We start from the raw sequence: 72,089 nt of genomic DNA, 5'->3' as shown, positions 1-72,089 counted from the left end.
TTCAGCTGCATCAAAGGTAGCAGGTGCACCCGCCTCAACTTTTACCTTAAGGTCAGGAAAGAGTCCGGCTATGAACCTCTCCTTCTTTAGAAATTCTGCACCATCACGAGGGTTAGCAACATTTCGTATCCATAGAGCCCAAAGACGTAGGAACTCTTGCTTGTACAAGTAGTAGTCATCTAAGTCTTTTTGCTTATGAGAAACAATGTCTTGCCATAGCTTTTGAGTGTTTTGGGGATCAAAGAAGTATCTCTTGAAATGATTGACAACTTCCATGTAATTTTCTTTAACTTCCTCAGGCAAAGAGTCAAACCAAGGACTACCTCAAACATTTCTACACGTTCTTGATCAGTTACTATCCTCTTGATACGACAAGACATCTTGAAATTTGCCAAAAATAATTCTGCATCCTCTCCAAGCTCTCCAAAGAAAAGAGGATATCCAGACATTTGGCGTTGGTTCTCCATTGAATTGATTTCAAAGTGACGCGTTTTGTTTTTTCTTTCTTTAAAAGATCTACACAATAATATTCTCTAAATTGCAATCTATTCTACAACAAAATAAAAATATTCACATCAAATGACCTATGATAATCAATGAGAGGTAGGATGACAGGGTTTGGTGACGCGAGAATTTCTCCTACTCTTTGGGCACCAAACATGAACACCATACGTTGTTGAAAATGGATTTTTCTACTAATTGCAATGTTTATTCTAATGTGTGGAGTGAAATGAAAGGGGAAAACCTCTATTCTTGTGCCATTATCCATTGTCTATGCATGACCTTATACTTAAAACAAAACAAAAATATAGACGTCCAAACTAAGGTCGTACCTAATGAGAGGCAAAATAAAAGGATTTACTGATGCGTTTATCTCTGCCAACCTAAGAGGACCTAAAATTCTACGAATTACACGTTGAAATTGCAACTTAGTACTAACAATTATGTGTACCTTTTGCCTTGCAATGGGAATGAAGGGATCATACAAATTCTCGTGATTCATGCAAGCTACTTGATTATGCTAAAGGTTGAGCCTACACAAAACATACACAAGCCTGTCCTCAGTGGGGGCACCAAAATTGAGGCGGTCCGGGGCGGGCAACAAGAGAGGCGACCTCTAAACACCCCTCAAGGCTCCCGTGCTGCTCAATTGGGGCTGGGGCAACCACAAGCACAACACAACAACAAACCCACAGTCAAACCCAAACAAGATAGGGGCACCACCTAGTTATGGTATGCGAACTAGGACGCAAGAGAGATTTTGGCACAACCAAGAAGATGCACCACACAAAACACACAAACAACCTCACACCAAGACACACACAAACTGGACCAAAGAGAGCTAGAGCAAAGGGAAGAGAGAGAGAAAAGGATCTTGGGTAATACCTTATTTGTGACTTGAAAATGAAGATGGTTCGTTATGATGCTATCGTAGAACTTGTATAAAACTCACTCAATGCTTAGTGATTGCTAAACATTGCCAAAACACACACACTGTCTTAGGGTGTGGGAGACCTCTCACCACAATACCCTCTTACAATGGACAAAAAATGGCAATGAAAAAACACACTAAAACACTTTCTAAATCAAGATCAACCGATAAAAACTCAAAATACACAAGTCACCTTGAATTCACCGAACCGTATTGCACAAATGGAAGGATGAAGATTTGAACGTCGAATCACGCCTTTGATGCACCAAACCTCAATTTATTGATGATGAAGGAGCATATACAATAGTGGTTTTGAGATTTGTGGAACTCACGCTCTCTCACTTACAATGTGTAGCTTGAAGGCTTCTCTCACACCAAGAGTGAAGCTCACAAGTGGTTGCTACACCTAAGTCTCTCCTCACGCATAGAGTGTTGGGGTGCTATGTGAGATATTGGAGGTTGTTTTACAAGAAGGAGACGGGCCTATTTATAGGTTGGAGACCCCTCATTAAGATTATTGGAAATCCTAATTTACAAGCTAACAAATCAGGATTATGATTTTTTTGAATATCAAAACATTGCGGGCCTTCTTTGTCTGCTTGAGTCATGGGTGTGGGCTCAAAAGAGAGCATTATTGATGGTAGATAAGGTGAAAGTAAGTTTTAAGGAAGGGGAGAGAGAGAGAGAGAGAGACAGAGAGAGAGAGAGAGAGAGTTACTATACATGTCTTGAGGTGAGGTGTCTTTTATGGTTAGGTCAATGCTATTTTGTGTTAGTATGTTAGTCGTTAGTAATCACTAGAAAGTTAATGTTACATTTACAATGGGTAGAGTGAGTTGATTTGATGAAGGAAGAGGGGTGAATTAAAAGAGAATCATTGAGATAGTGAAGCTTTGAAGAAGCTTGAACTCACCCTTGTGTAGATTGTGGAAAAAATGACCGCTGGTCTTCTTCTTCTTCTTCGCTTCTTTACGCCGCCGCCACGGTTGACCACCACGATGAAAAGAGGATTTGTTGATGAAAATTCCTCAATTTGCAGAAGTTATCATGGTTAAGATGCTGAATTTTAGATATTTTAGGAGAGGTAAATGAAATTGTAACATAGAAGCAATAGAGAGAGACATGGAGAGGGTGTATGTATGTAGAGGTTCATAAAAGAACTATAGGGATGAGAGAGAAGGGTAATGGTGAAGAGGGTGGGAGAAGCCATGGAAATTGCAGGTTTGAGTGAGGGAAGGAGAGGGAGGGATGTGTAAGAGTGAGTAGGTGTGTGGAAGGGTGAGAGAAGACTAAGGGCTACTTGTGAGAAAAGTGGGCAGACTGGGGTCCACTCAAAAAATCATAGCTCATCGCTGGTAGCTCCAAAAATCATGAAAAAATTTGAGATGATATTTCAGAGCGTGGGCTACATTTTCTCTTTTGACCACCGCTCCAAATTCGGAGTGGAGATAGGTGCCAAAATTCTCACCAAAAAGCCTATTTTTTATGCCTGCAAAAGTCTTTTAGTGGCCCCCTCCTTTGTTGAATTTGTACAATGCATCCAAGAGTGAGCCCCTCCTTTGTCATATTATAATACAAAGCATTCAAGTTGCCCTTGACCCATGCATGGAGGAGGATTATTGGTGAAATAAGAAATATATACATGGTGGGACTAGTGTATGGACTATTCATGGACTTTAGCTCAATGAGCACATGGTGTTAGAATAATGAGTAAAAATAATAATAAAAATATGGAGGAGTTATGGATATGGAAAGATATTGGAATCATATGATATGGTCCCTCCTTGAATTATTTTGGGTGAAAGAGGAAAAGGTATGCAAGTAAATAATATAATAAAAGTAACCAATGAGTAGAAATCAATTTTTTGTTTTCACGAGGGTGAGGGTGAAAATGTGAGAGTGATTTGTATGAAAGAAAAATATGAGGTTAGAGTATGTACATATTGGCAAAAAATATAATTATGGTGTAAGAGGATGAAAGAAGGTGTACATAGGTTTAATAAAACACACACCTAAGTAGAAATATTTAAATAAAATATCAAAATAATTATAAAAAATCCCTATATTTAGGCCATATATACAATGAAATATTTACACACAAAGAGGCCATAATATACTTTTATTTTTTATTTTTTTGGCTCAACTAGCCCAGTGACTAGCTAGCTGAGGGTTTTTAAGAAGATATGGGAAAAGCCCCCTAACTCACACACGTCTATGTACAGTGAAATGGTAGGGATAGCCATAGCGTTTGGGTGAATTTGGTAGGGTGGAGTAATCTAGTATGGCAATTATGGAGAGCCGAAAAACGGCTATCAACATCATCTTCCTCTCTTCCACATACATAAACACAGTGAAATCTGTTATCTTTCTCTCTCTCCTCTCTCTAGAAAACAGGTATTTCTCTCTCTCTCTCTCTATCTATCTATCTCTGTATCTTGCTATCTCTCTTTTGAAAACACATGCTCATGTATGTGTGCGTCTGTGTTATCTATGTGTATGTATGTATATTTGTGTTATTTCATTGTAATACTCATACATAATGCAGATACACAATTACACTTAATTACGATATGCACACATAGTATATGTACATACATAAATATCACAAATAACTAACACATTGTAATACTAGTAAACTTGAATGGAAGACTTACTTGCGTGATCTGTTAAAGTTGATTCTTGTAGCGAGTTCTGGATGTATGCTGAGCTGATTTTCCTCTAATCCATTTGTAGATATGATTGTAACTTCTGTTTCTCAAAAATAGTAGTGTTGTTTAGTGATACACCTAATGGACATAAATGGTTGAAACTAGGACATGTAGACCAAAAATACGTGTATTTATTTGCATGAATATATACACTTTTTGGTGACCCTTACCACAAGTGGTGGACCTTGAGACCAGTGGACTATAAGGACCTCCAAACAATACCTTGTACACTCAATCCTTCTTGGTATCTAGGTTGGACAAGTGGTGGACCTTGTTCAAATTCTCTAACCACTCTCTCTAACACGGTGACATAATTTAGGTGTGATAAATTCATATCTATGCAAAATAATATCAGTTTAGGCTTGTTAATTTGAATTTGTTTGAATTTATGTACAGTATAATGATTTGAGGTTTGCATATTTGAATTTAGGTGGTATAATGATATCTTTTGTGGTAAACTTAAATTTAAAATCAATTTCGCGTGGAATATTTTAAATTTAAGTGGTAAAATTTAAATTTTTATAAAAAAGTTTGAATTTTAAAATTTAGGCGGGATATTTAAAATTTGGGAGGGATATTTTAAACTTAGGCAATTAAATTTTGAATTTTAAATCTAGGCGGGAAGGTTTTGAATTTATAGCGAGATCTCCCTTACATAAGAGAGTATAGGTTGGACAAGTGGTGGACCTTAAAGCTACAGCATCCATGCTACTGGACATGATAGGTAGGGAATCTAGTTGAATATTGTATGTATAATATATATGTAATAGATCTATCTTGGACAAGTGGTGGAACTTGGAGAAAAAACCCATGTAAAACATATCATGCACATTCCAAGTGGTGAGAAAAAATATCATTTAAGATAAAGCCTTATAGGTTGGACAAGTGGTGAACCTTAACACCAAGATATTCTTAATGTAATGACATAGAGTGGAAAACTGCATGGTGAATCTTGAGACCAAACCATGCTACTAGCGATAATAGCTTGGACAAGTGGTGGACCTTGAAAGTAATCCCTCCATCTACGAAATATTGTGGTTTTAAGGTATTTTGATGGAGCTTAGCATCTTGGAGACATGGTGCAGCTTGCTTTTCTTCATGTTTCGATGGAGCCTATCTTGGACAAATGGTGGAGCATCCTTCTCTCCATGTTTCAATGGAGCCTAGCTTGGACAAGTGGTGGACCTTTGCTTCTCTCTATGATTCAAGTGGTGGACCTTGGAACCAAACCCCCATGTAAAACCTATCATGGTCACTCCAAGTGGTGAGAAAGAATAACCTTTACGATATAGCCTTATAGGTTGGACAAGTGGTGGACCTTAACACCAAAATATTCTTAATATAATGACATAGAGTGAAAAAGTGGTGAATCTTGAGACAAAACCACTCATGCTACTAGCGATAATAGCTTGGACAACTGGTGGACCTTGAACCTAAACACCCCATGTTTCAATAGACATAGCTTCGAAAAATGGTGGAGCATCGTTCTCTCCATGTTTCAATGGAGCCTAGCTTGGACAAGTGGTGGACATTTGTTTCTCTCTATGTTTCAATAGAGTTAGCTTGGACAAGTGGTGGACCTTGGAACCAAAACCCCATGTAAAACCTATCATGGTCACTCCAAGTGGTGAGAAAGAATAACCTTAATGATATATCCTTATAGGTTGGACAAGTGGTGGACCTTAACACCCAGATATTCTTAATATAATGGCATAGAGTGGAAAAGTGGTGAATCTTGAGACCAAACCACTCAGGCTACTACCAATAATAGCTTGGACAAGTGTTGGACCTTGAATGTAAACCCCTCATCTACGACATATCGTGGGTTCAATGTTTTTCGATGGAGCCTAGCATCTTGGAGACATGGTGCAACTTGCTTCTTGTCATGTTTCAATGGAGCCTATCTTGGACAAATGGTGGAGCATCCTTCTCTCCATGTTTCAATAGAGCCTAGCTTGGACGAGTAGTGGACCTTTGTTTCTCTCTATGTTTCAATAGAGTTATCTTGGACAAGTGGTGGACCTTGGAACCAAAACCCCATGTAAAACCTATCATGGTCACTCCAAGTGATAAGAAAGAATAACCTTTAAGATGTAGCCTTATAGGTTGGACAAGTGGTGGACCTTAACACCCACATATTCTTAATATAATGACATATAGTGGAAAAGTAATGAATCTTGAGACCAAACCACTCACGCTACTACCAATAATAGCTTGGAAAAGTGTTGGACCTTGAATGTAAACCCCTCATCTACGACATATCGTGACTTTAATGTTTTTCTATGGAGCCTAGCATCTTGGAGACATGGTGCAGCTTGCTTCTCGTCATGTTTCAATGGAGCCTATCTTGGACAAATGGTGGAGCATCCTTCTCTCCATGTTTCAATGGAGCCTAGCTTGGACAAGTGGTGGAACTTTGCTTCTCTCTCTGTTTCAATAGAGTTAGCTTGGACAAGTGGTGGACCTTGGAACCAAACCCCCATGTAAAACCTATCATGGTTACTTCAAGTGGTAAGAAAGAATAACCTTTAAGATATAGACTTATAGGTTGGACAAGTGGTGGACATTAACACCCACATATTGTTAATATAATGACATAGAGTAGAAAAGTGGTGAATCTTGAGACAAAACCACTCATGCTACTAGTGATAATAGCTTGGACAAGTATCGGCCCTTTAATGTAAACCCCCCATGTACAAAATATCTTGGGTTTAAGGTATTTCAATGAAGCCTAGCATCTTGGAGACATGGTGCAGCTTGCTTCTCTTTATTTTCGATGGAGCCTATCTTGGACAAATGGTGGAGCATCCTTCTCTCCATGTTTCAATGGACCCTAGCTTGGACAAGTGGTGGACCTTTGCTTCTCTCTATGATTCAATAGAGTTTGCTTGGACAAGTGGTAGACCTTGGAACTCAAACCCCCATGTAAAACCTATCATGGTCACTCCAAGTGGTGAGAAAGAATAACCTTTAAAATAGAGGCTTATAGGTTGGACAAGTGGTGGACCTTAACACCCAAATATTCCTAATATAATGACATAGAGTGAAAAAGTGGTGAATCTTGAGACAAAACAACTCATGCTACTAGCGATAATCGCTTGGACAAGTGGTGGAACTTGAACGTAAACCCCCCATGTTTCAATAGACTTAGCTTCGACAAATGGTGGAGCATCGTTCTTTCCATCTTTCAATGGATCCTAGCTTGGACAAGTAGTGGACCTTTGTTTCTCACTAGGTTTCAATAGAGTTAGCTTGGACAAGTGGTGGACCTTGGAACCAAACCCCCATGTAAAACCTATCATGTTCACTCCAAGTGGTGAGAAAGAGTAACCTTATTGATATATCCTTATAGGTTGGACAAGTAGTGGGCCTTAACACCCAGATATTCTTAATATAATGGCATAGAGTGGAAAAGTCGTAAATCTTGAGAGCAAACTACTCATGCTAGCAGCGATAATAGGTTGGACAAGTGGTGGACCTTGAATGTAAACCCCCCATCTACGAAATATCGTGGGTTTAAGGTATTTAGATGGAGCCTAGCATCTTGGAGACATGGTGCACCTTCCTTCTCTTCATGTTTCAATGGAGCCTATCTTGGACAAATGGTGGAGCATCCTTCTCTCCATGTTTCAATGGACCCTACCTTGCACATGTGGTGGACCTTTGCTTCTCTCTATGTTTCAATAGAGTTATCTTGGACAAGTGGTGGACCTTGGAACCAAACCCCAATGTAAAACCTATCATGGTCACTCCAAGTCGTGAGAAAGAATAAGCTTTAAGATATAGCCTTATAGGTTGGACAAGTGGTGGACCTTAACACCTGGATATACTTAATATAATGACATAGAGTGATAAAGTGGTAAATCTTGAGATAAAACCACTCATGCTACTAGCGGTAATAGCTTGGACAAGTGGTGGACCTTAAACGTAAACCCCCCATGTTTTAATAGAGATAGCTTCGAAAAATGAGGGAGCATCCTTCTCTCCATGTTTCAATGGAGCCTAGCTTAGACAAGTGGTGGACATTTTCTTCTCTCTATAATTCAATAGAGTTAGCTTGGACAAGTGGTGGAACTTGAAACCAAACCCCCATGTTAAACCTATCATGGTCACTCCAAGTGGTAAGAAAGAATAAACTTTAATATGTAGCCTTATAGGTTGTACAAGTGGTGGACCTTAACACCCACATATTCTTAATATAATGACATAGAGTGGAAAAGTGGTGAATCTTGAGACCAAACCAATCAAGCTACTACCAATCATAGCTTGGAAAAGTGTTGGACCTTGAATGTAACCCCTCATCTACGACATATCATGGGTTTAATGTTTTTAGACGGAGCCTAGCATCTTGGAGACATGGTGCAGCTTGCTTCTCGTCATGTTTCAATGGATCCTATCTTGGACAAATGGTGGAGCATACTTCTCTCCAAGTTTCAATGGAGCCTAGCTTGGACAAGTGGTGGACCTTTGCTTCTCTCTCTGTTTCATAGAGTTAGCTTGGACAAGTGGTGGAGCTTGGAACAAAACCCCCATATAAAATCTATCATGGTCACTCCAAGTGGTAAGAAAGAATAACCTTTAAGATATAGACTTATAGGTTGGACAAGTGGTGGACCTTGAATGTAAACCCCCCATCTACGAAATATGGTGGGTTTAAGGTATTTAGATGGTGTCTAGCATCTTGGAGACATGGTGCACCTTGCTTCTCTTCATGTTTCAATGGAGCCTATCTTGGACAAATGGTGGAGCATCCTTCTCTCCATGTTTCAATGGACCCTAGCTTGGACAAGTGGTGGACCTTTGCTTCTCTCTCTCTTTCAATAGAGTTAGCTTGGACAAGTGCTGCAGCTTGGAACCAAACCCCCATGTAAAACCTATCATGGTTAGTCCAAGTGGTAAGAAGGAATAACCTTTAAGATATAGACTTATAGGTTTGACAAGTGGTGGACCTTAACACACACATATTCTTAATATAATGACATAGAGTGAAAAAGTGGTGAATCTTGAGACAAATCCACTCATGCTACTAATGATAATACCTTGGACAAGTATCGGCCCTTAAATGTAAACCGCCCATGTACAAAATATCCTGGGTTTAAGGTATTTCGATAAATCCTAGCATCTTGGAGACATGGTGCAGCTTGCTTCTCTTCATTTTTTGATGAAGCCTATCTTGGACAAATGGTGTAGTATCCCTCTATCCATGTTTCAATGGACCCTAGCTTGGACAAGTGGTGGACCTTTGCTTCTCTCTATGATTCAATAGACTTTGCTTGGACAAGTGGTGGACCTTGGAACTCAAACCCCCATGTAAAACCTATCATGGTCACTCCAAGTGGTGAGAAAGAATAACTTTTAAAATATAGGCTTATAGGTTGCACAAGTGGTGGACCTTAACACCCAAATATTCTTAATATAATGACATAGAGTGATAAAGTGGTGAATCTTGAGACAAAACCACTCATGCTACTAGCGATAATAGCTTGGACAAGTGGTGGAACTTGAACGTAAACCCCCCATGTTTCAATAGAGTTAGCTTCGACAAATGGTGGAGCATCGTTCTCTCCATCTTTCAATGGAGCCTAGCTTGGACAAGTAGTGGACCTTTGTTTGTCTCTAGGTTTCAATAGAGTTAGCTTGGACAAGTGCTGGACGTTGGAACCAAACCCCAATGTAAAACCTATCATGGTCACTCCAAGTCGTGAGAAAGAATAACCTTTAAGATATAGCCTTATAGGTTGGACAAGTGGTGGACCTTAACACCCAAATATCCTTAATATAATGACATAGAGTGATAAAGTGGTGAATCTTGAGACAAAACAACTCATGCTACTAGCGGTAATATCTAGGACAAGTGGTGGACCTTGAACGTAAACCCCCCATGTTTCAATAGAGTTAGCTTCGAGAAATGATGGAGAATCCTTCTCTCCATATTTCAATGCAGCCTAGCTTAGACAAGTGGTGGACCTTTGCTTCTCTCTATAATTTAATAGAGTTAGCTTGGACAAGTGGTGGAACATGAAACCAAATGGCGATGTAAAACCTATCATGGTCACTCTAAGTGGTAAGAAAGAATAACCTTTAAGATGTAGCCGCATAGGTTGTACAAGTGGTGGACCTTAACACCCACATATTCTTAATATACTGACATAGAGTGGAAAACTGGTGAATCTTGAGACCAAACCACTCATGCTACTACCAATAATAGCTTGGACAAGTGTTGGACCTTGAATGTAAACCCCTCATCTACGACATATCATGGGTTTAATGTTTTTCGATGGAGCCTAGCATCTTGGAGACATGGTGTAGCCCTCTTCTCGTCATGTTTCAATGGAGCCTATCTTGGACAAATGGTGGAGCATCCTTCTCTCCATAATTCAATGGACCCTAGCTTGGACAAGTGGTGGAGCTTGGAACCAAACCCCCATATAAAACCTATCATGGTCACTCCAAGTGGTAAGAAAGAATAACGTTTAAGATATATACTTATAGGTTGGACAAGTGGTGGACCTTGAATGTAAACCCCCCATCTACGAAATATGGTGGGTTTAAGGTATTTAGATGGAGCCTAGAATCTTGGAGACATGGTGCACATTGCTTCTCTTCATGTTTCAATGGAGCCTATCTTGGACAAATGGTGGAGTATCCTTCTCTCCATGTTTCAATGGACCCTAGCTTGGACAAGTGGTGGACCTTTGCTTCTCTCTCTGTGTCAATAGAGTTAGCTTGGACAAGTGGTGGAGCTTGGAACCAAACCCCCATGTAAAACCTATCATGGTTACTCCAAGTGTTAAGAAAGAATAACCTTTAAGATATAGACTTATAGGTTGGACAAGTGGTGGACCTTAACACCCACATATTCTTAATATAATGACATAGAATGAAAAAGTGGTGAATCTTGAGACAAAGCCACTCATGCTACTAGCGATAATAGCTTGGATAAGTATCGGCCCTTGAATGTAAACCCCCCATGTACAAAATATCCTGGGTTTAAGGTATTTCGATGAAGCCTAGCATCTTAGAGACATGGTGAAGCTTGCTTCTCTTCATTTTTCGATGGATCCTATCTTGGACAAATGGTGGAGCATCCTTCTCTCTATGTTTCAATGGACCCTAGCTTGGACAAGTGGTGGACCTTTGCTTCTCTCTATGATTCAATAGAGTTTGCTTGGACAAGTGGTGGACCTTGGAACTCAAACCCCTATGTAAAACCTATCATGGTCACTCCAAGTGGTGAGAAAGAATAACCTTTAAAATATAGGTTTATAGGTTGGACAAGTGGTGGACCTTAACACCCAAATATTCTTAATATAATGACATAGAGTGAAAAAGTGGTGAATCTTGAGACAAAACTACTCATGCTACTAGCGATAACAGCTTGGACAAGTGGTGGAACTTGAAAGTAAACCCCCCATGTTTCAATAGACTTAGCTTCAACAAATGGTGGAGCATCGTTCTCTCCATCTTTCATTGGAGCCTAGCTTGGACAAGTAGTGGACCTTTGTTTGTCTCTAGGTTTCAATAGAGTTAGCTTGGGCAAGTGGTGGACGTTAGAACCAAACCCCAATGTAAAACCTATCATGGTCACTCCAAGTCGTGAGAAAGAATAACCTTTAAGATATAGCCTTATAGGTTGGACAAGTGGTGGACCTTAACACCCAAATATCCTTAATATAATGACATAGAGTGATAAAGTGGTGAATCTTGAGACAAAACAACTCATGCTACTAGCGGTAATATCTAGGACAAGTGGTGGACCTTGAACGTAAACCCCCCATGTTTCAATAGAGTTAGCTTCGAGAAATGATGGAGAATCCTTCTCTCCATATTTCAATGCAGCCTAGCTTAGACAAGTGGTGGACCTTTGCTTCTCTCTATAATTTAATAGAGTTAGCTTGGACAAGTGGTGGAACATGAAACCAAATGCCGATGTAAAACCTATCATGGTCACTCTAAGTGGTAAGAAAGAATAACCTTTAAGATGTAGCCGCATAGGTTGTACAAGTGGTGGACCTTAACACCCACATATTCTTAATATACTGACATAGAGTGGAAAACTGGTGAATCTTGAGACCAAACCACTCATGCTACTACCAATAATAGCTTGGACAAGTGTTGGACCTTGAATGTAAACCCCTCATCTACGACATATCATGGGTTTAATGTTTTTCGATGGAGCCTAGCATCTTGGAGACATGGTGTAGCCCTCTTCTCGTCATGTTTCAATGGAGCCTATCTTGGATAAATGGTGGAGCATCCTTCTCTCCATAATTCAATGGACCCTAGCTTGGACAAGTGGTGGAGCTTGGAACCAAACCCCCATATAAAACCTATCATGGTCACTCCAAGTGGTAAGAAAGAATAACGTTTAAGATATATACTTATAGGTTGGACAAGTGGTGGACCTTGAATGTAAACCCCCCATCTACGAAATATGGTGGGTTTAAGGTATTTAGATGGAGCCTAGAATCTTGGAGACATGGTGCACATTGCTTCTCTTCATGTTTCAATGGAGCCTATCTTGGACAAATGGTGGAGCATCCTTCTCTCCATGTTTCAATGGACCCTAGCTTGGACAAGTGGTGGACCTTTGCTTCTCTCTCTGTGTCAATAGAGTTAGCTTGGACAAGTGGTGGAGCTTGGAACCAAACCCCCATGTAAAACCTATCATGGTTACTCCAAGTGTTAAGAAAGAATAACCTTTAAGATATAGACTTATAGGTTGGACAAGTGGTGGACCTTAACACCCACATATTCTTAATATAATGACATAGAATGGAAAAGTGGTGAATCTTGAGACAAAGCCACTCATGCTACTAGCGATAATAGCTTGGATAAGTATCGGCCCTTGAATGTAAACCCCCCATGTACAAAATATCCTGGGTTTAAGGTATTTCGATGAAGCCTAGCATCTTGGAGACATGGTGAAGCTTGCTTCTCTTCATTTTTCGATGGATCCTATCTTGGACAAATGGTGGAGCATCCTTCTCTCTATGTTTCAATGGACCCTAGCTTGGACAAGTGGTGGACCTTTGCTTCTCTCTATGATTCAATAGAGTTTGCTTGGACAAGTGGTGGACCTTGGAACTCAAACCCCTATGTAAAACCTATCATGGTCACTCCAAGTGGTGAGAAAGAATAACCTTTAAAATATAGGCTTATAGGTTGGTCAAGTGGTGGACCTTAACACCCAAATATTCTTAATATAATGACATAGAGTGAAAAAGTGGTGAATCTTGAGACAAAACTACTCATGCTACTAGCGATAACAGCTTGGACAAGTGGTGGAACTTGAACGTAAACCCCCCATGTTTCAATAGACTTAGCTTCGACAAATGGTGGAGCATCGTTCTCTCCATCTTTCATTGGAGCCTAGCTTGGACAAGTAGTGGAGGTTTGTTTCTCTCTAGGTTTCCATAGAGTTAGCTTGGACAGGTGGTGAACCTTGGAACCAAACCCCCATGTAAAACCTATCATGCTCACTCCAAGTGGTGAGAAAGAATAACCTTAATGATATATCCTTATAGGTTGGACAAGTGGTGGACCTTAACACCCAGATATTCTTAATTTAATGGCATAGAGTTGAAATCTGGTGCATCTTGAGAGCAAACTACTCATGCTACTAGCGATAATAGGTTGGACAAGTGGTGCACCTTGAATGTAAACCCCCCATCTGTGAAATATCGTGGGTTTAAGGTATTTAGATGGAGCCTAGCATCTTGGAGACATGGTGCACCTTGCTTCTCTTCATGTTTCAATGGAGCCTATCTTGGACAAATGGTGGAGCATCCTTCTCTCTATGTTTCAATGGACCCTAGCTTGCACAAGTGGTGGACCTTTGCTTCTCTCTATGTTTCAATAGAGTTATCTTGGACAAGTGGTGGACCTTGGAACCAAACCCCAATGTAAAACCTATCATGGTCAGTCCAAGTCGTGAGAAAGAATAAGCTTTAAGATATAGCCTTATAGGTTGGACAAGTGGTGGACCTTAACTCCCTGATATCCTTAATATAATGACATAGAGTGATAAAGTGGTGAATCTTGAGACAAGACCACTCATGCTACTAGCGGTAATAGCTTGGACAAGTGGTGGACCTTGAACGTAAACCCCCCATGTTTCGATAGAGTTAGCTTCGAGAAATGATGGAGCATCCTTCTCTCCATGTTTCAATGGAGCCTAGCTTAGACAAGTGGTGGACCTTTGCTTCTCTCTATAATTCAATAGAGTAAGCTTGGACAAGTGGTGGAACTTGAAACCAAACCCCCATGTAAAACCTATCATGGTCACTCCAAGTGGTAAGAAAGAATAAACTTTAAGATGTAGCCTTATAGGTTGTACAAGTGGTGGACCTTAACACCCACATATTCTTAATATAATGACATAGAGTGGAAAAGTGGTGAATCTTGAGACCAAACCACTCAGGCTACTACCAATAATAGCTTGGACAAGTGTTGGACCTTGAATGTAAATCCCTTATCTACGACATATCATGGGTTTAATGTTTTTCGATGGAGCCTAGCATCTTGGAGACATGGTGCAGCTTGCTTCTCGTCATGTTTCAATGGAGCCTATCTTGTACAAATGGTGGAGCATCCTTCTCTCCATGTTTCAATGGACCCTAGCTTTGACAAGTGGTGGACCTTTGCTTCTCTCTCTGTTTCAATAGAGTTAGCTTGGACAAGTGGTGGGGCTTGGATCCAAACCCCCATGTAAAACCTATCATGGTTACTCCAAGTGGTAAGAAAGAATAACCTTTAAGATATAGACTTATAGGTTTGACAAGTGGTGGACCTTAACACCCACATATTCTTAATATAATGACATAGAGTGGAAAAGTGGTGAATCTTGCAACAAATCCACTCATGCTACTAGCGATAATAGGTTGGACAAGTATGGGCCCTTGAATGTAAACCCCCCATGTACAAAATATCGTGGGTTTAAGGTATTTCGATAAAGCCTAGCATCTTGGAGACATGGTGCAGCTTGCTTCTCTTTATTTTTCAATGAAGCCTATCTTGGACAAATGGTGGAGCATCCTTCTCTCCATGTTTCCATGGACCCTAGCTTGGACAAGTGGTGGACCTTTGCTTCTCTCTATGATTCAATAGAGTTTGCTTGGACAAGTGGTGGACCTTGAAACTCAAACCCCCATGCAAAACCTATCATGGTCACTCCAAGTGGTGAGAAAGAATAACCTTTAAAATATAGGCTTATAGGTTGGACAAGTGGTGGACCTTAACACCCAAATATTCTTAATATAATGACATAGAGTGATAAAGTGCTAAATCTTGAGACAAAACCACTCATGCTACTAGCGATAATAGCTTGGACAAGTGGTGGAATTTGAACGTAAACCCCCCATTTTCAATAGACTTAGCTTCGACAAATGGTGGAGCATCGTTCTCTCCATCTTTCAATGGAGCCTAGCTTGGACAAGTAGTGGACCTTTGTTTGTCTCTAGGTTTCAATAGAGTTAGCTTGGACAAGTGGTGGACCTTGGAACCAAACCCCAATGTAAAACCTATCATGTTCACTCCAAGTGGTGAGAAAGAATAACCTTAATGATATATCCTTATAGGTTGGACAAGTGGTGGACCTTAACACCCAGATATTCTTAATTTAATGGCATAGAGTTGAAAAGTGGTGCATCTTGAGAGCAAACTACTCATGCTACTAGCGATAAAAGGTTGGACAAGTGGTGGACCTTGAATGTAAACCCCCCATCTACGAAATATCGTGGGTTTAAGGTATTTAGATGGAGCCTAGCATCTTGGAGACATGGTGCACCTTGCTTCTCTTCATTTTTCAATGGAGCCTATCTTGGACAAATGGTGGAGCATCCTTCTCTCCATGTTTCAATGGACCCTAGCTTGCACAAGTGGTGGACCTTTGCTTCTCTCTATGTTTCAATAGAGTTATCTTGGACAAGTGGTGGACCTTGGAACCAAACCCCAATGTAAAACCTATCATGGTCACTCCAAGTCATGAGAAAGAATAAGCTTTAAGATATAGCCTTATAGGTTGGACAAGTGGTGGACCTTAACACCCAGATATCCTTAATATAATGACATAGAGTGATAAAGTGGTGAATCTTGAGACAAGACCACTCATGCTACTAGCGGTAATAGCTTGGACAAGTGGTGGACCTTGAACGTAAACCCCCTATGTTTCGATAGAGTTAGCTTCGAGAAATGATGGAGCATCCTTCTCTCCATGTTTCAATGGATCCTAGCTTAGACAAGTGGTGGACCTTTGCTTCTCTCTATAATTCAATAGAGTTAGCTTGAACAAGTGGTGGAATTGAAACTAAACCCCCATATAAAACCTATCAGGGTCACTCCAAGTGGTAAGAAAGAATAACCTTTAAGATATAGACTTATAGGTTGGACAAGTGGTGGACCTTGAATGTAAACCCCCCATCTACGAAATATGGTGGGTTTAAGGTATTTAGATGGAGCCTAGCATCTTGGAGACATGGTGCACCTTGCTTCTCTTCATGTTTCAATGGAGCCTATCTTGGACAAATGGTGGAGCATCCTTCTCTCCATGTTTCAATGGACCCTAGCTTGGACAAGTGGTGGACCTTTGCTTCTCTCTATGTTTCAATAGAGTTAGCTTGGACAAGTGGTGGACCTTGGAACAAAACCCCAATGTAAAACCTGTCATGGTCACTCCAAGTTGTGAGAAAGAATAACCTTTAAGATATAGTCTTATAGGTTGGACAAGTGGTGGACCTTAACACCCAAATATTCTTAAGATAATGACAAAGAGTGAAAAAGTGGTGAATCTTGAGACCAAACCACTCAGGCTACTACCAATAATAGCTTGGAAAAGTGTTGGACCTTGAATGTAAACCCCTCATCTACGACATATCGTGGGTTTATTGTTTTTCGTCTGAGCCTAGCATCTTGGAGACATGGTGCTGCTTGCCTCCCGTCATGTTTCAATGGAGCCTATCTTGGACAAAGGGTGGGGCATCCTTCTCTCCATGTTTCAATGGAGCCTAGCTTGGACAAGTGGTGGACCTTTGCTCCTCTCTCTGTTTCAATAGAGTTAGCTTGGACAAGTGGTGGAGCTTGGAACCAAACCCCCATATAAAACCTATCATGGTCACTCCAAGTGGTAAGAAAGAATAACCTTTAAGATATAGCCTTATAGGTTGGACAAGTGGTGGACCTTAACACCCACATATTCTTAATATAATGACATAGAGTGGAAAAGTGGTGAATCTTGAGACAAAACCACTCATGCTACTAGAAATAATAGCTTGGACAAGTGGTGGCCCTTGAATGTAAACCCCCCATGTACGAAATATCATGGGTTTAAGGTATTTCGATGAGGCCTAGCATCTTGGAGACATGGTGCAGCTTCCTTCTCTTCATGTTTCGATGGAGCCTATCTTCCACCAATGGGGGATCATCCCTCTTTAAATGTCTCAATGGAGCCTAGCTTGGACAAGTGGTGGACCTTGGAACCAAACCCCCATGTAAAACATATCATGGTCATTCCAAGTGGTGAGAAATAATACCCTTTAAGATCTAGCCTTATAGGTTGGACAAGTGGTCGACCTTAAAACCTAGATCTTCTTAATATAAGGACATAGAGTGGAAAATTGGTTAATCTTGAGACCAAACCACTCATGCTACTAAGGATAATAGGTTGGAAAAGCGGTGGACCTTGAATGTATACCCCCCCATGTATGAAATATCATGGGTTTAAGGTATTTTAATGGAGCCTAGCATCTTGAAGACATGGTGCAGCTTGCTTCTCTTCATGTTTCAATGGAGCCTATCTTTGACAAATGGTGGAGCATCCTTCTCTCCATGTTTCAATGGAGCCTAGCTTGGACAAGTGGTGGACCTTTGTTTGTCTCTAGGTTTCAATAGATTTAGCTTGGACAAGTGGTGGGCCTTGTAACCAAACCCCCATGTAAAACCTATCATGGTAACTCCAAGTGGTGAGAAAGAATAAAGTTTAAGATATAGCCTTATAGGTTGGACAAGTGGTGGACCTTAGCACTCATATATTCTTAATATAATGACATAGAGTAGAAAAGTGGTGGACCTTGAATGTAAACCCCCCATGTACGAAATATCATGGGTTTAAGGTATTTCAATGGAGATTAGCATCTTGGAGACATGGTGTAGCTTGCTTCTCTTCATGTTTCAATGGAGCGTATCTTGGACAAATGGTGGAGCATCCTTCTCTCCATGTTTCAATGGACCCTAGCTTGGACAAGTGGTGGACCTTTGCTTCTCTCTATGTTTCAATAGAGTTAGCTTGGACAAGTGGTGGACCTTGGAACCAAACCCCCATGTAAAACCTATCATGGTCACTCCAAGTGGTGAGAAAGAATAACCCTTAAGATATAGCCTTATAGATTGGACAAGTGGTGGACCTTAACACCCAGATATTCTTAATATAATGACATAGAGTGAAAAAGTGGTGAATCTTGAGACCAAACCAGTCATGCTACTAGCGTTAATAGGTTGGACAAGTGGTGTACCTTGAATGTAAACCCCCCATGTTTCAATAGAGTTAGCTTCGACAAATGATAGAGCATCCTTCTCTCCATGTTTCAATGGAGCGTAGCTTGGACAAGTGGTGGACCTTTGTTTCTCTCTATGTTTCAATAGAGTTAGCTTAGAAAAGTGGTGGACCTTGGAACCAAACCCCCATGTAAAACATATCATGGGCATTTCAAGTGGCGAGAAATAATACCCTTTAAGATATACCCTTATAGGTTGAATAAGTGGTCGACCTTCACACACAGATCTTCTTAATGTAATGACATAGAGTGGAAAAGTGGTGAATCTTGAGACCAAACCACTCATGCTACTAGAGATAATAGGTTGGACAAGTGGTGGACCTTGAATGTAAACTCCCCATGTACAAAATATCGTGGGTGTAAGGTATTTCAATGGATCTTAGCATCTTGGAGACATGGTGCAGCTTGCTTCTCTTCATGTTTCAATGGAGCCTATCTTGGACAAATGGTGGAGCATCCTTCTCTCCATGTTTCAATGGACCCTAGCTTGGACAAGTGGTGGACCTTTGCTTATCTCTATGTTTCAATAGAGTTATCTTGGACAAGTGGTGGACCTTGGAAACAAACCCCCATGTAAAACCTATCATGGTCATTTCAAGTGGTCAGAAAGAATACCATTTAAGATATAGCCTTATAGGTTGGACAAGTGGTGGACCTTAACACCCAGATCTTCTTAATATAATGACATAGAGTGAAAAAGTGGTGAATCCTAAGACCAAACCACTCATGCTACTAGTGATAATAGGTTGGACAAGTGGTGTACCTTGAATGTAAACCCCCCATGTACGAAATATCATGGGTTTAAGAATTTCAATGGAGCCTAGTATTTTGGAGACATGGTGCAGCTTGCTTCTCTTCATGTTTCAATCAAATCTGGCTTAGACAAATGGTGGAGCATCCTTCTCTCCATGTTTCAATGGAGCCTAGCTTGGACAAGTGGTGGACCTTTGATTCTCTCTATGTTTCAATAGAGTTAGCTCTGACAAGTGGTGGACCTTGGAACCAGACCCCTATGTAAAATCTATCATGTGCATTCCAAGTGGTGGTAAATAATACCATTTTAGATATAGCCTTATAGGTTGGACAAGTGGTGGACCTTAACACCCAGATCTTCTTAATATAATGACATAGAGTGGAAAAGTGGTGAATCTTGAGACCAAACCACTCATGCTACTAGGGATAATAGGTTGGACAAGTGGTGGACCTTGAATTTAAACCGCACATATACAAAATATCGTGGGTTTTAGGTATTTCAATGGAGCCTAGCATCTCGAAGACATGGTGCATATTGCTTATCTTCATGTTTCAATGGAGCCTATTTTGGACAAATGGTGGAGCATCCTTCTCTCCATGTTTCAATGGACCCTAGATTGGACAAGTGGTGGAATTTTGCTTCTCTCTATGTTTCAATATAGTTAGCCTATATTAGACAATTACTAGACCTCGAATCTCTCCATGTTGTCTAGAGCTGAGCTTGGACAAGTGGTGGACCTTACTTCTCCCTATCCTTAGTTTACTAGCTTAAAAGATTACTATGTATACTTGCTTAGATCTAACTTGAACAAGTGGTGGACCTTGTATTCACACAAACTCAATTCATTACAAAAAAGTATATGCAAAAATAACATTTGGTTTTTTTTGTTTCAGGAAAGATGGCTCCAGAAAAACAGGTTGCAAGGGTTGGTGTCTCAGTTGACTATACTTGCAATGATGTTAGGAAATGGTATTTGGACATACATGGTATAGAGGGTGCACAATTTCATAAGGTGCATCTATTTATTGCCAAAAATGAGAATGACAGCTTGTTTGAAGATGTTGGACAAGTTGTGGAAGCATCTGTCTCTGTAGTTGATAGTCATCCGGAGGTGGAATGCATTGACATTCTAGTTCCAATGAATCTAGAATTTCAACTATCTCCAGGAGCATATGCATTGGAGCGCATGTCTAGAAACAAAGAAGAGACAATGTTTTCTCGAGGATGGAAGTTTGCAGAATCAAATCCAAACATCACAGCAGATCAACTTCAAAGCTCCATCATTGCCACACTACAACGAAAAAAGGTGAAAGCTTCACGACCACCATCCACAAAGAAGCAAGCAAAAGTGCAAAAAGTAGCAGCTAAGCGAACTAGTTCCATTTTGGATGTGGACAAGGCATCTTTGGCATCCTCATCAACAGAGGGTTCAATGTCAAAGATGAGAATTGTGGATCCAGATGTTTTAGAAGCTGAGGCCATGAAAGGACAAGAAAAAGATACAGGTGGAATGAATAAGTACATAAATTATTTTCCTTTCCAATATAGGGAATTTGATATCCCTATTCAAAATTGTTGGCTTGCTCCTGATCACTATAATGCACGTATTATGGATAAAAAACATGTTGAAAGTGTGTTATTTGGATTTTCACGGAGTACGACCAAGCCGGCAGCATGTGCATATTTGATGCCTGTTCGAAATGCAAAATCAAAGAAGGGGACTCCTTTGGTAGTAGAAGAGGTAGAGGAGCAAAAAATTAAAGATTATCATTATTGGATTCTTGATGGGTAGCATTCAATCTATGATGCAAAAGTTTTGCTTCACAATGAACAAAACAACAAAGAGATATTTGAAAGACTGATTAGCGTGTATAAATTTAGAAAGGCTCGCATTGTTGTGAATGCTCCTCCATTTGTTGCAACTGCTATATCTGCCATTGCAAATGAGGAGGCTCAGGCATTGTATGTCAAGCAACCTTACAGCCAAATATTGAGACATTTACAGAGTCAATGGATCTTCTCAGGACGACCACCAAAGGCAGCAAGTGGAATTACAGAGGGACATGCATCTCGTGCTGGATGGGATGTAAGTTATTTTCTTTGTCTTTTTGATAGTGTTTAATTAACAAATCTTGCTCAATAGTTTAATTATTTCTCTATTTCTTTTTAGGCTTTTCTTCGATTGGCAAGAATGAGTGCAACAGCAAGTTGGATTGCTAAACAGGCACACATGGTCACGTACTCTGATTTAGTTTATGATTCCTGGATAGAAATCATTGAAAAGCTAGAAGAGGAGAATAAGAAACCCCCAAAAACTGTATTTAGATACCTTTGTGGCCTTGAGGAATTAGAGGTAAAGACTATTCAAGAAGAGATTAGAGATGAGAAGATTTTACTGTCAAAGAGTGCAAAGGATGGTGATGCAACTGACATGTATGATCGAATCAAGCAGTTGAAGCAAGACAAATTGATTCAAGATGCACTTCTTGAAGTCTTCAACAATTTGAATGAGTCTTCACCATGTAAAGACTGGGAGGAGGTGGTCAAAATGTATAACATCAATGATGTTGTTTATAGAACAATTTTAATGCTATGCGAGGAATGGATCAAATCTAGTTTGATGCGTGGAACAAAGAAAATGGCTTTTCCAGATGGAGCAATAAAATACATGCAATGGGCAATTCACCTTCAAAAGGAGAAAACTGAGCCTAGAGATTTGCCATGGTCAATCTATGTGGTGAGCCTACAAATGGAAGGCAATCTCTACTTGATGCGCCACTTCAATAATAAAGTGCCTATTGGCTTATGTGTTTTAGATATGACAAAAAATGTTGGAGGCAATTTGAAGTGGAGTGAGGAGACATTTAACAGTGCTTTGGATGGGATCTTGGCTATTGCTGGAGGGTCAACAGATCCTGGATTTGTCTTTCTTGCATTTGTGGATTTCACTAACTTCACAAAATTGCAATGTGCCTTTCACGCCATGGGAGATAATCTGAGCTACCATTGTTGTGGTGCATTGCATCACTTTCCATCAGCTCCTTGCAAAGGAGCAATTCAATTCCTAACAGTTATTGCCTTCTTGGGACAAGGCAATGCATTTGAAGACCTGAGAAGAAGATCAGAGGAACATACCATGCCAATTGATTGTTCTCTTCTTCAAGTAGCAGATAACGATATGTCAGATTTGCAATATTTGGAGGCCAAAAAAAGAGCTTTCGTCAAGCACTACATTCGTACATATTGTTTTGAAGACCGCAAGCTTGTTGATGTTTTTGGTGATGGCTCCTTGGTTGCACAAGAAGGAATACAACAGAAAAAAGAAGTTATATGCTTAATTGATAGTGTGGAGGAGGCAAAAAACGTGGAGACCATGCTGCTAGACTTTGCTAAGTCTCATGAAGATATAGAAAAATGGGCTGGACTTCAACAATCCACTTCGCAATCAGATGACATTGTTCTTGTTACAGAGGAGTGCTCTCCACAAAGAGAAGAAGAAGAACAACAACAACATCCTCTGTCAATGGAGGACTTTTTGGAAATGGAGACACGTATGTTTTGAGTTTCTTGTGCATGTTAGTGTTTCTTGTTACTAATTTGATACTCTTAATGTTAGATTTTGCTTTATATAGTATTGATTGAGTTTGTATTTTTTATCTCAAGCATTCAAGGTTTGAATGTAAATAATAAATTACTTGAGTTTTTGAATGGTGGATCTTTAGACTAAAACTATAACATTTAATACTCACAAAGACTTAATTACTTAAGAGCTTGAACTCAATAAGTTTTGGACCTTTTATCAATACCCCCTTGATATGATACATTAGATCGTAGCATGGTTAAATGGTGATGCTTCATAAATTGAACCTAGCTTAGACAGGTGTTGGAGCCTAAATTTAAACTAACCTTGCTAGAAGGGAGCTTATGTTTGGACTTTGAGAACTAGCATAAGTAATCAATTAGAGCATAGATTAGACATGTGGTGGTGGCCTTAGAGACCAAAATCTTAATGATCTTGGAAAGGTATTTAAGTACTGCAATTTACTTAGTTTTAGTACTCACTAAAGACATAGCTTGACAAAAGGTGGACCTTACATGGATCCTAATCTCAAGAGGTGTGGTAGACCTTCAAACCAAGATCATATAGCTTGGACATGTGGTGGACCTTGCATGGAGACTAGTTTAGACAAGTGTGGTACACCTTGTAACAACACCCATTTGTTATATTAGCTTGGACAAGTGGTGGAACTTGCTTTTATGTTTCAATGGAGCATATTTTGGATAGGTGGTAAACCTTGTTTCTCTCCATGCTTCAATGGAGAGAAACATTAGCTTGGACAAGTGGTGGACCTTGCTTTTATGTTTTAAAGGAGCATATTTCGGACAAGTGGTAGACATTGTTTCTCTCCATGGTTCAATGGAACCCACCTTAGAAAAGTGAAGTACCTTGAAACCAAACCCCCATAATACAACCTACTAAATAGGTTGGAAAATTGGTGGTATATGAAACCATCCATGATAGAGCATAGTATAGGTGAAAACGTAGTGGTCCTTATATCAATTACCCATGCATAGCTTGGACAAGTGGTGGACCTTGATTCTCTCTATGCTTCAATGGATCCTATCTTGGACTATAGATATATCTTACTTATTTCCATGCTTCAATGGATTGTAGCTTGGATAAGGAGTGGACCTTCAAACAAAAATCCACAGCATAGCATATATTAACAATTCATGGGTTTTATAGAGATTTTCTTGCCTATTTTGGAGAGTTGGTACACCTTTATTCTCCATTCTTCAATGGATCTGAGGTTGGACAAGCGGAGCTGGAGAAGTGGTCAACCTTAAAATGAAACCTCCCATGCTACAACCCATCATAGATCGTATATGTAGTGGACCTTGAAACTCTTTTATGTCCCTAGCTTAGAGAAGCATTGCACTCTTTATTATCTCCATACATGAAGGCAAGGTTGGACAAGTGGTGGACCTTCAAACCAGAATCTCTATGCAATAATAGGCAAGTGGTGGAGCTTGTTTTCTCCATGTTCCAATGGAGCCTAGCTTAGACAAACAATGGAGCTTGCTTCTCTCCATGTTTCAATGGATCCTAGCTTAGAAAAGTGGTGGAGCTTTGATTCTCTCCATGTTCCAATGGACCATAGCTTAGACAAGTGGTAGACCGAGAAAAACCCCCCCGTATACAACATATTATGGGGTTTTCATGTTTCAATGGCACCTAGCTTGGAAAAATGGTAGAGCTTGCTTCTCTTTATGTTTCAATGGATCCAATCTTAGCCAAGTGGTGGACCTTGAAACAAGAATCCCCCCCCCCCCCCATGTGCAACGTATTATGGGTTTTGAAAGCACTAGGAGAAAATAATAGCTTTGATAAGTGGTGGACCTTGCTTCTCTCCATGCTTCAATGGAGCCGAGGTTGGACACATGTTGGAGAGAAGATGGTTGCCCATGCAATAAGACCATGCATGCTATAATCAATCATATGTTGTACACATGGTGGACCTTACAATTGTTATATATGCCTAACTTAGACAAGTGGAGGACCCTTGATTACCTCCAGATATCAACAACAAGCCAAGTTTGGACAAGTGTAGTACCACCAAACCAGAATCTCTATGCTACAATAGAGTATAGGTAGGACACACAGTGAACCTTGATATCAAACCATCCATGCTACTAGAGATGATAGGTTTCACATGTGGTGGAACCTTGTATCAATGTTCTATGTGTAGTTTTTGACTAGTTATAGACCTTGAAACTAATCCCTCTAGGCTACAAGAAAAAAGAGATGGATGAGGAGGCTAGACTACTTTTGTTGCATCAATGCATCCCATGTTACCACATATTGTTAAGGCGGTTACGCCGCTAGCGGAAGCTAAATAGCGAGAACTCAACCAACAACAGAATTTGTCAGACGAGGACGGAGCTTGACCCGCAGGCGCATGGAAACAACTAGGTGGGTGTCAAATCACCTACTCGACCTTCTAAGACAATCACTACTAAGGAAATCAAATCTAAGTTCTAAAATACGCAAGTGACTGAAATCCTTACTACGAACGAATGCTATACGAAACAGGATCTAGAATCATTGAATCGATCTCAAACTCAAGGGGAAGTCTATACACTGAGGTAAGAACAACACCCTAAAGACTTGAACTGCAAAATCAACCTATAACCACTCCGTGCGGTAAACGCGTATGAAGACAGGCCGAAAAATACAGGTGATCAAAACTTAACCCCGATGGTACGAATGCGTAGCTCTACTCGTTGCGGTTCTATAGATATGCTGCACGCTCCATTCCGACACACGAGTTGGAAGAAAACTCACACCGAAGCTCGTAGGAACTTACCACACATAGAAGCCGATAGCTCGTACTCTTGGTATCTGTGCGTAGCTCTCGCCGTTGCTAACACAATGGCGGTGTCGCTTCTCCAATGGCGGCTCCGTAGCTCGCGTAGCAAGTAGATAAGACTCTCTCTCTCTCTCTCTCTCTCTCTCTCTCTCTCTCTCTCTCTCTCTCTTAGACACAGTCACGGCACTCAAAAACTCACTTTGATTAAAACTTGAATCTCCTTAGGTTACAAAACTTTGGCTTATATACCTCAGCCTTGGAGGTGAGAACATCTCTAACTAATTACATCAACAAGTGAAATTACTTCGGGATTACAAGCTGGAAACTCAATTGAGTCCCGTTACTTAATGAATGACTCAATTCAAAATCAATGTCGGAAAGACATTTATTACAATCAATGGTTACAAAAATGATGAGTGTGAGCAAAAATGTGGGTGTGATCCTCTGCTGGCTCAACACTCCCCCCCCTCTGCGTTCATGTCATCCCTGACATGACCTTTATGCTTGGTCAATAAAGTCCTGTCGTCTTGAGCATCTGCAAATGTGATTCGTATCGCAGGTTGCCGATGGTCAAGGTTGGGCCGAATATTTTGCTTTCGTGGGTGAAAAAGCCGGTGTAGAAAGCTTCTTCGAATGTTTGCATGTGGAAGCTAGGCAAAAACATAATCCTTTGGTATAGGAGGTGCAACTCTTTTGGAGAAGGCTGCAATGAAAGATCATATATCATATCAGTCACTGTGTCGGCCGTCGATAGTAGACTCGAGGTCGTGGCTTTATCTGGTGCGAACACTTCAATGCAAGCTAAGAGAGTCCTGCAAATTTTCTTGAGCATCTGACACGAAAGGTCACGAGAGCTAGTAAAGAGCTTGATGGTGCCCGTTAGGGTTTTCACCATGTAGGCTTTACCTATTCTCTCTCCTGCCTTTGGTCCTGGCATCCTGGGGTAATTAAGCCAATTTGGCTTCTTTTCTGCAATCCTGCCATGCTCTTTCCAGCTTCTGACTCTTGGCACCGGGCAGAAGGTTGCATTCTCCCGAATCTCCTTTGGTGCCTCCACCAAGTAGATGAGGTAGGCTGGGTATTTTTTCAGCCAACCTTTCCTCCATCTAGGCTGCGAATCTACAATCTTCTTTGATTGTTCCTCTTTTGTGATGTCGCCTTCATAAAGAGCGACATACTGCTCCTCCTCTATTCTCCTTTTGTTTTTATCACTTAAAACTTCATCAAAGGGAAAGGCAGGCTGGGTTGCATCCACTCTTCATGGAGCACTTTTGTGTCTAATCCCTGAAGTCTAATGGAGATTAGGAGTCTCCTCTCTCATTCCATTTCCGCCTTGGCACTCTCCTCTGTTGACTTTGCTATTTGGTCATGGAGCCTTTGTTCTTCTTCTTTAGAGATTCCTGAAGTCGAGGCCACCTCGTGAACTGGGGCTGGCTCTTCAATTGTGGTTGCCTCTCCAGTTTTTGGTAGCTCTATGGCTGCTCCACCTGATTCTTCTTGTGGTGTCTCTGTCTCTCTTCTTTGTTTCTCTTATAGATCTTGGAGCTGTTTGCGGAGGGTCTCATTTTCTGTTCTTAGTGTTTGATTTTCTAAAGTGAGCCTCTCCTCTGCTGCCAATGATCCCTCTACAATGTGCAACCTTTGCACTTGCTCTAATCTTAGCTCTCTTTGTAAGCTTCGGACCTGGTCTTCCAGAGCTGGTACAAGAGCTCCCTCTTGTTCGGTTCCTGCTCTGCTAGCTCTAAGAGTAGTCCTGAGTCTAGTGATTGTTCTTTCTTGGAGCTCGAATCTTTCCCTTAGCTCAATGAGCTCATCTTTAGCCGCCTCCAAGTCGTCTTCCATCCGCTCCCTTGCTTCCTGTGCGCTTGTTACTTCTCTTGAAGCCTCGGCTAGCTGGAGTATCAAGCCATCTCTCTCGTTTTCCGCATCGTAGAGTGATGCTTTATGACTTTCAGATTCAGTCATAGCATCCTCTAATTTCCTCTGCAACTCGGCTTCCCTTTGTTTGGCTGTCTCAATCTCCACTTCCTTTGCCTTGGATCTTTCTTTGATCTTGCTGAGCAGTTCATGCACCATGTGCATGTCTTTTTCATCTTCATCTGTCAACTCTAAAGCTTTTTATGCCACCACCTCCACTGGCTTCGGCTCTTCTAGTACGTTCTGCTCGTCCAGTTTCTCTTCACTCTCTTTTGTACTCTTTATTTTTTCCTCTGTCCCTCTCCGATCATCTTGTTTTTGTAGGTGGATCCCATAGAGTACCTCAAGGGCCTCTTCTTCAGTGTACCCTATCGCTACCAAATCCTCATAATCGTTTTTCTTTTGCTGAATTGGATCTATCTCCTTTTCCTTGGTCCCGGCCACCGGCTTTTCCATACCAGCCGTGTCCATCTCTACTGTGGTCTCTTCCACAATGATTTCCGTCTTCTTCGGGCTTGGTACATCAGTAAAGGAGGGCTGATTGTCCTCAGTCATCTTGGATTTCCCTTTTTTTTCTTGCCCGTCTTTCTCTTGAGGTTCAGTAGACTCGTCTACTTTCTTCTTCCCCTTATCGTCCTTTTTCAACTCAGCTTTTAAAAGCTGTACTTCCTCTTCAGTGTATGGCTCAACAGGTTGCTGCTCCAGTATAGCCTCTGACTCCTCATAAGCTCTAATATATTGATCATATTGATCAACATGTGACCTGGCTGAGCTAGTTCCGACTTTAGTGGGGTCTGGCACCCACTTTTCTTCAAAGTCCCCCTTTAGAGCTCTTTCCGCTCTAAACTGCTCCACCAGTCTTTCCATTCTTGCCGCTTTCTGACTTTTGGTTTGCTTGAGAGCAACCTTCTTCTTTTCTTTCTTCATAATCGGCTCATCCACATTCTCTTCAGGTTCTGAAACTATTTCTAGTTTCCTGCGTGCTCTTGTGGACGCCCTCTTGGATACTTCAGGCTGTTCTTCCTCCTCATCGGCTTCTCTAAGCCACTCATTCTGGGAGGGAACCTTTGGCCATTGATCTCTGGCTCCAATAGCTTCATAAGCTATTCTTGTCAGAACTTCAGCTCCTCCTATATACTTTGGCTTCTCGTTGTGCATGGCAATTACTTGCTCGTGGATGTGTTGAGCGTAATTCACCTCTTTTGGCATATTGCTCTTCAATGTCCATGTGATGGTAGTTGCAATGGCATGGGGCGGTGTCGTATACTTTTGCGGTCTTTTACTGCAAATATGGAGAAATTGGTTGTACAGTCAGCAAAGGGTTGCTGCTCTTTGGTCTGCCATATCTCCATAAGTTGCATTCTGTTTCTTGGACCCATAAACCTCTATAGCCTCCCTTCTTTCCCTGACAGAGCTCCCTTTGTTGTTCAGCTTCAATGCATCTGCAATGAGCTGTGGAGTGATCTGTACCTCTACTTTCTCTCCATCTATTGCTGTCAATGTGGCTTTCCCATCCTTCTGAATGGAGGTTGCCAACTCATACACTCTTCTTGTATCTACACCTGATGATCTCAAGGTGAAGAATTTGTGCAAGTCTGTCCTTTCCAGGTACCTGCTGATGTTCTCTGACCTGCTATAATCCACCAATTCTTGTGGGATCATCGGTATATCCACCGCTTGCCCTTGAGGATCTCTGAAAGTCCCCTGGTAGATCTTTATTCCCTCTTGTTCCAGTACTGCTTCCTCCACCCAAGTTTTGGTTGGCTTGAGGGTTTCTGCTGGAATGTCAAAGGGTTCCGCTTCTGCAAGAGCATCTTTGATTGTCGGTCTTTTTCTCTTCGTTGCCGATAACTTGGCGGAATCCATGGATCCTGTAACTCCAATTTCAGAAGTTAGCGTCTTTTTAGTACTGAAGGCCGAAATGAAGCTTTTAACTATTCAAATGACTTGAAAATTGAAACATGAGCTATTCAGGGCCTAAGGATGCAGGGTAGGTGAAAAAATATGCAAACTAGGCTCAGAATCATGTTGGAGACATCATACGCGTATGATGTCTTTTGTGTCAAAATGACCTCTTATTGGTTGTGCTTGTAGCTGATAGTGTATACATGAGTATCATATTCTTGGATTTGAGTTTGGATCCCATTTGGTCAAGTTTTGGCCAGTTTAGTCCAGATCAGGCTCTTGGCAAAATTTTGAAAGGGAATTGGATTTTATGATCCAAATTGGATAAAACTTGGTGGTTCACCTTCAAATGGCATGTAGATCACTTCTGTTTGGTGGTTGAAGCCTTGAGGTGCCAAAATCACATAGTGAGACATCATACGCGTGTGATGTCTTTTAGTGTATTTTTGGACCAAATTTCTCTATAAGCTTGGATATGGCTTTAGATAGGCTTATTCAGTGGATTTATGAATTTTTGATAGATTTTGGGCTAAAAATGGCTCTGGAGACATCATACGTGTATGATGTCTTTTTCATCAATTTTTCATGGGATTGATTCTGTGGACTCCCCATGTACTAGTGAAGGACTGTCTCTACTCAAATCTTGGTTTGGACTTGAGTATGTTGGATTTGGGCTAAAATAGGCTTTGGATGAAGGATTTTCCCTCAATTGGGCTAATGGGGTGATCCACTTGACCAAATGGTTCCAAACTTCATATGTAGCATGTATTAGATATATATAATGGATGTATGATGACAATGAGCAGTTTTGGCTCTGTAAGTGCAAATAGACATCATACGCGTATGATGTCTTTTGTGTCAAAATGGTGCTTTTTGGTTCCAGATAGCTTGTAGATGTGTTAATCAACAATCCTACAAAGTTTCAATGAGTTTGGAGTTATTTTGACAAAATTAGGACCAAAAATCAATTTTATGGCCTACTTTGCGTCTTTTTGGTTTTCCTTGGGTTTTCTAACTCCAATTCTCATGATACTTGGTTCATAGGATGTGATTAACATGTGGAATGAGGCTATGCACTCAAATGTTGAAATGGATGTGAAAATCATGCTGTGAGACATCATACCGTATGATGTCTTTTCTTGAAATGTTGGTCTTTTTGTGCAAAGAATGCTTTGTGCTAGTGCCCTAAGCCCTGCTAACTAGTTTTCAACTTAAAAAGTCATAGTTTAGCTAAAAAGCCCCCTTATAGGCATTTCAGTCTCCGAAGTCGTCTTTTTGCCTTGGAGTTGAATTTCTTCAACTTTTCTTCTCGAGAGTTGCATTTCCAGCTCATTGGATATGTTGTGAAGCCACCTATTTGGTTGAACTTGACTTTGGCTCCCTGTTCTCCATCTTTCTCCATTTGGTTGCCCGAAAGCGTCTTTTTCACCATCGGTAAGTGAATCAGCTTTCTTTTGGGTTTTGCTTGCAAACATAAGTCATCCATGTATATTTGAAGCTGCTTGTGAAGTTTCATGTCATTTGGTCGTCAATTTTAGCCGTTATGCCAAAATGACGCTTTGTGTGTCCGCCGCCGAATCGGTTGTTCCGACCTACTTTTGGTGATCCAACCCGGAGATACTCCATGGTTGCATTGCCCTCGATGTTGTTAAGCTCCTGAGAAGTTTTGTGTCGTTTCGACAACTTTTTTCTGTTTGCCTCTTGCAGGCTCTGTTGACCTAGGGTTTTTCAAGTCGTTCTTTCTCGAGCTTTGAGTGTTAGAAACCCATCTTCTATGTTAGGGTAACCCACCTCTAAGTTCTTGCAAGGTTTGGTTAGGCGGTTGTGCCCCTACCTAGCGTTCCTCCCCATTCCCTGTCTGCTCTTGTTTCTTGGTTTTGGTCAGTTTTCGCGACAAAAGTTAACGATAAGCATCAAAAGCTTATGGCAACAAGTCTACCTCTCATGTCTGGTGTCCTCTGAGCTCTCGTAGCAGTCGTAGAAGGCGGTAGAAGGTCGGATGCTCCTGTGTGCTCTTTGCTCTCTCCAAGAAGGTAATAGTGGAAATGAGCTTGAAAGTGATGTGAAAAATACTTAACTTCGGACTTCCCAAATCACTTGTTACCAAATTTGACATGTGCTCCTATCTCGTCGTGAAATGCACTTTAGGATTTGAAATTTCTCAATTTGGACTCCGTTTGACCTGTTTCTGAGAAATCTGTCCACTTTGCCAAAATTCTGTCATTTCGGGCTTTCCGCAACTTTTTCAGAATTGTACCCAATTTTTACCATGGGTTGCCCTTGTCATTAGGACCATCACCGTCTATTCTTTTCTTTTTTCCGATCTCATTTCACCTGCTTTTTTTTATTTTTATTTTACTTTTATTAAGAAAATCATAAAAAATAAAGGAAAATAGCAAATTGAAGCCAAAAAATTCCAAACATACACGATAAATAGCTGGTAATCCTATGTATATGAATATACACTTATTTGTGATTTCTGGACTTGGATTACCACTTTTTTCCACTTTTTAGCTCCAAAAACACTCTTATTTAGTGATATTTACACGTCTAGAGACTCAAATTCATCATTTGATCTCTTCTTGTTGCAAAACAAGGTATATAAGGGCATAAATATTATCAATATCCGCAATCAAACATAAAAATTGCAAAATCATGTAAGACACTGCCCTTGTAATATAATTTTTGTTTTTCTTTGTTTTTGGCGCTTATAGCTGCTTTGTAACTCCTGTATACCTGTATACCTCCCCCCCTCCTAGTCTGAGTCCTCCCGGACGACTATGAAGTGTCTGTGGACGAAGCATTGTAGTTGTTTTGGTCATAAGTTCCAAATGCAATTGTAGAGCGACGATACAACAGTCTTTCCAATAAAGCTGCTCTTTGTCTGATTGAAGGATTGGTGGTCGGGTTTTGGGTTGGTTTTGGCACTTCGGTAGTAGAATCAGTAGATGGATTCTTCTTTACCTTGTTGTTCTTTTTCACAATCCAAATCTGCTTCCGCTTTGCTTGTGCTTGCCACAAACTCTTTGCGACCCAAACCTGCTTTGTTCTTTGTGTTGATTTCCTCGCCTTGAAATACCTAGGAGTGTCCGTTGATTGTACTGAAGGGAGTTCCTGTTTACAAATCTTTGGGATCCAAATTTGCTTGCTATAGCTTTGGAATCCCGATCTGTTTCACTGTCCTTGATTGTCTGGAATCACTCTATTTTCTGGTATTGAAGACTCTGTTTTCCACCTTTGTGTTCTCTGGCACCACCTTTTTTGGTCTCCATATCAACTTTGATTCCTTTTTTTTCCACGGTTGAGCTGTTATATTATTGCTTGTCTTCCTTATCCACTGTTGGGAATTCCTAGTCGAAGAGTAATCCGGTTGTAAAGAAACTTTTGGTTGCCATTGCTTCTTCTTTTTCTCTAGTTGTTGTTTACCTTTGTCTTTGGATTCGTCCTTTGGAGTTGGCTCTGCTCCTTTGGTGAACTTAACTGATTGACTTTCACCTTCGTATTTGATAAGCACTGATTTAAAACTCCAGTCAATCATTGCATTGTATTGCTTCTGCCATGGTTGTCCTAGCAATAATGGATGTTGTGTAGCTTGGTCTTCAACCACGTAAAACATATGAGGATACACATAACGGTTAATCTGTATATGTAAAACTGTGCATCTGACAGTTTTGATTGAATTCTCAGAGTAACTCTTTAACTCTTGCTTGGCAGTTTGTAGTTTAGTGTCATTTGTCAATTGTCTATACAAACTGAGTGAAAGTAGGTTAGCTTGAGCTCTTGAATCCAACAGTGCTCTGGCTTTGATTTGGTTGGTTCCTACTTTGCATTCAATGATGGGTTCTTCTTTGTCATTATCCATTTCTGTTATACTGACTGCGTTTATTCGTATTGCTCCTTCATTGCGCTGTTTCTGACGCAGTAGTCTTCTTTTCTCCATTCTTTCCTTCGCCTCGGCTTGCGCTTCCTCCACAATCTTTTTCTTTTTCTGGACACGCAGCTCTTCGTGATGTATTTTGAGAAGCATGTCTTGGGTTAGCGGCAAAAGATACTTTTTCACTCTGCATCCACTAATCCAATTGGGCATTTCTTCTCCGTCTAATGTAGCAAGCTTGACGGCTCCACTTGGTGATAGATCTTTAATCACCAGAGGTCCCATCCCTCGCTTTTTAAGCTTCTTAGCATGTTGTTTCAGAGTGTAAACTAGGACATAGTCCCCAACCTTAAACTCTTTAGTCCGCACATGCTTATCAAAAAATTCTTTTTGTCGCCTTTTTTGAGCGTAGATAGAAGCTACTGCTTTTAGGCGAATCTCGTCTAGCTTTTCCAGGTCATCTATTCTATCAGAAAGCTCGTGCCCTGTCCACTCTAGATCCTTAGCCACCCTTAAGGTTGAAATCAAGAATTCTATTGGTAAGATAGCATTTAGCCCAAAAACCATGTTATATGGGGTCGTTCCTATTGATGTTTTATATGCTACCCTATATGCCCATAATGTTGAATGCAACTTCTGGTCCCAGTCAGTTCTCGACTCAGATACAATCTTGGTGAGGACCGTGCATATGGTTTTGTTTGTTGCTTCAGCTTGTCCGTTTGCTTGTGGATGATACGGGGCTGATTTCCTATGGATTACCATGAATTCATCTAGAAGGATCTTTATCACTTCATTTATAAAATGTGTGCCTCGATCACTCACAATTTCTATTGGCAATCCATATCGTACAAAGACGTATTCATACAGAAATTGTGCCGTGGTCCTGGCATCTGCTTTTTGAGTTGCCTTTGCTTCGACCCACTTTGTTAGATAGTGTGTAGCCACAATGATGTATTGTGCATGAGTCTTATATGCAGGAGGTGAAATGGGTCCAACATAATCAATCCCCCATTTTGCAAAAGCTCTTGCCCCCATCATTGGTCTAAGCGGCATATCATCTCTTTTAAGTGGTACTTTGGTCCGCTGACAGTCATCACACCGTTTAACGTATTCCTCAGCGTCCATATGTAATGTTGGCCACCATATTCCTGCGGCTAAGACAAGTTTTGTTGTCTTATCACCTGAGAAATGGCCTCCACCTACTCCTCCATGAGCTTGCTCCAGGATTATCACATACTAAGACTCTAATGCGCAAATCCTAAGCTGGTTGTCTTTACCTCTCCTATAGAGTTGATCTCCTATGAAAGTGTAATCTCTAGATTTTGTCTCTACAGATTTCTGACGAGCTTTTGACGTTCCTTCTGGGAAAGTTCTATTTGTGAGATATTCAACAATATACTGAATCCAATCTGGAGCGATCATTATCTGATATAATGTCGAATACTCTGCTGGCGGTTTTGATGAACATACAATACATAAAGTGACATATTCATGTACGCTTTCTTTCATTCTTGGCCAATAGACTCCCAATTGTAACAAATTCCTATATGTGTTCCTTCTTGAACAATGAAATGCACATTCCTGACCATGTGATTCGCGCAGATATATATTATATTCCTCAGGATTGATGCATAGTCGTAAAATATGATCATTTTTCAATTGATACAACCTTTCTGCAACCAATTGAAGATTCTTGGATTGCTGAATAGCAATATGTTTCTGGTTGTATTCTCTTCTATCAAACTCTCCTCCATAGGTTAATAGGCCAACGACATTTTGAGACCACTTCGGTATCATTTCTATGTTGAACAAGTATGCGTCTGGCATGTCGTCATCTACTCCTATAGGGTCTTCTCCATTCGTCAATCGCGAAAGATGATCAGCTCTAAGATGTGTTTTTCCTTTCTTTACTACTACCGTGAAGTCGAATTCCAGTAAGATAATGAACCATCTCACTATTCTCCCGGTATTGCATGGTTTATTCACTAGGTAGAGCAAGGCTTGGTGATCCGTAAAAAACACAAACTTGTTGGCTAGAAGATAATGCCGAAATTTCTTCACAGAATATATCATTCCTAATCCTTCTCGCTCTGTTGTGGTGTAATTCTTCTCTGCATTGTTGAGCTGTCGACTGGCGTAACAGATAGGAAAATCCATGTTTCCTTCTTCTGACTGAGCCAGAATGGATCCTATTGCATATGCCGAAGCATCTATATGCACTTGGAATATCTTCTCCCAATCTGGTGAGTTCAAGACTGGAGCAGTAATGAGTGCCTCTTTCAATTTCTTGAACAATTCCTCACACTCATCTGTCCATTCAAAGTTCACTATTAGCCTGTAAAGTGGTTGGCCTATTATAGTGTACATGTAAATGAATCGTCTATAATATCCACAATGTCCCATAAAGCTCTGTACTTGTTTCGCATTGGTTGGTCTAGGCATATCCACTATAACCTTTATCTTCTCTAAATCCGTGGATATTCCGTTTTGTGAGACAATATGTCCCAGAATTCTGCCCTGTCGGACCATAAACACACATTTCTCAGGATTGAGACAAATGCGATATGTCCTACATTTCTCAAATACTTTTCTTAGGTGTTCTAGATGCTCATCTCTCAAAAGAGAATGTACACATAAGTCATCCATGTATATTTCTAGAAACAACCTTAAGTATTCTTTGAAAGCATGCGTCATCAGTCTCAGGAAGGTTGCGGGAGCATTGGTTAGACCAAAAGTCATAACCCTATAAGCATAGATTCCCCACTCAGTTGCAAAGCTGTTTTATGTTGATCTTCCGGTGTTATGGCTAGCTGGTTATATCCCGAAAAAACATCAAGAAAGGAGTAGGCTGTTTTCCCTGATACACACTCTAGAACATGATCAGTTATCGGTAGGGGATAATTGTCCCTGATTGTTGCAGCATTCACTTTCTTTAAGTTGACACACACTCGGAGTTTTCCGTTCTTCTTGGGTACTACCACAATTGGAGATACCCAATCAGTGTGTTCAATCTCGTATATGAATTCAACTTCCATTAGCTTATCTATCTCTTCTTTGATTTGCTTAGCAAACGTATCATTATATGTGTATGGTCTCTGTCTGCTAGGCTTTGCGTCTTGTTTCAGTGGGATTGTGTGTTGGCATATCGATGGGTCAACTCCCTTTAAGTCCTTATAAGACCATGCAAACACATCCCTATACTCTTTGAGAAGACTCAAAAGTCTCTCTTCCTCACCTGGAGACAAATCTGTGGCTATGTACACCGGTCTAGGTGTCTCACCTGGAGCTGCTAAATCCACTTTTTTTGCATCCTCCGGTCCATCATAAGATTCGTTCTCCCTTCTCTCTCGAATAGGCGGGGTTAATACCACCTTCCTATCCTCTATTGTGAATTTCCTATAGTGAGAGGGAACATCCACGTTTTCCTTGATTTTGGCGTTTTCGTCCTCTCCACTCTCAATTTCTGTCGTCCAAACTTCTTTCAGAGTTTTCTTGAGCTCTCTGTACTTGTTTCTACGTTCTAGCTTGGACTCCGTGTGTTCTCTGTTGCGCTTGTTCTTTTCTGACTTTTCAGTTTCAATTTTCGTTCCATTCCTTTGAACTTGATTTCTTGAGCCTCTTTTGTCTTTTCGTAAGCTCTCTTGATCATTGCCTCTCATTCTCCCAGAAATCTTGTCCTTAACACAATCTTCCGCCTTTACTAGCATTAGGAATTGATTTTTTCCTCTTATTCTAGGCAACGGATTGGTTCTAACCCCCTTTGTTTTTTTCTTTGCTCTATAGCGTTTCTGGCGTTGTTTAGTTTGGTTCGGAAAATCATAAAATCGGACATCCGTTATAGTTTCTTCGTTTCCGCTTGAATTGTCCGTTGACTCGTTGTCTGCTTCATTTCCCCACTCAAGATGATCGGGAATGTCGGGAAACACCTCTTCTTCATCTTCCTTTTCCAGTGTATCGTTCTTTTCAGTTTTTTTTTCGAATACAGTTCTCAACATGAAGTACCGAACCACGTCGTACCCGTCCTTGTCGCAAAATTTTATTGTGGGACCATCCGGAATTGCACAAACATCTAGGTTGCTAGAATGTGTGTCCATTCTAATGGTTCAAGCGTGTCCTCTGGAAAGGGTTCTCCTATATAAGTTTCGTCTTCGACAGCGCTTTCTAAAACACATTCTTCTCATTTCAGACTTCCACATTTCGAAGCTCCACACATCCATAACTCCTTGGGTTTACCTAACCAAGCTGGAAATTCGGATCCCGCCAAAGTAGCTAAATCAAACTCCTCCACCGGTGTTCGGTTCACATCTTTGTAGCTATGGTCTTTCAGGTTCACACGTGTAGTGGTTTCCATATTTCTCAGGTATATGTGATCGTAGCCCCAATCCTGGACCATTTTCAACTGTCTCATGAATGGTCTTCCCAATATGATATCATAGTTATTCTCCTTGCCAAAATCGACAATAGCAAAAGTATGTTCGTATTCAATGCCACAAGAAGTCACTACAACTTTCTCTAATAACCCCATAGGTTTCTCCATGTGTCCATCTGCTAATTGGAGTTTGAACCTAGTCTTCCTTATTGCTGGTTTTCCCCATTTTTTCCAGATTTCTTTTGTAGCAATGGCTACCCCAGCTCCACTGTCTAGTATTGCCATCGTGTTTACTCCTTGGAATTCAACTGGTAAGGTTGTATTCCCCTCTTCACCTTCGCAATACTCTCCGACCTTGTTTAAGGGTACAGGCTTAGCGTTCTTTTGTGGTTTGCTCAGCTCTTGTATACCCTCTTGCAGTCTCGATGTTGGGTCTTTTATCCCAAATTTCTCCAAGAATTTTCCTACAGTGGTCCACATATGTGGTCTTAACCTCAAAATCTCAGCTAGAGAGATAGTGCATGTCACTGGTGTTGACAAGATCTCTATCAATCCTTGCGAGTCCATGACTTTTTCTGATGAGATTCTTCGTGAGGGAAGTGCTCTAATCTCGGATTTTGCTTCATACTCTCCTAAGTATGAAGGTAAGGTATTCAGTGAATGAGGTTTGCTCTCCATTGTTCTAACAGAGCCCCCATCTCCCCAGTAAGATTGCAGATCCAAGTCCACTTGAGATCCTGCCTCAAATTCCACTATGGGAGGATTCATGATGTCCTTTTCCCAATTTGTCTGATTAGCTTGGCAACTTAGCTCGTTTGCAAAGTTTGCCTCTCTCACTTGTTTCCAAAATTCATTGTAATCCTCATCTCTTCTGTAAGACCTCTGTATGACTGGATGAAAACTCTCTATCTCCTGATCGGTTGTGTTCAATACTATGCGGTCATCCTTGTATGTATTTTCAGGCTTTTGTGCACTAGGAGTCTTTTTAGCTACCCGTGAAACGACAGTCTCTTGCTGAATTGGGTTTTCCGTTCCACAATTCATTGTTTCTTTTGGTGGTTCTAATAAGGCTTGTGCAGTCTCGATCATTCTCTGGCACATTTCAAGTCTCTGCTTTTCCAATTCCGCGTTTGGGTATGTCATCCACCTCTGTTCTTGTGTTTGGTTGTTCTTTAACCTAGCTTCGTAAGCTCTCATCACTGCGTCCAATGGTTCGTGTACTTTGTTGACTAGCATTGATCCCCCTGAGCTTAAGCTAGTTGTTTCTTTGATACTCTTTTGTTTCGTTCTTTCAGGGCTCATCTCTCGTTTTCCGTTTTGACTCTCAAGTTTTTCTAATCTATCTTTAAATCGCTTTAGTTCCTCAGCTAGAATAGCGTCTTCACGTTCTTTTCTCAACTTCATGCGTGCTTTTCTAGCTTTCCATGTGTTTCTCTGACTCCTCAGTCCTTGACTAACCACTTCAGTCGCTAACTTTCCATTCTCAGGTTCTCTAGTGGTTTTCTTAGCTTGAGCTCTAGTAACAACTTGCGTTGGTATCAGAGTTTCATTTTCAGACCCACTGCTGGTAGGAATAGTTTCTAGCATATTCAATGTCATCTTTTGCACTTTGTTCGGATTCTTGTAACAATCCTCAATGAAGTGAGTAACCCCACACTCAGTGCAATAAGCGTTAATTCTAATGATTTCCGTATGTGGACAAACATTCATCAGATGGTCACCTCCACACTTGTAACAGGGTCCTAGTGCTGGTCTTGGTCCCATTTGATTCGTCCTTTGTGGATAGGATGGTCTTTGTCCTGTTAACCCTCCATGAGCTATGAACATCAATGTTCTTGCGTCCAAATTGTATCTCTCTTCATCAGAAGCACTTATAACTGTTGGTATTCCAACATTCCCAATCATGCCCCATGGTTCTGGTTGTTTGGGTTCTTCTGGTGGGTAATACAAAGTTGGAGACATGTGTGCACCAGATTCTTCATAATAGGCTTGAACAGGCACTAAGGCTTGTTCTTCCTGATTCTCTAAGGTTGGTGCATATCTAATGCCACTGGTCTTGCTCCTGGTAAAGGTGGTTGTTGTGCCCATACCGGTTGCGGTCTTTCTATCCCCATAGGTCCTGGTACATTTCCCGTTGGGTATCGAGGTATTGGATGTACCTGAGGTGGTGCTAATTGAGCAGGAGGTGCATACTGACGCCTCCTTACATACCCTTTGTTGTAATAGCACTCCTCTGTTGGATGGTTTGTCCATTTTTGTTCAATAGCACACCATTTCAGTGTTTGTGGCAATGGTTTTTGGTATGGTGCCATCCTCTTTAGAGCATCTTCTATCATTTGCTCTACATTTGGCATGGTTGTTGTTTGAACATTCTTTTTAGTGGTAGTCTCGCTCGCTATGGAGGAAGAGCTACTGGATGCAAAATCTGTATCCGCTGACACCTCTCCATAAACCGTACAGTTATCCACTAAGTACAATGCCTCTCTCGTTACTTGCTTGAAACTTGTACAAGCTTTCAAGTGCAAGTCCTTCTTGAGAGTGTCGTTTCTCAGTCCCTCAATAAAGAGAACAGATAGTCTGTCATCTTGTGGTCCTTCACGTACTGGACATCTCTCAATGTATTGTTTGAAGCGAAGTGAAGCTTCCTTCACTTTTTCGTGTTCTCTCTGTTTAAAAGCATATATTTGTGAGACCGTATTGTGCTTAATCCCTCGTTTTGAGAATTCCTCAGCAAACTCTCTTAGCAAATAGTCAATGTCATGGAATCCCCCTATGTTCAGTGGTTGAAACCATGTCAATGCCGTACCTTCTAGAGTAAGACCAAATCCCTCGTATTGTGTATGGAAATCTGTTATCTGCTCAGCTCTTAAGACTTGCTTAAAGAGTGACACATGTGCATACGGATCTCCCGAACCACCATACTTCTTTGGCATACACTTCGCTACTTGAGATGGTCTCATACGTCTATGGTCTGCTACCAATCTCATTGCTCCTGTGTCCCGGCTAAAGCTTTCTCTGCATCATGGACTTCATGGATTACCCTTGTCGGTTCCCCTGCCCTGAATCTACTACTAGGAGGTAAATGTGATGGTTCCGCTTCGAACCTTGGACGTGGAGTGGTATACATGGGGATTGGAACTGCACTACCTCGATTCGTATCCATTGACTCTCTAGAATGTAATGATCCCATTGGTCCGGGCTTCGAGTACTGAGGTTGACTGAAAGAGCCAGCAGCCTGAGTTCTTTGTCCTCCTGTCGTCATTGGGTTTTGCCCTCCATTTGTTGGTGCTGGTCTTTGTGAGGTAGAAGTAACATAATACTGATGTAGTGGTCCCCCAAAGTATGTATATCCTTCTAATTCTTTCTTGCCCATTGTTGAGTATTGCCTCCCATACTTGTCGTAAGCGGCAATTTTCACTTCCGATCCCTCTGTGTAGGTAAAGACATAAAGTCTCTTTCGGTTTGTCAACTCTCTGATGTAGGGTTCTTCACATCTATAATAGAGATCTTGCTCCCCATTATTATATTTATATAGCCCCACATAGATGTTATCAGTGTTGATCCTTGTAGTTTCATTCTCTCTTCTTAACCTCGCATTAGGGAAGTTCATTATTGGTGCTTTCTCCTCGAGTTCTTCATCTACTTTGGCTTTGGTGCCCATCAATCCCCACTTGTCCACAATGTTAGGGTTTAGGACTACCAAGTACATGGTGCCCTCGTCATCTAGATATCTATCTCCGCTATAGCTCACAGGCACTAAGTCCTTGAACTCACTAGGTCTCTCCTCTATCTTTACACAATAGCGGTCCATTCCATCTTTGTAGATCTTGGCACCTTGCTCATTGTCGTACTGGTATTTTATGAACAATAGCTTCATTGTGGCGGAACGGTTTGATGATCCTGCTGCCATATTTCCTCTGTTGTTCAGGTTCAAGTGTTCCAAGTGTTCGGTGAAAATCTCGTAAGATCTCTCCGAAGAAGTATCAGAGACACTTCCTTCAAAGATCGGCTCTAATGGTTGCACCCAACTTTGGTTTACACTTCCCTCGGTTGATATGACACTTGCTGGTTCCCCTTCTTTTGGTTGGTTATTCTGGAGGTTCCTGCCCGATCTCAAATTCATCAATTCCCCTAAAGGACTTTAACTTTTCCGTCTCGGCAATTTGTTTTCGCCAAGTTTTTGTGGTCAGAATTGATCCAAACTGATTGATACTTGGTCAATTGTTTAATTTTGTCAGTCGGACAACTTCTGTTTCATCAAGTGAGAATTTTGTTGCAGTTATGGTGAAAAAGACATTATACGCGTATGATGTCTTTTTTCACAGATTTATACTATTTTGGTTATGCTCACTCTCAGTAGCCCCCTTATGCTCTGTCCACTCACAAAATTTAGTTTGAACTCTGTTTGAGCAAGTTATGGCTAATTTAGGCTTTTCTTGGTAATTTTCCACTTTTGACTTGTTTTGGGTCAATTGTGATCCAAATGGGATGAAACTTGAAATATAACCTCTAGACAGCTATTACAATGGATCTGTGTTGGCAAAGTATCAAAATATGTCCAAAATTAGGTAAAAGACATTATACGCGTATGATGTCTTTTTCATCAATTTGGGTCAATACTTGATATTTATGCTTTCTACAGTGTTTGTAACAGTCTTGTTAGGTCAGATATCAAAAATAAGCAGTGGATGTGCCAAAAGACATTCTACGCGTATGATGTCTTTTTTCACAGATTTTGACTATTCTTGGTTTTAAGCCTTCTCCAATGTTTATAATTGAGTTTCAAGTGTTTTTGTCAGGTTTGAATATAAAAACAAGATCTGAATCCAAAATTTCCTATTCTTTGCGTTTCTTGGACTCCGACTTGTCTTTTTGGGTTTCTTTGAGTGTTGATGCTCTTGTTTTAAGTTGAAATTAGGGTATAACTCCCCTTTTGAACACTCTGGTAAAGTCAAAATTTCTGTTTTGGTCTCTGTTTGGTCATTTAGACATCATACGCGTATGATGTCTAAAGTTGCAGATTTCCAGTTTTTTGGCACAGAATCCTTCCTAAAGCTTTCTCTAGTGCTCAGCAACTCCCAGATACACAAAAAATTTCTCTGACCTTTGTTTATTGCAAGTTTCACTACTAACTCGACGGTTTAGTGATCTAACATGCAATTAACCATATCAAGCAAATACTCCAATGATTGCTAGCTCTAGATCAGGATCAAATGAAGTCCTACCTAAGCTATTCCTAATCATAAAATGGGTTTGGTAATTGTGATTTTAAAGAGATCCACTGCCACTCACGGACTAGCAAATTCTTCTTCTATCAGCAACTACTCAACACCAACAAAACAACAAACAAATCTAAGCTAAACTAAAAATACTGTCAACACGGAAGACCCAAGAATACCCCACTTCCTAGTATCTCTCGAGATCTTCGGAGTCCACCACTCCTAGATCTTTTCTAACTAAAGTATACAAAGTAGTTTATACGACTCACCTCGTAGGATTAGTCTAAGGTCACCTACTTAGGGCTCTCGTCCCCGGCAGCGGTGCCAAATGTTAAGGCGGTTACGCCGCTAGTGGAAGCTAAATAGCGAGAACTCAACCAACAACAGAATTTGTCAGACGAGGACGGAGCTTGACCCGCAGGCGCATGGAAACAACTAGGTGGGTGTCAAATCACCTACTCGACCTTCTAAGACAATCACTACTAAGGAAATCAAATCTAAGTTCTAAAATACGCAAGTGACTGAAATCCCTACTACGAACGAATGCTATACGAAACAGGATCTAGAATCATTGAATCGATCTCAAACTCAAGGGGAAGTCTATACACTAGGTAAGAACAACACCCTAAAGACTTGAACTGCAAAATCAACCTATAACCACTCCGTGCGGTAAACGCGTATGAAGACAGGCCGAAAAATACAGGTGATCAAAACTTGACCCCGATGGTACGAATGCGTAGCTCTACTCGTTGCGGTTCTATAGATATGCTGCACGCTCCATTCCGACACACGAGTTGGAAGAAAACTCACACCGAAGCTCGTAGGAACTTACCACACATAGAAGCCAATAGCTCGTACTCTTGGTATCTGTGCATAGCTCTCGCCGTTGCTAACACAATGGCGGTGTCGCTTCTCCAATGGCGGCTCCGTAGCTCGCGTAGCAAGTAGATAAGACTCTCTCTCTCTCTCTCTCTCTCTCTCTCTCTCTCACACACACACACACACACACAGTCACGGCGCTCAAAAACTCACTTTGATTAAAAACTGAATCTCCTTAGGTTACAAAACTTTGGCTTATATACCTCAGCTTTGGAGGTGAGAACATCTCTAACTAATTACATCAGCAAGTGAAATTACTTCGGGATTACAAGCTGGAAACTCAATTGAGTCCCGTTACTTAATGAATGGCTCAATTCAAAATCAATGTCGGAAAGACATTTATTACAATCAATGGTTACAAAAATGATGAGTGTGAGCAAAAATGTGGATGTGATCCTCTGCTGGCTCAACACATATACTATAGGGTTCTTGGATAAGTGTTGGATCTTGTGTCAATGCTCCATGTCTAGCTTGGACAAGTGGTGGACCTTGGTTCTCTCTATGCTTCAAATGGGCAATAGATTGGAGACACAGTGGCCTTTTTTTTCCAATGATTTTATTTTTTGGAAACCTTGGAGGCACCATGTAAGAGGCACTCTAAGTCTTCCATACAATAGACCTATTGGACTATAAAATAATGATATCTTTCTTTGATATTGTCATTATTTTATGCATAATATTTTCTTCTTTTTGCAGACACAAAGGAGTTAAGTGATATAAAAACTAGATGTATTTCACACTATGATTGGCATGAAGATCCTTTTGGGACACCAACTTTTCCTATTCCCAAAGATGTAATTTTCCATATTAACGGTGTGGATTTTGAAGTGCGACTTTCATGTATTGAAGGAGCTGGTTATGGGCTATTTGTGCATACTACCCTGGAAAGTGGTTTGACTATTCTAAACTATGGAGGGCATAAGTATAGATTTCAAGACTGGAAAAAGATATGCAAAATTTTTCCAAGAACTTATAAATATTCTCTTCTAGAGGATCCAAACATAGAAGAAGAGGAAGATCAATCATACATTATTGGTTGTGTAGAAGAAGGAAACGTGTCGGGCTATATAAATAGTTCTCACAGTACAAATGTCTGTCCCAACGTACTCTATACATTTGATCCAAATTTGCCCATTTGGCATAAATGCACCTCTTCACACATCAAGTCAGAAGAATATGGCCATGTATGCATTGAGACTATTTGTCAAGTTGAAGCAGGAGAAGAGTTGTTTGCTGACTATAACTTTACTTGACATTGTAAAGTATTGTACATGGATGGAAATCTCAAGTACATGCATCATTTTCATTTTTCATGGATGAAATCTCAAGTGAATATAACATTTGATTATTGTTTAGTTTATGCTCAACGAGAATCTAAAGTGCTCTTATGCTTTGTGTGTTGTCTAACTTATTTGACTACCTTGGCCATAGAATCTTGATTCTACTCTAGATTTGTGATAAATCTTACCAAAATTTAATCAATGTCTAGGTTGGACAAGTGGTGGGGCTTCAAACATTACTGTCTTAAACAAGTGGAGTTATCTTACTTGAATAAGTGGTGGCCTTTGAATCCAAATCTAAGCCAAATCTCTAATTGTTTGCTTGTAGTCTAGGTTGGACATTTGGTGGACCTTGTATCCATGTTTCCTCAACAAGGGTGGATTTTAGTTTTCACTTTAAGTACTCATCTTTAATAAAGTGTAGGATGGAAAATGTTGAGTTAGTAGATTGTATTTTAGACAAGTGGTGTTTGGTGTACGAATGCTGAAAATGGTTGCAAGGATTCTAACAACGACTTTACCTTAAATAAATTTCTTACTAGGAGTTCTACATATAAATATGGTGAATAAATTCTAGTGGTTTTGAGATACCATTTTTGTGTGTGTTTTCCTAGATTCACAAACTGGGATGGATAATGCTCCTATGGTTCAGTCAACAACTATAGAATCCATAGATTCTATGGTTTCTAAAGTGCCCAAGATGGATGATATTTCTATACTAGAGTCTAGTGTTGTGCAACTTGAGCAAGCTTCCAATAATGAGAACCAAGAAATCGATGCTTCAAAAATGCAACATACATCAAAAGAGACTGAAAAGTCCACTCACGAGCTATTGCCAATTGGTACTACGTCATGTAGCGTAGATGTTGAGAAATCCATGCTTACAATTATATTGGATTTAAATGGTCTATTGTTGAAACGTTCCCCTCAACCATCCTCACACCACAACTCAGTGAAAATGGATTCAAAAAGATATATTATACTCAGGCCAGGTTGCATCCAATTCTTGAAGACTATTTTACAGAGGTTTAATGTTGCAATTTGGTCGACAGCTACTAGGAATAATGTGTATCAAATCCTTGCAGCACTAAACAACTTAGCTGAGGATACATTGCCTTTCTTTGCAATTTGGTCACAAGATGTTTGCTACACCGCTCAAACTCAAAAATTGTTTAGACCCGACAATCCAAACGTTGAGGCAATGTTCAAGCCTCTAGCCAAAATTGCCATGGGGTTTGAATGTGATCCACAAAGAACAGTTCTTATTGATGACTCTCCTTACAAGGGATGTATTTCACCAGAAAAAAATTGCATTTTTCCACCACAATTTGATACTGAGAAGATGGTTGACAATATGCTCTTGGAGGAGCTACTGCCATACTTGATTCAGCTTGATGAGAGAAGGGATGTGCGTGATTTAATTGCTTCTAATCGTTATGGACAACCTATAGTGACAAATGATAGTGAATACAAACAAATCATGGAGTATTGGAAGCAGAAAAATGATGTTTGGTCAGCTAAGGTGTTCTTTACAAGAATAATACCACCTTCAAAAGTTGACAGGGATGAAACTATCATTGAAAATGCAAGTGACACAAGCCACCGCAATGAAATGAGAAGAGCCCAAATACAAGAGATCTTAGCAAAGGAGCGTACACCCATTGAAAGCATGAAGGCATCACAATTGACCACTTTAGCTAGGCAATTGGGTTGTAACACAAAAGGATTTTTGAAGGCAACCACAGCAAAGGCTTATATAAATAAGGTGAAAGCTGAGAACAATCTTCTAAGGCTGGATAGAAAGCAACCCTAAGGTACTAGTGACATGTCATATATTCTTGATACACATACTTGAACACTCATGTGCATGGTATCTAACAAATCTTTCTTTTTATTCCTTCCTGCAGGATCTTACAAAGGATACTACTAGATGGAGCTCAATCAATAGAGATTTTGATATGTTTGCTCAAAATAATGAAGCAGTCACCTACATTTTTTGTTTATCAATTTCTTGAGAGACTTTCTTTTAGTTTGTAATCATCAAATGAAATGAAAAGTATCCTTCTTATAAGATTGCTAATCTTTTTCTCGTTCAAAACTTTCAATTGTGATTTATAGTTTTGTTAGCATGAGATTGTGCTTTTTTAGTTTGAAAAAAATTGTCAAAGATACAAGTCTTTTTGGCTTTACTTAAGTTATTAATTGTGAAAGATCCAAGTCTTTTTGCTTTACTTAAGTTATTGATTGTCTATGTAATAGTCCTTAAAACAATATCGGATGGCTTTCTTGCTCCCATGTCTCACATTGGTCTTTAGGTAAGACAAGTGGTGACCTTGAAAGTATGGTCTCATATCTCGATCAAGTGAAGAGACATGAAGCTTAAATATCACTACTATGTATCTAGTGTTAAACTCCATCAAGACAAAGATACTAGAGTGCCAAATTGCAGTCTAGTTTAAGTGAAAATCCATTTGAGCTAAGGTAAAACTTATAGTGCCTCATTTTTCTAGGATTCTACCCCATCAAGGAAGTTAGAATCTAGCACAAACCAATTAAGACTCTTTTGGAGCCTAGATAGGACAATTTGTGGAACTTAAGAGACTTATTATTGAGTTAGAGTCTAGTTTAGATAAGCAAAAGATCTTCAAACCAGCACTTGACTATCTTACTATTCAATATTCAAAGTCCCTTGAGGCTAACAAATTACATACCTACTTGTAACCTAACTAATGAGTAATTATATAGATCTAAGCAAGTATATATAATGAGTCTTCAAACTAATAAACCAAGGGAAGAGAGTAGCAAGGTCCACTACTTGTCCAAGCTCAGCTCTAGACAACATAGAAAGACGCTAGTTCTACTAATTGTCTAATTATAGGCATGGAGAAATGATAGAAGGTTGAACACTTGTCCAACCTATCATCTCTAGTAAGATGGGAGGTTTGGCCTTAAGATTCACCATGTAACCAACCTATACATCATTGTATTATGAAGAGTAGAAAAGAAAATCTCCACCACTTGTCCAAGCTAGTTCTAAAATCCACATGGAGATAAGCAAGCTCCACCATTTGTCAAATCTCTCTTCCATTAAAACATGAAAAAACTTAGCTATGTTGTACAGAGGGTACTTTTTTCCAAGTTCCACCACTTGTCCAAGCTAGGATCCATTAAAACATGGAAATAAACAAAGCTCCACCACTCGTCCAACCTTTAGAGTTGCAAACTGTATGGGTTGTCTAAACTAGGTATGGGAAAATAATTGAAGGTCCACCACTTGAAACATGGAGCGAAGCAAGCTCCACCATGTCTCCAATATGCTAGACTCCATTGAAACACCCTAAACCCATGATATTTTGTACATAGGGGATGTACATTCAAGATCCACCACTTGGCCAACCTAGTATCCCTAGTAGCTTGATAGCTTTGGTCTCAAGATTCACCACTTGTCCACTCTGTCATTGTATTAAAAAGGATTGGGTGTTAAGGTCCACCACTTGTCCAACCTATAGGTTATATTTTAAATGTTTTTTTTTTCACAACTTGAACTACCCATGATATGTTTTACATGGGAGTTTTGTTTCAATGTCCACCACTTGTCCAAGCTAACTCTATTGAAACATAGAGAGAACCAAAGATCCACCACTTGTCCAAGCTAAGCTATATTGAAACATGGAGAGAAGGATGCTCCACCATTTCTCCAAGATAGGCTTCATTGAAACATGGAGAGAAGAAAGCTCCACCATGTCTCCAAGCTAGGATCCATTTAAATGCCCTAAACCCATTTTATTTTGTACATGGGGGGTTTTATTTCAAGACCTACCACTTGTCTAACCTATTATCCCTAGTAGCACGAGTGGTTTGGTCTCAAGATACACCACTTGTACACTCTATGTCATTATATTAGGAAGAACTATGTATTAAGGTCCACCACTTGTCCAACCTATAAGGTTATATCTTAAATGGTATCCTTTCTCACCACTTGAAATTCCCATGATATGTTTTACATGGGGGTTTCATTCCAAGGTCCACCACTTGTCCAAGCTAACTTTGTTCAAACATAGAGAGAAGCAAAGGTCCACCACTTGTCCAAGCTAACTCTATTCAAACATAGAGAGAAGCAAAGGTTCACCACTTGTCAAAGCTAGGCTCCATTGAAGCATGGAGAGAAGTAACCTCCATCATTTTTCCAAGATAGTGATAGCCGTTTTTCGGCTCTCCATAATTGCCATACTAGATTACTCCACCCTACCAAATTCACCCAAACGCTATGGCTATCCCTACCATTTCACTGTACATAGACGTGTGTGAGTTAGGGGGCTTTTCCCATATCTTCTTAAAAACCCTCAGCTAGCTAGTCACTGGGCTAGTTGAGCCAAAAAAAAAATAAAAAATAAAAAATAAAAGTATATTATGGCCTCTTTGTGTGTAAATATTTCATTGTATATATGGCCTAAATATAGGGATTTTTTATAATTATTTTGGTATTTTATTTAAATATTTCTACTTAGGTGTGTGTTTTATTAAACCTATGTACACCTTCTTTCATCCTCTTACACCATAAGTATATTTGTTGCCAATATGTACATATTCTAACCTCATTTTTTTCCTTTATACAAATCACTCCCACATTTTCACCCTCACCCTCGTGATAACAAAAAATTGATTTCTACTCATTAGTTACGTTTATTATATTATTTACTTGCATACCTTTTCCTCTTTCACCCAAAATAATTCAAGGAGGGACCATATCATATGATTCCAATATCTTTCCATATCCATAAATCCTCCATATTTTTATTATTAGTTTTACTCATTATTCTAACACCATGTGCTCATTGAGCTAAAGTCCATGAATAGTCCATACACTAGTCCCACCATGTATATATTTCTTATTTCACCAATAATCCTCCTCCATGCATGGGTCAAGGGCAACTTGAATGCTTTGTATTATAATATGACAAAGGAGGGGCTCACTCTTGGATGCATTGTACAAATTCAACAAAGGAGGGGGCCACTAAAAGACTTTTGCAGCCATAAAAAACAGGCTTTTTGGTGAGAAATTTTGGCACCTATCTCCACTCTGAATTTGGAGCGGTGGTCAAAAGAGAAAATGTAGCCCACGCTCTGAGTAATCACCTCAAATTTGTTCATGATTTTTGGAGCTACCAGCGGTGAGCTATGATTTTTTGAGTGGACCCCAGTCTGCCCACTTTTCTCACAAGTAGCCCTTAGTCTTCTCTCACCCTTCCACACACCTACTCACTCTTACACATCCCTCCCTCTCCTTCCCTCACTCAAACCTGCAATTTCCATGGCTTCTCCCACCCTCTTCACCATTACCCTTCTCTCTCATCCCTATAGTTCTTTTATGAACCTCTACATACATACACCCTCTCCATGTCTCTCTCTATTGCTTCTATGTTACAATTTCATTTACCTCTCCAAAAATATCTAAAATTCAGCATCTTAACCATGATAACTTCTGCAAATTGAGGATTTTTCATCAACAAATCCTCTTTTCATCGTGGTGGTCAACCGTGGCGGCGGCGTAAAGAAGCGAAGAAGAAGAAGAAGACCAGCAGTCATTTTTTCCACAATCTACACAAGGGTGAGTTCAAGCTTCTTCAAAGCTTCACCATCTCAATGATTCTCTTTTAATTCACCCCTCTTCCTTCATCAAATCAACTCACTCTACCCATTGTAAATGTAACATTAACTTTCTAGTGATTACTAACGACTAACATACTAACACAAAATAGCATTGACCTAACCATAAAAGACACCTCACCTCAAGACATGTATAGTAACTCTCTCTCTCTCTCTCTCTCTCTCTCTCTCTCTCTCCCCCTTCCTTAAAACTTACTTTCACCTTATCTACCATCAATAATGCTCTCTTTTGAGCCCACACCCATGACTCAAGCAGACAAAGAAGGCCCGCAATGTTTTGATATTCAAAAAAATCATAATCCTGATTTGTTAGCTTGTAAATTAGGATTTCCAATAATCTTAATGAGGGGTCTCCAACCTATAAATAGGCCCGTCTCCTTCTTGTAAAACAACCTCCAATATCTCACATAGCACCCCAACACTCTATGCGTGAGGAGAGACTTAGGTGTAGCAACCACTTGTGAGCTTCACTCTTGGTGTGAGAGAAGCCTTCAAGCTACACATTGTAAGTGAGAGAGCGTGAGTTCCACAAATCTCAAAACCACTATTGTATATGCTACTTCATCATCAATAAATTGAGGTTTGGTGCATCAAAGGCGTGATTCGACGTTCAAATCTTCATCCTTCCATTTGTGCAATACGGTTCGGTGAATTCAAGGTGACTTGTGTATTTTGAGTTTTTATCGGTTGATCTTGATTTAGAAAGTGTTTTAGTGTGTTTTTTCATTGCCATTTTTTGTCCATTGTAAGAGGGTATTGTGGTGAGAGGTCTCCCACACCCTAAGACAGTGTGTGTGTTTTGGCAATGTTTAGCAATCACTAAGCATTGAGTGAGTTTTATACAAGTTCTACGATAGCATCATAACGAACCATCTTCATTTTCAAGTCACAAATAAGGTATTACCCAAGATCCTTTTCTCTCTCTCTTCCCTTTGCTCTAGCTCTCTTTGGTCCAGTTTGTGTGTGTCTTGGTGTGAGGTTGTTTGTGTGTTTTGTGTGGTGCATCTTCTTGGTTGTGCCAAATCTCTCTTGCGTCCTAGTTCGCATACCATAACTAGGTGGTGCCCCTATCTTGTTTGGGTTTGGCTGTGGGTTTGTTGTTGTGTTGTGCTTGTGGTTGCCCCAGCCCCAATTGAGCAGCACGGGAGCCTTGAGGGGTGTTTAGAGGTCGCCTCTCTTGTTGCCCGCCCCGGACCGCCTCAATAGGTGCCATTCAAACATGGAAAGAATCAAGATCTACCATGTATCCAAGATTCTAGGCTCCATTGAAACACCCTAAAACCATGATATTTTGTACATGGGGTGTTTACATTCAAGGTCTACCACTTCTCTAACGTATTATACCTAGTAGCATGAGTGGTTTGGTCTTAAGATTCACCACTTATCCACTCTCTGTCATTATATTAAGAATAACTGGGTGCTAAGGTCCACCACTTGTCCAACCTATAAGGGTATATCTTAAATGGTATCCTTCACCACTTGTCAAGGTCCATCACCACTTTTCCAACCTGTAAGGTTATATCTTGAATGATATTTTTCCTTATCACTTGTAATTTCCATGCTATGTTTTACAAAGGGGTTTTGTTCCAACACCCACCACTTGTCCAAGCTAACTCTATTGAAACATAGAGAGAAGCAAAGGTCCACCACTTGTCCAAGGTAGGCTCCATTGAAAAATGGAGAGAAGGATGATCCACCATTTCTCCAAGATAGGTTCCATTGTAACATTGAGACAAGCAATCTCCACCATGTCTCCAAGCTAGGCTCCATTGAAATACCCTAAACCCATAATTTTGTACATGAGGGGTTTACATTCAAGGTCCACCACTTGTCCAACCTATTATCCCTAGTATCACGAGTGGTTTGGTCTCAAGATTCACCACTTGTACACTCTATGTCATTATATTAAGAAGAACTATGTGTTAAGGTCCACCACTTGTCCAACCTACAAGGTTATATTTTAAATATTATCCTTTCTCACCACTTGAAATGCCCATGATATGTTTTACATGGGGGTTTCATTCCAAGGTCCACCACTTGTCCAAGCTAACTCTATTAAAACATATAGAGAAAGAAAGGTCCACCACTCGTCCAAGCTAGGCTCATTGAAACATGGAGAGAAGGAAGCTCCACTGTTTCTCCTAGATAGGCTCCATTGAAACATGGAGAGAAATAAGCTCCACCATGTCTCCAAGTTGCTAGGCTCCATTGAAATACCCAATACCCATAATATTTTGTACATGGGGGGTTTACATTCAAGGTTCACCACTTGTCCAACCTATTATCCCTAGTAGGTTTGGTCTCATGATTCACCACTTGTCCACTCTATGTCATTATATTAAGAGGAATTGGGTGTTAAGGTTCACCACTTGTCCAACCTATAATGTTATATCTTGAATGGTATTTTTTCTCACCACTTGTAATGCCCATGACATGATTTACATGGGGGTTTTGTTCCAAGGTCCACCACTTGTCCAAGCTAAATCTATTGAAACATAGAGAGAAACAAAGGTCCACCACTTTTCCAAGCTAGGATGCATTGAAACATGGACCTTAATACCAAATTATTTCTAGTAGCATGAGTGATATTTTGTACATGAGGGGTTTACATTGAAGGTCCACCACTTGTCGAACCTATTTTCCTAGTAGGTTTGGTCCCAAGTTCACCACTTATCCACTCTATGTCATTATATTAAGAATAATTGGGTGTGAAGGTCCACCACTTGTCCAACCTATAAGGTTATATATTAAATGGTATTTCTTCTCACCACTTGTAATTCCCATGATATGTTTTACATGGGGGTTTTGTTCCAAGGTCCACCACTTTTCCAAGATAACTCTATTCAAACATAGAGAGAAATAAAGGTCCACCACTTGTCCAAGCTAGGCTCCATTGAAACATGGAGAGAATGATGCTCCACCATTTATTCAAGATAGCCTGCATTGAAACATGGAGAGAAGCAAGCTTTACCATGTTTCCAAGCTAGGCTCCATTGAAACACTCTAGGGGGTTTTATTTCAAGGTCCACCACTTGTTTAACCTATTATCCCTAGTAGCATGAGTGGTTTGGTTTCAAGATTCACCACTTGTACACTCTATGTCATTATATTGTGTTAAGGTCCACCACTTGTCCAACCTATAAGGTTATATCTTAAATGGTATCCTTTCTCGCCACTTGAAGTGCCCATGATATGTTTTACATGGGAGTTTCATTCCAAGATCCACCACTTGTCCAAGCTAACCATATTTAAACATAGAGAGAAACAAAGGTCCACGACTTGTCCAAGCTAGGCTCCATTGAAACATGGAGAGAAGGAACCTCCACCATTTCTCCTAGATAGGCTCCATTAAAACATGGACATAAGTAAGTTCCACCATTTCTCCTAGATGCTAGGCTCCATTGAAATACGCAAAACCCATGATATTTTGTACATGGGTGATTTACATTCAAGGTCAACCATTTGTCCACCCTATTATCCCTAGTAGGTTTGGTCTCACAATTCACCACTTTTTCACTCTATGTCATTATTAGAAGAGGAATTGGGTGCTAAGGTCCACCACTTGTCCAGCCTATAAGGTTATACCTTGAATGGTATTTTTTCTCACCACTTGTAATGCCCATGACATGCTTTACATGGGGGTTTTGTTCCAAGGTTCACCACTTGTCCAAGCTAATTCTATTGAAACATAGAGAGAAACAAAGGTCCACCACTTTTCCAAGCTAGGCTCCATTGAAACATGGACCTTAATACCAAATTATTCCTAGTAGCATGAGTGATATTTTGTACATGGGGGGTTTGCATTCAAGGTCCACCACTTGTCCAACCTACTTTTCCTAGTAGGTTTGGTCGCAAGATTCACCACTTGTCCACTCTATGTCATTATATTAATAATAATTGGGTGTTAAGGTCCACCACTTGTCCAACCTATAAGGTTATATATTGAATGGTATTTTTTTTCACCACTTGTAACGTCCATGATATGTTTTACATGGGGATTTTGTTCCAAGATCCACCACTTGTCCAAGCTAAATTTGTTCAAACATAGAGAGAAACAATCGTCCACCACTTGTGCAATCTAGGCTCCATTGAAACATGGAGAGAATGATGCTCCACCATTTATCCAAGATAGACTCCATTGAAACATGGAGAGAAGTAAGCTCCACCATGTCTCGAAGATGCTAGAGTCGATTGAAATACCCAAAACCCCTGATACTTTGTACATGGGGGGTTTACATTCAAGGTCCACCACTTGTCCAACCTATTATCCCTAGTAGCATGAGTGGTTTGGTCTCAGGATTCACCACTTGTCCACTCTATATCATTATATTATGAAAATTTGGGTTTCCATATCTAAATGGATCTTTGCTTGGATAAGTGGTAGATCTTGAGACTTAAATACCCATTCTACACTAGAGCATTGGTTAAGCCTTATGCACTTCAAGCATACCTTTAACAACAAGTAGTAGTTATTAGTTGACTTAAGTCTAGTTGACCTCCATGGTATTGAGACTAAGAGAGAGTGTAGCATAAAAAAGAGTCAGGATTTTAATTTGACTTTCTTTCTATTAATGAGTAGATCATAGATGGATTTTGGTATCTAATAAAACCTTAGGGTAGACAATGTAAAACTCATGTCTATTGTTGTGTTTGCATTAAGTGTTCTTGTTCTTTAATTTCAGAACCATTACAGAAAAATGGATTGGCTATATGCTCGCATAAATTGAAGAAAACTATTGAATTACCCATCCAACCTCCTCCAAGACCTTGTCCAAGGAATGAATCACCTCCTTATCACCTACCACTTGCTTTCAAGGACATCAAAAGAGTACTTATCTTGGATCTAGAGGGGTTACTTCTCAAGACAATTGAAATGAAACATGGAGATTCTATGCCATCTTGGGCTCAACACATGCGACTTGTGGAGGATAAAGATGAAGTTTATCAGGTGGTGCGACCAGACGCACAAAGTTTTTTGGATTTTTGTGCTGAATACTTTGAGCTATGGATATGGAGTTGCTATAACTTAACAAGGGTGCAACGCATCACACAAAAATGTTTTCCTGAGCAGTATACCAAGTTCAAGGTGTTTATGAGTAACAAAAATTGCCAAAATCCAAATATTATGTTAGGATTTACAAGGGTTTATCACAAAAATTTGAGTGATATTTGGAAGATAGTTGAGGATTTGGATGCAAACAATACCTTAATTTTTGATGACACTCCATATAGGGTGATGTGGAACATGCCAGGGACATATCTTATATTTCCAAAGATGTGGAGGCAAACTTCCGAGCAACTTCAAAACTTCTTGCAGAGAACCATAATTCCATGGTTGGTAGGATGGTTGTATGCAAGAGATAAGAGAGTCTATATATACAACACAATTGTAAATCAGTATAGTGATTCTGAGACAAATTATGTCCTTGGTGTGTACTTGTCAACACGAAAGAATTGAATAAATATGGCCATAAGATGCTTTTTTTATTCTAGTGTGTATCTTTCAACATTTGTATAATTTGATATAGTCTTTTTTATAAAAAAACAAAGGTGTGTCAATTTTATGAACACTTGAATGGAGTACACCCTACTCTAAGGGGACTTCAATGTACTATTGGAGTGCATCCTATTGTAAGGGGACTCTGATGTATTGCTAGAGTGCACCCAAATTTTTGGAGACTCATTTTTTATTTGATTGGGGCCTATGTTGGGTCATATAGTAAAAGAAATTCATTTTTTGTCAATTCATATCGAGGTTGCATTTATTTGTAACTATGAGAGAATCGATGTTTGATGTCAAAATAAAACTTGTAAGTATGGATCAGAGAATTCATGGACTTTAAATATGTGAGAGGGATCTTTTTCTTGGGCACAAATGTTTGCTTCAAGAATTTTGTCATTACATACTTTACGTGAAAGAGTTTTAGAACCTAAAAGACTTTGAAAACAAAACTATGAAATCTAAGTGCATGTATTCTTGAATGGCTTGAAAGTTGATGTATACATGCATGTCGCCTTGATGAAGATTTAGATCTGACAAGATGCAAAGCTAGAATTCTTGGACGTTACCTTTGTCAATTTGGTAATAATATATTTAACTTTCTTTTATTATGGGTGAAAAATATATTATTATGTGCATTTGGAACCTAATTGCTTGACCTTCAAACCAAGATTCCTATGTTATTTTTTCATATACTTTTTTGTAATGAATTAAGATTGTGGATACAAGGTCCACCACTTGTTCAAGCTAGATCTAAGAAATTATATATACTGAGTCTTCAAACTAGTAAACCAAGGGAAGAGAGAAGCAGGGTCCATCACTTGTCCAAGGTTATCTCTAGACAACATAGAGAGATGTTAGGTCTACTAATTGTCCAATATAGTCATGGAGAAATAATAGAAGGTTGATCCACTTGTCCAACCTATCATGTCTAGTAAAATGGGAGGTTTGGCCTTAAGATTCACCATGTAACCAACCTATAGTTCATTGTATTATGAAGAGTAGAAAAGCAAAGCTCCACCACTTGTCTAAGGTAGTTCCAAAATCAACATGGAGAGAAGCAAGCTTCACCATTTGTCCAAGATAGGTTCCATTAAAACATGGAAAACCTCATATATGTTGTACATGGAAGCTTTTTTCCAAGGTCCACCACTTGTCCAAGCTAGGATCCATTAAAACATGGATAGAAACAAGGCTCCACAAATCGTCCAACCTTTATAGCTGCAAAATGTATCGGTAGTTTAAACTAGGCATGGGAAAATAATAGAAGGTCCACCACTTATCCAATATATTATCTCTAATAGCATGGGAGGTTTGGTCTCAAGATTTAGGAATTGGCTAACCTGTATTTCATTGTATTATGATGAATTTGGTTTTAAATTCAACTACTTATCCAAGCTATAAGTTTATATCTTGAATGGTATTCCTTTCCATCACTTAGAAAACCAATGATATGTTGTACATGGGGGGGTTTGTTACAAGTTCCACCACTTGTCCAAGCTAGTTTCATTGAAACATGGATGAAGACAAGCTCCACCATTTGTTAAATCTAGACTCCATTGAAATCTAGAAAATCCATTCTATGTTGTACATGGGGTTTTTGTTTTAAGGTCCAACACTTGTCCAAGCTAAGATCCATTGAAACATGGAGTAGAGAAACACTCCACCACTTGTCCAAGATAGGAAACATTGATAGTAGTTGGCTTAGTTTGAAGATCCACCACATGTCTAAGCTAACTCTATTGAAACATAGAGAGAAGCAAAGGTCCACCAACTGTTCAAGCTAGGCTCCATCGAAACATGGACAGAAGCAAGCTCCACCATTTCTCCAAGATAGGCTCCATTGAAACATGGAGAGAATCAAAGGTCCACCATTTCTCCAAGCCAAGCTCCATTTGTCCAACCTATAAGGTTATATCTTAAATGGTAATCTTTCTAATCACTTGGAATACCCATGATATGTTTTACATGGGGGTTTTTTTCCAAGATCACCACTTGTCCAAGCTAACTCTATTGAAACTTAGAGAGAAGCAAAGGTCCACCACTTGTCCAAGCTGGTCTCCATTGAAACAAGGAGAGAAGCAAGCTCCATCATTTCTCCAAGATAGGCTAGCATGGATAAGTGCACCTTGAAACCAACCTTCCTATGAGGCAATAGAGCATATGCTACATATTTTATGTATGCCCCATGCCTCAAATTAAGAAGTTATAGATTAGAAGTGGACCTTGCTTGAATGTCACATGCAATAAATTAAGGAAAAATAGCCAAGTGGATTGTATTCCTCAATGGATCCTTGCTTTCACAAGTTGTGAACCTTGAGTCACTTTTACATTAACTTGGACAAGTGGTGGACCTAGAAACCAAGTTCTCCATATTGAGATAAGTTGTAGGTAGGACAATAGAACATAGACAACGATAATGGATGCAATATACTCGTCTCCTAATAATCCAATTGATTGAAACCATGGTATTTTAGTTGTTTTCATTGTGTATTGTATGTGCATAAAGTGGAATGAGACCTTAAGAAAACTCAAATTTTTGACAAAATCTCTATATTTTGTACATGATATATTGAAAGTTGTCCAACCTGGGAATTGGGATTTTCCCACTTTACCTATATATGGTCTTTACACTAAAAGACATCATACGCGTATGATGTCTCACTATGTGATTTTGGCACCTTAGGGCTTCAACCACCAAACAGAAGTGATCTACATGCCATTTGAAAGTGAACCACCAAGTTTTATCCAATTTGGATCATAAAATCCAATTCCCTTTCAAAATTTTGCCAAGAGCCGGAACTATACTAAATTGGCCAAAACTTGACCAAATGGGATCCAAACTCAAATCCAAGCATATGATAATCATGTATACACTATCAGCTACAAGCACAACCAATATGAAGTCATTTTGACACAAAAGACATCATACGCGTATGATGTCTCGAGCATGATTTTGAGCCCATTTTGCATATTTTTTCACCTACCTTGCATCCTTAGGCCCTGAATAGCTCATATTTCAAATTTTAAGTCATTTGGATAGTTAAAAGCTTCACTTCGGCTTTCAGTACTAAAAAGACGCTGACTTTTGAAATTGGAGTTACAGGATCCATGGATTCCACCAAGTCATCGGCAACGAAGAGAAAAAGACCGACAATCAAAGATGTTATTGTAGAAGCGAAACCCTTTGACATTCCAGCAGAAACCCTCAAGCCAACCAAAAATTGGGTGGAGGAAGCAGTATTGGAGAAAGAGGGAATAAAGATCTACCAGGGGACTTTCAGAGCTCCTCAAGGGCAAGCGGTGGATGTACCGATGATCCCACAGGAATTGGTAGATTATAGTAGGTCAGGAGACATCAACAGGTACCTGGAAAGGGCAGACTTGCACAGTTTCTTCACCTCGAGACCATTAGGTGTGGATACAAGAAGAGTGTACGAGTTGGCAACATCCATTCAGAAGGATGGAAAAGCCACATTGACAGCCATGGATGGAGAGAAGGTAGAAGTACAGATCATTCCACAGCTAATTGCAGACGCATTGAAGCTGCACAACAAAGGGAGCTCGGTCAGGGAAAGAAGAGAGGCCATAGAGGTCTATGGGCCCAAGAAACAGAATGCGACCTATGGAGATATGGCAGACCCAAGAGCGGCAACCCTTTGCCGACTGTACAACCATTTTCTTCACGTTTGCAGTAAAAGACCGCAAAAGTATAGGACACCACCCCATGCCATTGCGACCACCATCACATGGGCATTAAAGAGCAATATGCCAAAAGAGGTGAATTATGCTCAACACATCCACGAGCAAGTAATTGCCATGCACAACGAGAAGCCAAAATACATAGGAGGAGCGGAAATTCTGACAAGAATAGCTTATGAAGCTATTGGAGCTAGAGATCAGTGGCCAAAGGCTCCCTCCCAGAATGAGTGGCTTAGAGAAGCCGACGAGGAGAAAGAACAGCCCGAAGTACCCAAGACGGCATCCACAAGAGCACGCCGGAAACTAGAAGTAGTTTCAGAACGTGAAGAGGATGTGGACGAGCTACTTAAGAAGAAAGTAAAGAAGAAGGTTGCTCTCAAGCAAACCAAAAGTTAGAAAGCGGCAAGGATGGAAAGATTAGTGGAGCAGTTTAGAGCGGAAAGAGCTCTAAAGGGTGACTTTGAAGAAAAGTGGGTGCCAGACCCCACTAAAGTCGGAACTAGCTCGGCCAGGCCACATATTGATCAATACGATCAATATATTAACGCTTATGAGGAGTCAAAAGCTATTTTGGAGCAGCAACCTGTCGAGCCATACACTGAAGAGGAGGTAAAACAATAAAAAGCTGAGCTGAAAAAAGACGACAAGGGGAAAAGGAAAGTAGTGATAGCCGTTTTTCGGCTCTCCATAATTGCCATAGTAAGTTACTCCACCCTACCAAATTCACCCAAACGCTATGGCTATCCCTACCATTTCACTGTACATAAGCGTGTGTGAGTTACGGGGCTTTTCCCATATCTTCTTAAAAACCCTCAGCTAGCTAGTCACTGGGCTAGTTGAGCCAAAAATAAATAAAAAATAAAAAATAAAAGTATATTATGGCCTCTTTGTGTGTAAATATTTCATTGTATATATGGCCTAAATATAAGGATTTTTTATAATTATTTTGGTATTTTATTTAAATATTTTCACTTAGGTGTGTGTTTTATTAAACCTATGTACACCTTCTTTCATCCTCTTACACCATAATTATATTTTTTGCCAATATGTACATACTCTAACCTCATATTTTTCCTTTATACAAATCACTCCCACATTTTCACCTTCACCCTCGTGATAACAAAAAATTGATTTCTACTCATTGGTTATGTTTATTATATTATTTACTTGCATACCTTTTCCTCTTTCACCCAAAATAATTCAAAGAGGGACCATATCATATGATTCCAATATCTTTTCAAATCCATAACTCCTCCATATTTTTATTATTGTTTTTACTCATTATTCTAACACCATGTGCTCATTGAGCCAAAGTCCATGAATAGTCCATACACTACTCCCACCATGTATATATTTCATTATACACCAATAATCCTCCTCCATGCATGGGTCAAGGGCAACTTGGATGCTTTGTATTATAATATGACAAAGGAGGGGCTCACTCTTGGATGCATTGTACAAATTCAACAAAGGAGGGGGCCACTAAAAGACTTTTGCAAGCATAAAAACAGGCTTTTTGGTGAGAATTTTGGCACCTATCTCCACTCCGAATTTGGAGTGGTGGTCAAAATGTAGCCCACGCTCTGAATAATCACTTCAAAATTTTTCATGATTTTTTGAGCTACCAGCGGTGAGCTATGATTTTTTGAGTGGACCCCAGTCTGCCCACTTTTCTCACAAGTAGCCCTTAGTCTTCTCTCACCCTTCCACACACCTACTCACTCTTACACATCCCTCCCTCTCCTTCCCTCACTCAAACCTAAAATTTCCATGGCTTCTCCCACCCTCTTCACCATTACCCTTCTCTCTTATCCCTATAGTTCTTTTATGAACCTCTACATATATACACCCTCTCCATGTCTCTCTCTATTGCTTCTATGTTACAATTTCATTCACCTCTCCTAAAAATATCTAAAATTCAGCATCTTAGCGATGATAACTTCTGCAAATTGAGGATTTTTCATCAACAAATCCTCTTTTCATCGTGGTGGTCAACCATGGTGGTGGCGTAAAGAAGCGAAGAAGAAGAAGAAGAAGACCAGCGGTCATTTTTTCCACAATCTACACAAGGGTGAGTTCAAGCTTCTTCAATGATTCACCATCTCAATGATTCTCTTTTAATTCACCCCTCTTCCTTCATCAAATCAACTCATCCTACCCATTGTAAATGTATCACTAACAATTCTAGTGATTATTACCACTAACAACTAACTTCTCTTGTAAAAATGCACCCACACTATCAACATATGGAGTAGGCAACCGCACAAGTAAACCAAATTCACTCACTCCCATGGAAGTTTCTCTCCTTTCACCACATCAATAATTCTCTTACTTGAGCCCACATCCATGTGACTCAAGAGAAAAGAGAGACCCCATTCTCATTTGAAATTCATAAAAATTCATAATCCTTGATCTTTCCTAATAAAATTGATTAGGCTTAATCCTAATCAAGGATTCTAAAACCTATAAATAGAACCCATTCCTCCTTGTAAAAGACATCACTATACCATTGCACACTAGATTGAGCGTACCACACGCCAGTTCTATCTTGGTTGTAAAGAGAGAGTAAGCTTTCTATACACCATCACCTTGGTGCATAGAAAAGCTTGAGGTAGTTTGAGTGACTGCGAGTAGAAGATATTCTTCCTACCATTGTTGTATCTACCCCAACATCAATGAATTGGTAGTTTTGGGTGCAATTCATGTCCAAAGGCTCACGCTTCTCCTCCAATTTGGCTTGGCAAACTCATTCAGCTTCATAAGGTGACTTGTTTCATTGAAGGTTGTTGTTTTGTTGCTTGTGATTCATTGGCTATTGTTTGGCTACCATTGTAAGAGGGTGGATGGTGGGAGGGCTCCCATAACCCTAAGACAATGTGCTAGTGATGCTATAACCAAATCTTTTCACTTGATTCCGCAAGCTCTAAGTTCCTTTTTGTGCAAAATATAAAGTTGAAGCTAAGTTGTACACCATCTCTCTCTCTCTCTCTCTCTCTCTCTCTCTCTCTCTCTCTCTCTCTCTCTCTCTCTCTCTCGTGTTTTAGTGTGTGAGAGTGTTCCATTGGTTTTAGGGTTAGTGTAAATTCCTTGCTTGTTTGTGGATTGCTCTAACGATTCTCATCTTTTGCGTCCTAGTTCGCTCTTAAACTAGGTGGTGCCCCTTGTGTAGTTGGGATTTGGCTGTGGGTTTGTTGTTTTGGTTTGTGTTGTGTTGTGCCCCAGCCCCATTGAGCAGCACGGGAGCCTTGAAGGGTGTCTAGAGGTTGATCTTCTTGTTGCCCGCCCCGGACAGCCTCAATTTTGGTGCCCCCACGGAGGACAGGCTTGTGTATGTTTTGTGAAGGCTCAACCTTTAGCATAATCAAGTAGTTTGCATGAATCACGAGAATTTGTATGATCCCTTCATTCCCATTGCAAGGCAAAAGGTACACATAATTGTTACTACTAAGTTGCAATTTCAGTGAGTAATTCGTAGAATTTTAGGTCCTCTTAGGTTGGTAGAGATAAACGCATCAGTAAATCCTTTTATTTTGCCTCTCATTAGGTATGACCTTAGTTTGGACGTCTATATTTTTGTTTTTTTTAAAGAATTAGGTCATGCATAGACCATGGATAATGGCCCAGGAATACAGGTTTTTCCCTTTCATTTCACTCCACACATTAGAGTAAACATTGCAATTAGTAGAAAAATCCATTTTCAACAACGTATGGTATTCATGTTTGGTGCCCAAAGAGTAGGAGAAATTCTCGCGTCACCAAACCCTGTCATTCTACCTCTTATTGATTATGATAGGTCATTTGATGTGAATATTTTTATTTTGTTGTAGAATAGATTGCAATTTAGAAAATATTATTGTGTAAATCTTTTAAAGAAAGAAAAAACAAAAACGCATCACTTTGAAATCAATTCAATGGAGAGCCAACGCCAAATGTCTGGATATCCTCTTTTCTTTGGAGAGCCTGGAGAGGATGCAGAATTATTTCTAGCGAATTTCAAGATGTCTTGCCGTATCAAGAGGATAGTAACTGATCAAGAACGTGTACAAATGTTTGAGGTGGTCCTTAGGAAAGATGCTAGCACTTGGTTTGACTCTTTGCCTGAGGAAGTTAAAGGGAATTACACGGAAGTTTTGAATCGTTTCAAGAAATACTTCTTTGATCCCCAAAACACTCATAAATTATGGCAAGACATTGTTTCTCATAAGCAAAAAGACTTAGATGACTACTACTTGTACAAGCAAGAGTTCCTACGTCTTTGGGCTCTATGGATACGAAATGTTGCTAACCCTAGTGATGGTGCAGAATTTCTAAAGAAGGAGAGGTTCATAGCCGGACTCTTTCCTGACCTTAAGGTAAAAGTTGAGGTGGGTGCACCTGCTACCTTTGATGCGGCTGAAACTAGGACTGCTGAGAAATATAGGAAACTCAAGTGCTTAAGGTGGGAGGTTCCAATAGAAGGTCTTAGACCCAAAGGTAAGTCACAAGCATCAACATTTGAGGAGCTTCCTGAGGTAACGGCGGAAGTGATTGAGAAGTTAAATGAATCTTTAAGCAGCTTGTCAATTCCCCTTGCACAAGCTGTAGGTCCAAAGGGACAAGCAAAGAAGTCTAAAGAGCGAGACCCACGACCTAGGAGAGTCTTGCAATGTTGGAATTGCGGTGAGTCTGGACATGGGATGTATAATTGTCCTTGGCCCCATGGGGATCCAGGGAGACCTAACTTGAATTACCCAATGATGAATGCAGGTGAAGGAACTAGTCAGCAACCACGGCTTATACAAAGGCCAAATGGAGCAATACCACCTCCACAAGGAGTGGGAGGAGTTCCACCTTTGCCAGACCCAAACGTGCATGTGGTAGAGGTGACAAATTCAAGAGAGGTTGACATGGAATAAAATGGCATTAAGCGTGGCCGAGGGAAAGGTAAGGAGAAAGAAGGAGTTACATCACAAAGTGACCATGGACGAGAAAAGAAGGCAAAGGAGACCAAGGAAGCTAAGAGGAATCGACATCGTATCAACCTCCAAGACTTCCCTCTTGGACATGGAATGGCTCCATACAACTTGTTGGAAGACATGAGAGGTAAGGGTCCTGATATCTCATGGCCTCAATTTCTTGCATTATGTCCACAAGTTAGGAGGGATTTAACAAGGGCAATTAGCACTAGGAGAAAGGTGAAAGAGAGTGTGCCTGTTGTAAAAATTGCACAAGCTGAAATGAATGAGGACATTACACCTGTGCTAGATTGTTACATAAAAGGGAGATTGGTTAGGAAAGGTCTAGTGGATGGGGGTGCACAAATTTGCATCATGATAGAGGGACTCATGCAAAAACTAGGCATGCACATCCATGAGACACCTGAAATTAAGGTCAAGATGGCAAACAATAGCAAGGCTAGGTGCGTAGGCATTTGTAAAAATGGTTTTGTGGAGACCTTTGGCATTAAGAAGGTAGTGGATTTCTATGTCATGTCTACCAAAGGAAATGGTTACCCATTTATCCTAGGGAGACCATGGCTAATGAAAATGTGAGCTTTGCAGGATTGGGAGAGTGGAAAGCTAATTTGGAGGAATGACAATCATAAGAAGTTTGTCTTTGACATGAAGGAGAAACGCCAAGAGGAGCTCCATGAAGAATCATCTCAAAGTGAGACAGAAGAAGGTTGGACCGATAGCACTTCAGAAGAAGAAAGTAGCGGCAGCATTACTGAAGAGGAATCTTCCATTGAAGTCATGGGGGTAAGGTTTAAGCCAAGCAATCAAGAGACCTCTTGTCAAGGCTTGGAGGAGGTAGGTCCTCAAGAGAACGAAGGTGTTCAAGATGAAGGGATGCTGGAAGGCATGCTATCAACAACACTTACAAAGGATGAAAGAGAGGAGTTCAAATGTGTGCTAAGGAAGTTTCCTAGGCTTTTTGCTAAAGACTACACCGACGTGCGTGGGGTAGATGTTGTTCAACACAAGATTGAGTTAAAGCCTGAGGCCACACCTAAAGCTCAGAAGCTACGAAGGCTAGGAGTTATAAAGGAGCAGGCTCTACTCAAGGAGGTAAGAAAGCTTCTAGCAGCAGGTTTCATTTATCCAGTGGAGAATTCAGAGTGGGTCTCTCCTGTTGTTCTCACTCCTAAGAAAAATGGCAAGTGGAGGGTGTGTGTGGATTACCATCCACTCAATGAGGCAACAAAAAGAGATCACTTTCCCCTCCCATTTCAGGATGAAATACTAAATGAGGTAGCTGGTCATGAGAAGTACACTGTGTGTGATGGCTACTCAGGCTACTTTCAAATAGGTATCGCATTGGAAGATCAATTGAAAACAACCTTTATCACTCCTTGGGGTTGTTATGCTTTTAGAGTCATGCCATTTGGTCTGGCAAATGCTCCTGCAACATTCCAACGTTTCATGAACATGGTGTTTCAAGCATTCTTTGGAAAGTCAATTAGGGTGTTCATTGATGATTTCTGCATTTATAGCTCAAAATCATTGCATCTACAAAGGGTAGAAGAAGGTTTAAAGAAGCTCTACGACATGGGAGGTCAACTCAACCCCGACAAGTGCCACATAGGTGAGGATGAAGTGATCTTTCTCGGTCACAAGGTTTCCTATAAAGGCATTGAGGTGGATCCTTCAAAGGCAAAGGCTCTTATTGAGCTCCCATCACCGAAGAGTCTTAAGGAGGTCATCTCTTTCATTCAGAAGGTGAAGTATATGTCACGCTTCATTCACTTAGCCTCGGAGTTGCTTCATCCTTTGCAAAAGTTGACACAACGAGTAGAATTTGCATGGTCTGATGAGCTTGAAGAGTATTTTTGTAACATTAAAGTCATTTTGTCAGAGCTACCAACACTCACGCCTCCTTGTTGGGAGTACACATTCTTTGTTAGCTCTAGTGTTGGAAGGGAAACAATTGGTGCTGTGTTGCTACAACAAGATCCCCACAGTACAAGGATGCGACCCATCTACTTTGCTAGTAGGGTCATGAATGCTTTGGAGAGAAACTACACAGAAGCAGAACTCATGATGCTTTCTCTCATGTTTGCGGTGAGAAAGTTTAGATCCTACCTGCTACCAAAACCTTTTGTAATTCTCACTGCAGAAAATTTGTTCCCTTGGGTGTCATCTCAAATGAATCTTAGTACTAGGATCTCAAAGTGGATTATGGAGTTGCAAGAGTTCCAATACTCTTTCAAGGTAGAAGATAGTGTGCATGCACAATTGGCAGGGATTCTCACTTATAGGGTACATAAGAAGGAAATTAAGGTGCCTCAAGTAAAGACCCTACCATTGCCACCACCAAAAAGTATTCCCAATTCTTTTACCTTGTTCTTTGATGGATCTTTTTGACAAGCCACAGGGAAAGCAGGGGGAGGGCTAGTGTTGCTCAACCCAAGTGGAGAGGTGGTCATGAAAGAGAAGGTCAATCTACTAGGTTCAACTAGCAACAATGAAGCTGAATACGACACACTACTTCATGGTTTGAAGATGTGCATTGGCCAAGGGATAAAACGTCTCATGGTAAAGGGAGATGCACTTCTCATTGTTAAACAGATTTTAGGCATTTGGGCATGCAAGAATGAAAGCTTAAGGACAAAAGTTCATGCCATTCGTAGGATGTTTAATCAGTTTGAGGAAGTGTAACTATATCATATTCCGAGGAAACAAAATGAAGATGCCGATTTACTTGCACAACAAGCAGTTACATGTGTTGAGAGAGAAGTGCAGGTCATCATGGTGGCAGCAGCTGTCAAGCAACCGAGATACCAGGGATTGGAGTCATTGGCTCCCATTATTGGCTACATTTTGGAGGGTGAGTTTCCACAAGACTTCACGAAGGTTCAGAAGAGGAGACTCATGAAGAAGGCAAGTTTCTATCTCTTCCTAGAAGGCTCCCTCTATCAAAGAGGGAAGGATCAAGTGTGCAGAAGAGTACCAACTATCAAGGAAATTCCAGGCATTCTAAAAGGTTTGCATGAAGAGGCATGTGGTGGTCATTTTGCCCAAGAATCAACTGTGAAGAAGATTTTGCTTGCGGGGTATGTTTGGCCAAGCTTGCATGTGGATGTTCAACATTGGTGTAAAAGTTGTCACAATTGTCAGATCAATGGAAATTGAAGGTTGGTGCATGGCCCGAGGCAAATAGTGCTTGCAAATGGACCCTTTGAAAAGTGGGGCATTGATGCTATGGGTTGTCTGCCTAGGACAAAAAATGGTAAACTCTACATTATAGTGGTTGTAGACTATATGACTAGGTGGGTGGAAGCTCAAAGTGTGGCAAGAGTGAATGAGAGGACAGTTAGCAAGTTTGTGTACAATCACATTTGTTGCAGATTTGGCACACCTTTGGAGATTGTTTCTGATAATGGTCCAGGGTTTAGGAAGGGCTTGCTCACAAAAGTTTGTGAAGAGCTTCACATTCTACATCGTCATAGCACACCATACTACCCACAGTCAAATGGTTTGGTGGAGAAGGCTAATGGTGTCATTGCAAGAATCATTAGAAAGATAGTGCAAAACAAAACAAAATTATGGGATGACTTCTTGGATGGTGCCTTGTGGGCGTATCGAACCACATATAGGGAAGCCACGGAGTTCATACCATTTCACTTGGTCTATGGTCAAGAGGCTTTACAGACAATTGAGCTAAACATTCCAACAATGCGACTTCATGGAAAATCAACACAAGATGATCAAGAATCATGGATGGATCGACTTCTTACCTTAGCTGAGCTTGAGTAGAAAAGAGAAGCAGCATACGAGTGCTATAAGAGGAAAGCCACACAGACAAAGGAGAAGCTTGACAAGAAACTGAAGGACAAAGGCATCAATGAAGGAGATCTTGTGCTAAGGTATGACAATCAACTCGATAATCGTTTTGATGCCAAATTTGAAACAAGATGGCAAGGGCCATACATAGTCAAGAAGGCTTTCAATTCTTGTTACTATCAGCTTATGGACTTGAATGGTAAAGAGCACTCCAGGAAGGTAAACGGGTATCGCTTGAAGCCCTATTTGAGTCGCCTTCTACCAAAGGATCTACCAAAGATCTGTCCAAAGGCCGTTGTCTCATGTAAGTATTGTTACCTGAAGCATGAGTGTAACTCCAACCAAAATTCTGAGGGGCCAAACAATGAAGATCTCGTCAAGGACTCTGAAGCACTCTCATTGGAAAAGATTCTCTATGATGGTACATGAATATACCATCATCCTGGGGGAGGGCTAATGATAGCCGTTTTTTGGCTCTCCATAATTGCCATAGTAAGTTACTCCACCCTACCAAATTCACCCAAACACTATGGCTATCCCTACCATTTCACTGTACATAGGCGTGTGTGAGTTAGGGGGCTTTTCCCATATCTTCTAAAAAACCCTCAACTAGCTAGTCACTGGGCTAGTTGAGCCAAAAAAATAAAAAAATAAAAAAAGAAGTATATTATGGCCTCTTTGTGTGTAAATATTTCATTGTATATATGGCCTAAATATAGGGATTATTTATAATTATTTTGGTATTTTATTTAAATATTTTCACTTAGGTGTGTGTTTTATTAAACCTATGTACACCTTCTTTCATCCTCTTACACCATAATTATATTTTTTGCCAATATGTACATACTCTAACCTCATATTTTTCCTTTATACAAATCACTTCCACATTTTCACCTTCACCCTCGTGAAAACAAAAAATTGATTTCTACTCATTGGTTATGTTAATTATATTATTTACTTGCATACTTTTTCCTCTTTCACCCAAAATAATTCAAAGAGGGACCATATCATATGATTCCAATATCTTTCCATATCCATAACTCCTCCATATTTTTATTATCGTTTTTACTCATTATTCTAACACCATGTGCTCATTGAGCTAAAGTCCATGAATAGTCCATACACTACTCCCACCATGTATATATTTCTTTATTCACCAATAATCCTCCTCCATGCATGGGTCATTGGCAACTTGGATGCTTTGTATTATAATATGACAAAGGAGGGGCTCACTCTTGGATGCATTGTACAAATTCAACAAAGGAGGGGGCCACTAAAAGACTTTTGCAGGCATAAAAACAGGATTTTTGGTGAGAATTTTGGCACCTATCTCCACTCCGAATTTGGAGTGGTGGTCAAAAGAGAAAATGTAACCCACGCTCTGAATAATTACTTCAAATTTTTTCATGATTTTTGGAGCTACCAGCGGTGAGCTATGATTTTTTGAGTGGGCCCCAGTCTGCCCACTTTTCTCAGAAGTAGCCCTTAGTCTTCTCTCACCCTTCCACACACCTACTCAGTCTTACACATCCCTCCCTCTCCTTCCCTCACTCAAACCTAAAATTTCCATGGCTTCTCCCACCCTCTTCACCATTACCCTTCTCTCTTATCCCTATAGTTCTTTTATGAACCTCTACATACATACACCCTCTCCATGTCTCTCTCTATTGCTTCTATGTTACAATTTCATTCACCTCTCCTAAAAATATCTAAAATTCAGCATCTTAGCGATGATAACTTCTGCAAATTGAGGATTTTTCATCAACAAATCCTCTTTTCATCGTGGTGGTCAACCATGGTGGTGGCGTAAAGAAGCGAAGAAGAAGAAGAAGAAGACCAGCGGTCATTTTTTCCACAATCTACACAAGGGTGAGTTCAAGCTTCTTCAATGATTCACCATCTCAATGATTCTCTTTTAATTCACCCCTCTTCCTTCATCAAATCAACTCATCCTACCCATTGTAAATGTATCACTAACAATTCTAGTGATTATTACCACTAACAACTAACTTCTCTTGTAAAAATGCACCCACACTATCAACATATGGAGTAGGCAACCGCACAAGTAAACCAAATTCACTCACTCCCATGGAAGTTTCTCTCCTTTAACCACATCAATAATTCTCTTACTTGAGCCCACATCCATGTGACTCAAGAGAAAAGAGAGACCCCATTCTCATTTGAAATTCATAAAAATTCATAATCCTTGATCTTTCCTAATAAAATTGATTAGGCCTAATCCTTATCAAGGATTCTAAAACCTATAAACCCATTCCTCCTTGTAAAAGACATCACTATACCATTGCACGCTAGATTGAGCGTACCACACGCCAGTTCTATCTTAGTTGTAAAGAGAGAGTAAGCTTTCTATACACCATCACCTTGGTGCATAGAAAAGCTTGAGATAGTTTGAGTGTGCGAGTAGAAGATATTCTTCCTACCATTGTTGTATCTACCCCAACATCAATGAAGTGGTAGTTTTGGGTGCTATTCATGTCCAAAGGCTCACGCTTCTCCTCCAATTTGGCGTAGCAAACTCATTCAACTTCATAAGGTGACTTGTTTCATTGAAGGTTGTTGTTTTGTTGCTTATGATTCATTGGCTATTGTTTGGTTACCATTGTAAGAGGGTGGATGGTGAGAGGGCTCCCATAACCCTAAGACAATGTGCTAGTGATGCTATAACCAAATCTTGTCACTTGATTCCGCAAGCTCTAAGTTCCTTTTTGTGCAAAATATAAAGTTGAAGCTAAGTTGTACACCATCTCTCTCTCTCTCTCTCTCTCTCTCTCTCTCTCTCTCTCTCGTTTTAGTGTGTGAGAGTGTTCCATTGGTTTTAGGGTTAGTGTAAATTTCTTGCTTGTTTGTGGGTTGCTCTAACAATTCTCCTCTTTTGCGTCCTAGTTCGCTCTTAAACTAGGTGGTGCCCCTTGTGTAGTTGGATTTGGTTGTGGATTTGTTGTTTTGGTTTGTGTTGTGTTGTGCCCCAGTCCCATTGAGCAGCACAGGAGCCTTGAAGGGTGTCTAGAGGTTGCTCTTCTTGTTGCGCGCCCCGGACCGCCTCAGTAGATGAGTCTACTAAGCCTCAAGAGAAAGATGGGCAAGCCGACAAGGGAAAAGCCAAGGAAGCTGAGGACAAACATCCCTCTATGACTCATGTACCAAGCCCGAAGAAGACGGAAAAATTTGTGGAAGAGACCA

This window comes from Adiantum capillus-veneris, chromosome 20 (genome assembly GCF_014529385.1).
Source record: "Adiantum capillus-veneris isolate H3 chromosome 20, ASM1452938v2, whole genome shotgun sequence".
NCBI classification, from domain to species: domain Eukaryota; kingdom Viridiplantae; phylum Streptophyta; class Polypodiopsida; order Polypodiales; family Pteridaceae; genus Adiantum; species Adiantum capillus-veneris.
The sequence above is the reverse complement of the archived record's forward strand: the minus strand, read 5'-3'. Positions refer to the sequence as shown.